This window comes from Hibiscus syriacus, unplaced genomic scaffold, assembly GCF_006381635.1.
Source record: "Hibiscus syriacus cultivar Baekdansim isolate YM2019G1 unplaced genomic scaffold, ASM638163v2 tig00110474_pilon, whole genome shotgun sequence".
NCBI lineage: Eukaryota > Viridiplantae > Streptophyta > Magnoliopsida > Malvales > Malvaceae > Hibiscus > Hibiscus syriacus.
Window position 1 is genome coordinate 655,244 of NW_024062753.1, and position 55,406 is coordinate 710,649.

General features: G+C 35.2%; 5 protein-coding genes, 1 long non-coding RNA gene and 4 pseudogenes across 10 annotated transcripts; 6 read left to right on the forward strand and 4 right to left on the reverse strand.

Annotated features, from left to right (window-relative positions):
- Positions 1–6,970: 6,970 nt before the first annotated feature.
- LOC120128053 (nucleolin 1-like) lies at positions 6,971–15,283 on the forward strand. 4 transcript variants are annotated; one of them, XM_039145832.1, is made up of 18 exons: positions 6,971–7,157; positions 7,278–7,320; positions 7,510–7,679; positions 7,906–8,031; positions 8,124–8,249; positions 8,330–8,443; positions 8,537–8,635; positions 8,836–8,937; positions 9,019–9,111; positions 9,247–9,363; positions 9,457–9,525; positions 9,628–9,713; positions 9,792–9,909; positions 10,083–10,171; positions 10,301–10,391; positions 10,481–10,572; positions 10,675–10,982; positions 11,094–11,281. In XM_039145832.1, the coding sequence occupies exons 1-18, from the start codon at positions 7,125–7,127 to the stop codon at positions 11,123–11,125; spliced, it is 1,908 nt and encodes a 635-aa protein (XP_039001763.1). In that variant the 5' UTR covers positions 6,971–7,124; the 3' UTR covers positions 11,126–11,281. The 4 variants fall into 4 exon arrangements, with proteins under 4 accessions (XP_039001763.1, XP_039001764.1, XP_039001766.1 ...); XM_039145833.1 differs by having other exon boundaries at positions 8,836–8,926; positions 9,017–9,111; XM_039145834.1 differs by lacking the exon at positions 9,019–9,111 and having other exon boundaries at positions 6,972–7,157; positions 8,836–8,867; positions 9,255–9,363.
- LOC120128059 lies at positions 11,788–13,093 on the forward strand. 2 transcript variants are annotated; one of them, XR_005516601.1, is made up of 4 exons: positions 11,788–11,875; positions 12,126–12,168; positions 12,554–12,826; positions 13,006–13,093. It is a non-coding gene; the product is annotated as an uncharacterized LOC120128059 (long non-coding RNA). The 2 variants fall into 2 exon arrangements; XR_005516600.1 differs by lacking the exon at positions 13,006–13,093 and having other exon boundaries at positions 12,554–12,999.
- A 1,412-nt stretch (positions 15,284–16,695) lies between the features above and the next one.
- LOC120128054 lies at positions 16,696–23,672 on the forward strand. The gene is made up of 4 exons (XM_039145836.1): positions 16,696–16,931; positions 17,147–17,277; positions 18,087–18,887; positions 23,663–23,672. Exons 1-3 carry the CDS (start codon positions 16,719–16,721, stop codon positions 18,868–18,870), a joined length of 1,128 nt encoding a protein of 375 aa, XP_039001767.1. The 5' UTR covers positions 16,696–16,718; the 3' UTR covers positions 18,871–18,887; positions 23,663–23,672.
- LOC120128058 (60S ribosomal protein L44) lies at positions 19,145–20,876 on the reverse strand. The gene is made up of 4 exons (XM_039145837.1): positions 20,792–20,876; positions 19,904–20,083; positions 19,486–19,560; positions 19,145–19,380 (listed from the first exon to the last, which is right to left on the reverse strand). The coding sequence occupies exons 1-4, from the start codon at positions 20,792–20,794 to the stop codon at positions 19,321–19,323; spliced, it is 318 nt and encodes a 105-aa protein (XP_039001768.1). The 5' UTR covers positions 20,795–20,876; the 3' UTR covers positions 19,145–19,320.
- Positions 22,294–23,028, reverse strand: LOC120128117 (secreted RxLR effector protein 161-like). The gene has a single exon (XM_039145888.1). The coding sequence runs from the start codon at positions 23,026–23,028 to the stop codon at positions 22,294–22,296; it is 735 nt and encodes a 244-aa protein (XP_039001819.1).
- A 1,381-nt stretch (positions 23,673–25,053) lies between the features above and the next one.
- LOC120128057 lies at positions 25,054–28,873 on the forward strand (annotated as a pseudogene).
- Positions 28,874–29,306: 433 nt separating this feature from the next.
- Positions 29,307–30,213, reverse strand: LOC120128118 (annotated as a pseudogene).
- Positions 30,214–30,730: 517 nt separating this feature from the next.
- LOC120128056 lies at positions 30,731–33,257 on the reverse strand (annotated as a pseudogene).
- A 5,899-nt stretch (positions 33,258–39,156) lies between these two features.
- LOC120128009 lies at positions 39,157–40,204 on the forward strand (annotated as a pseudogene).
- Positions 40,205–42,351: 2,147 nt separating this feature from the next.
- Positions 42,352–44,257, forward strand: LOC120128021 (probable prefoldin subunit 5). Its single transcript, XM_039145801.1, has 4 exons — positions 42,352–42,678; positions 42,775–42,878; positions 42,999–43,076; positions 43,903–44,257. The coding sequence occupies exons 1-4, from the start codon at positions 42,471–42,473 to the stop codon at positions 43,984–43,986; spliced, it is 474 nt and encodes a 157-aa protein (XP_039001732.1). The 5' UTR covers positions 42,352–42,470; the 3' UTR covers positions 43,987–44,257.
- Positions 44,258–55,406: the final 11,149 nt, after the last annotated feature.

Genomic DNA, 55,406 nt, shown 5'->3' on the forward strand with positions numbered 1-55,406 from the left:
ATGATGCTATAGGACATGCAAAGAACAAATAATCGTATGTTTCCTTATTGGTTTAGACATTTACAATTTTTTTTATGCTGAGCGGAGATCCTACGGATATTTCAGGTAGTAACAGACAATAAACTTATAAATATTTCGGATGTCTGGGTTCAGGAGATCATAATAGTTTGTCTAGTGTGTTCCCACAAAACATTTAAAACAATTCTGTTTTTTTAAATCAGTGCAGATCACGGTTATTAAAACATCATAGGAGTTTTTAATTTAAAAACTCTGAATCGTCCTCCAACGGAACATCATGTGCAGATCCCAGAACTGCACAACCTAAAGGAGTACCTTGGGGCCTGTAAGCCTACCCAAGAATATTCTCAGGGCCTTCCTGGCCTACCCAAGAAAAATCTCAGGGCCGCAGAGCCTACCCAAGGGTCGCCTTAGGTCCATAAGGAATTATCAGTAGTGCAAAACCTATAAAAGGAATTAACCGCAACGACTGAACCTGTCAGAGTCTTAATACCAGAACCCATAATGCCCCAAATAAAACATTTTCCTTTAGTAACGGATATATAAAAAATCTGAACAGAACTCAGAACAGAAATCAAAGCATAAATCAGAACAGAAATCACAACAGAATTTAGACCATAAATCAAAGAAGAATTTAGAACAGAAATCAGATAAAATATTAATATGATCAGAGAACACACTAGAGATTACAAATATGGTTCGGAGGTATTGAATAATCTTATTGGACATAGAAACGAGGATCTTTAGTATACTGATAGAATGTCAAAAATTAAAATCACTATCGGAAGAGTTTATTAGCTGATGGGAACATCGATTATTCATAACGTGACTTATCAGGATCATTTAGTATTTAGACAGTTTTCGAAGGCACAAGTATTCATAAAGTTTTTCAGAATCCTTTGTATATGGGTTACTTGTTTTCCATATATGACCAGAGTGGTTTGAGATGATAAGGGAGAACAAATATTCCGGACTTTTACCATCTATGTCGATCAATCGGATTTTCGAACAACTCGAGCTGAATTACTTCCAGAACTGATACTTGTCGACTAATCAATTTATTTCACTTCTAGGGTATTCAATCATTCATGAGCTTAGTGATATTCTTGGGTTATTTGCATTTCAGGAGTATTTTGGTCATTTTATAGATCTAGGGTATTTCAATCCTTTCATTATGTTTAGTATTATTATTTAATTCAAACTTATATTTTACTTCAGCCATTTTGAACAATTCTGACAAAAAAACACGATCGATAAATTATTCTTCATGTATTTACTCATAACTCAGAAATTTTCGGGTCAAGTACCTTCTTAGATTTTACAAACGGAATATCAAAAAATTTCTATACAAATACATGATCTTAACAATTAAAACTGTAATTCATAGGTTTACGTACGAATTCTCAGGATACTTTTTCATTTAGGGTCAACTCATACTATTTTTATCTCTCAAGTGCATTTTCGTAATTTCTTAACCAGATAATTTCAGTATTAAAACTCCTAACAAGAATAATTATAGTTTACATATCCATGGCTGATTCCTGAATCACTTAATCTCATAGCTTAATTTAATTTCAACTATACTCCAATTTCTTATATTAGTCATCTGAGTCATATTCAGATACCGAATTTTTATCATATTCGAATCGAGTGTAGAAATTAATAAACTACATAGACGATACCAAACATTTTCATTCATGCATTGACCAATACCAACATGTTCCATAAAGCATGAAAATGTAATAATGTATTACCTCAATTTTTGTGTCATAATGATCGACCATATAAATTTCATTTGAACGCTCTCGATCTTGAATTCAACTTCCAATAATTCATCAAATACATAACAACATAAATTTCATAAAAAATGGAGCTTAATTACGAAATAGGGATCGAATCGGGTAATTAATCAGTGAAAAACAATTTATCAGGTTCAAATTTGACGAAACAGACTTCGAAATCGGACTCAGTACGTCAACTAAACCCAAAATATTACTCTTGAATTCCAGCTCACCGACTTGATTTATAACTTCCAATCCTTTTCTAAAGAACACAGACAATTTATCGTACAAATACGACTTCAAATAATTTTTCTCGCCATAAAAATAATTTATTAGAATATAATTAATAATTTGGGGACCCATTGTTAAAACTAAAAACTTTAAGAGTCAATATAATTTTTAATTACTAAAATTAGGGACTAAATCAATCTTAATAAAACATTATGCCATAATCATAATAATATGAAAGCTAAGAGACAAGGTTGAGCTTTTAATAAATTGGATGACTTACCTTGTAATTATCCCTTTCTAACTTCCATAACAATTTCACAATTCCACGTGCTGGAATTTCTTATTTCATGCGACTTTCTTCCCCATTAAACCTTCTCCTTGAGTTCTGTAAGTGAAGCAAGAAAGCTTCACCGGCCGGAAATCAAACGTCGGTGACCATCTCGTCGGTCGCCGACTCTAATCACCGTTCAAAATCTAATTTATATTGTTCGAAGCGCCTTGATCTCCTCGTCACTGTTATGGCATCAAATCAACAAGATTCCTCTCCAATGATCGTAGATCTACAAGTTACCATTCGACTTCCATGAATTAAAAACATCTATATCGTCGTCGGTCACCTTCCGATGAAGCTAGATTTTCTATATGAAATTCTCGCTGCCAAGTGGGACATCTCCACCGTTGAGATCTTCCAAACAACTTCCGAGAATGAGGAACTCTCAGCCAATTCTTCAATTGGGTACCCTTTGTATCTAAGAATTCTTTCATCTCCATCTATATAAAAAAACCGACGACCGAACGGGAGCAATATTCAAGTAACCCGGATCGTAAATTTTCAGATCGTTTTTTTTTTAAATCAGTAGCTTTGACGGTGCCTTCAGAGGAGAGAAGGACATGGTACTTCTTCCCGGTTCGCTCGTCGACGACGGTTAAAGAACCGCCAACAGAGCAAGGGGCGGCCTGAGCCGACACACAACATTGGTCGAGGAGGGAGGAATTCAGGTTGGTGGAGGAGCAATGAAGAGCTGACAAGTGACTAGCAAGCACAGCCAAACGAGCCTTGACTTTGGAATCTTCCATTGATAAGTATGGAACTTGTGTTTCGATTTCCTCATCGTCATCCCTATTCTTGGTTTTAAAACCGAACTACCCCATACTTAAAAAACATCTATGTATTGTGTGGCCCTCGTTATTTTTAATAAAATAATTGTAATAATATTTGTCAATCAAACTTCAAATCTATTCATAAACAATATCAATCTCACATATTCTATAAATCTCTCAATTTCATAGTAACCAAGAAATGGAAATTTATATATAAAGTCTCTAAATATTCTCCATATTTCTTATGAACCCACCATTTTTAATTAGGAAGCTATTTCAAAAGTCATAAGAATTTTAACCCCTAACTTAAGGTGTGACATTTGAATCATTAACTTAAAAATTGTATGATAATAAATAAATTAAGTAAGACTTTATAATTTAGTCTTTAAATTATAATGTCTATGCAATTGAAATCTGATTTAAAGTTCAACTGAATTGTAATTTCACATGTAATCTATAAACATGTTAAATTGAAGTTGATAACTTAAGGTTTTAATTTTGACATTAATTTGTAGGATGTATGAAAACATTTAATTGTAATCACGTTCAATAATAATTCCTAAATATAAATCTATATTGAATATTTTGATAAATAGAATGATACTTAATATTTGAATCATATCGTATTGATAAAGTGTTACGATATACCCATTACGACGGTAAAATAAAAGATAAATAGTACAAATGGCCTCCTAGATGAGGATATTGACTTTTAACAAATATCGAAGCCTTCAAATTGTTTAGGTCCTTTACGAGTTTCCAAGTTCACCGACAAGAAAATATTTTCATTCATAACGTGACCGAGTCTATTTTTATTTAAATTCAATTTTTAATAATTTGAAGGGATTAATGGGGCTGTAAATAAGTCAAGTTAAGTTCAAGTATTATTGAACTCGACTCGGTTCGAGATGATTAAAGCTAAGTTAATCTCGATTAAAAAATTCGTAAGTTTAAAATTATTATGTTCAACTCAAATTCAAAATTAAAAAATAAAGCTCAACTTGAGCTCAAAAAATTAAACTCAAAACATTCTCAGACTTAGTTCGATTGGAACTAAAATTTGAATTCAATTCAAACTTGAGCTCGAACTTAAACATGAACTTTAAGTACATGAAAACATTGCATAAAAAATACATCATTAAATGTTAATATATTTTTTTTTCAAGTTGCTTACAAGTTTTTTGAGCTGAGTATTAAATAACTCGTTTCAACTTTTTAAAAACTTGATTTCGAGTCAATTCAATTCAAGTATTGATCGAGTTTTAACCAAGATAAACTTAAATAGCTCGCGATCTGTCTCTTCTCGTTTACAAACCCTAAAAGTCAATAGACCTAAAAAATCATAACTATATAAGCTATTATGATATTAAGATTTGATATAAATGAACTCGTGGAAGTGGACCTTTGATTTTCTTGGACCATGTAAAAATTGGTTGCAAGGCCCGACCCAAGTAGTCAATGGCCGCTACCACTCTCTACACTTCTATGTATCATTTATAGTCAAAATAGATGTTGGGTATATTTACTGACCCGACGAAACAAACGTAATTTTATCCATAGTTGTCTGTACCGCTACCCTATCTAGTGGATCTAGTGCCAACCGATCTATATCTATCTTTGGACGGGCCAAGCCACCTAACCACGAAAACATGCAAGAGTTGTATGATAGGTCGCAGATCCAACGATCTGCTTGAGAAAGAGAATGTCCTCTCAAAGTCTCTCGAGCCTCTTGAATGAACGTCGACGCCTGGATCGCCTTCCTCATTTGTTGGTACACTAACCGTTCTCCTAGTAGTTAGCTTGCCATAATTACCGTTGTCACCCGTTGACCTACGATTCCACTTTCCGAGAGGCGGCTAGTTACCTATATGCGCTGGAAGTCTTTAGTTGCTTTATCGAGATCTAAAACCTGCCTTACCGACTTGAATTGATAATAAGGTACAAAGTCAACTCCCATATTTTCGGGCCCGAAATTAAAAAATAAATCTTTATAGAATGAAAGTATATTTTATTACTTTGAATAATTAATTTAATATTATATTAACAAGCCGTATAAAAACAATTAAATATTATCAAATATTATTTTTATTATTTTTATAAGAAAACACCTTAAATACAACTAAGATAAAAAAAATGAATTTGGGTATGATACTGATCTTGATTTTTAACAACAAATGAAAAAATAAAAAATATTTTGACATTTTATCATTAGATTGAGACTAGAGAATACTAAGAGTTAAAAAAATATTTGATAAATTAAAGAATACAATTTTAAAAAAAGAAAGGAAAAAATATGATTATATTTAATTTAAAATTAAATGAATTAATGAGAGGATGAAGAAAGGAATAGAAAATCGAGAAATTATGGGCCTCAATTATAAAGCTAAAAATTGATATTAAAAAACTAGAGGTCTCAATTATAAATGTAAAAAGTGAAATTAAAAAAAATTAAGAGCCCCAATTATAAAAACAAAATGTGAAATTAGAAGAAACTAGAACTCACAATTATAAAGGTAGAAAATAAAATTAAAAAAATTAAGGATCTTATTTATAAAGGTAAAAAGTGAGATGAATAAAATTATGATTTTTTATTATAAAGATAAAAAATGATGCCCCAATTTTTTTAATCTCACTTTTTTACAAAAGTAAATTTGAGTCTTTAATTATAAAGATAAAAAATAAATTTTAAAAATTAGAAATCTCAATTTTAAAAATAAAAAAACAAGATTAAAATAACGTCATGTAAAAATTAGGGTCCCAAGCAATCTCTTAGGGGGTGTTTGGTTTAAGGATTGTGGGATTTCCATGTTTGGTTGGCCGAGAATCTCATTCCTGGTAATGTTTTATTACCAATAGTAGATTTTTTGGGGTATATTACCATGAATGTCATTACCTCCCTTCCCTTAGGTATTGTAACATTATTGGTGTTTTGGACTAAAATACCCTTAAATTTTTATTTTTTCCCCAAAAATATCATTTTCTGTCATTGAATAATAAAAATTCTACGAATGTTAAATTACAAATTTATCCTTAAATTATTTTAGATTTACAAAAAAAAAGTTTATAATTAAAATTTTATATGAAGTTCAGGGGTTAATTTTTTTTACCCTTTCATTAAACATTTTTTATATTTTTATTTTTGTAAAAAAATTATATAAATATTATGAATTTAATTTTTTAAAGAAAATATATAAATATTTTACAATTTGTAATATTATACAAATATATAATAAGGACATTTTGATCAAATATACATTCCAATAATCTTGTATTCTTTTAATCAAATACAATAATTTTACATTCTTGCTAAACCAACCAAACACAAAATACAACATTCCCAGCAATGGTAATCTTTTATTCCCACTGGTAATCTTACATTCCGTGAACTAAACGCACCCTTAAGTGTTCCCTTAATAACTGACTCAGATAACGTAATATCTTTTCAATATTTTTTTTATTAATTTATAACACCTATTGCGAATATAAATGTTTAAATTTAAATCTTTAAAAAAATAATATTTCTTATTACTGCCGGTCGGCCGGTCCATTGAATTCTTATTTAAAGTCACATAAATATAGAACTATAATTATGTACTTATAAATAATTCGACTTTTAGACGAGTTAAAAACGGAAATTAAAAGATACCAGAATATCCAATCAACCATCAGGGTCCTTTGAAGATGGGATCGACGGTCGAGGATGTCACACGTGCAAATTCATCCGTTATAGTTTTGCGGACATGCAAAAACCCTAATGCGCGCTCTTTGGCAAATAGTTGAAAGCGTTTAGCGTACTAACTAAAATCAAAACGTTATATATATATTCCTCATTTGCTCGGCTGCGTCCCTCACTCAAAACCCTAAACACAAGCTCAAAAAAATATTCAAAGTAGGGTTTTGCAACTCTTCTGCATCGAGCCGCTCTTTCTTTTAATCTATCTCAAACCCCATAAAAGATCTCAACTCCCATTTCAAATCTCTTCACTCTCAACAATGGGGAAATCAAGCAAGAAATCAACCCCAAAAGTACGCCTCTTTCTTTCATTATTTTAAAAGAAATTATACACAGTTGATTTTTATGGGTTTTCTTTTTCTTTTAAGCCCTTTGCCTTGGTTTAATTTTGTTTCCTTTTCTGTCTTTTATAGGTTGAAGTAGCTCCTGCTGCAGTTCCTCTGCCTGGAAAGAAAGGTATTCTTTTTTATTTTGGGTTTTAAATTTGAAATCTTTTTCTTTATGGTGTAGCATCAATTATGTGTTATAAATCTTCAATATTTTTCAGGTTGATATTCATCGTGTGAATGCTGCTTTTTATGGGTTTCCGTGTTTATGAGATTATGTGTTTTTGTTTTTGATCATTTTTTATGATTATATATATAGGTAAGAGAGAAGCTGAAGAGACTCCTGAGAAACAAGTGACTACCAAAAAGCAGAAGAAAAACGATGGCGTAGCGCAGGCTGTTGTACAGAAGAAGGTTGAAGCTAAGACTCAGAAGAAGAAGAAAGATGAAACCAGTAGCTCGTCTGATGACTCTTCTGAATCCGAAGATGTATGAGAATACCCACTACTGTAACATTTGATATTTTGGTGTTGATTTATGCTGATAGTTCACTTTTCATTATATGTTCTGTTTTGTGTAGATTCCTTGTAATGTTTTGAACATTTAACTCTCTTTTTTAAGCACGTAGACAATCATTCGCATGATAGTAAACTGAGGCATATGGAAGCATGTTTGTATCTGTTCTGCCTTTTTTTATTGTTTTTTTATCGTTCAGGAACCTGCACCTGTGAAGAAACAGCCGACTATTGCCAAGAATGGTTCTATACCTACAAAGAAAGCAAAACAAGCTAGCAGTTCAGGTTCTTCAGACTCTAGCAGCGAGGAAGAATCATCTGATGAAGTGACTATCATGCTCATGCTTGTAACTTTTGTATGGTTGCAGATATGTATAATGATATTTGATCGTTAGTGTTCAATGTATTGGTTTGCCAGGAAGCTCCTGCCCAGAATAAAAAACCCGCAGTTGCTACTACAAAACCCTCTGTTCCAGCTGCTAAGAAAGTGAAAGCTGATAGCAGTTCAGATTCTTCTTCTGATGATGATTCTGACGGGGATGATGTGAGTGTTGAGGCAATTACTAGATATATATTGCCGGAATTATTATTAATCTCTTGAATTTATTTTGAAATTTGGTTTAGGAGCCTGCCTCAAAAACAAACGTAGCAGTAGCTGCTAAAAATGGAGCTGCACCTGTTAAGAAAGATAAGGATTCTGGCAGTTCAGATGAAGATAGCAGCTCAGATGAAGAGGAAGTAAGTGCTTGATTGTTGAATGCCTGTTTATTTTCAGTTTGGTTGGGAGCTTTTGTGATGTTAATTTATGAATGTAATATTTTGCAAATACAGGAAAAACTGAAGCCTGCTGCTAAGAAAGGACCTACTTCTGTTACTAAGAAGGAATCAAGTGATAGTTCAGAAAGCGAGAGCTCTTCGGATGAAGATGATGTGAGTGTTGGGATGCCAGCAATGTTTAAAATAAATGGAACTTTTGATTTTGTAGCAAAGCATTCAAGTCTTCTGAATATGCATGTAGAAATTTGGTTTTAATAATAGACTAGGGGTCCCAATAAGACCTGCCTTTTCTATTGGTATTGAATTGATATTGATGTTTATTTATTCCACTAACTGAATTTGTACTTGTATAGAAACCTCCTCAAAAGGCTGCTTTGCCTGCATCTTCTGTGAAGACTAAATCATCATCCAGTGAGAGCAGCTCTGAGGAGGATTCCGACGAGGATTCTGATGTGGTGTGATATCTCATTCATCTAGTTATTGCATTGTATTTCCCCCTGTTCATATTTGTTAATGATTGTATTGCACTGCACTAGGATGCCAAGAAAGCAACTACTGTGAAGAAAGCTTCTGCTCCTCCTGCCAAGAAGGTCGAGGAATCCAGCAGTAATGACTCTGATGACGAAAAGGTGTGCTTAAATTTTTGAACTTGATAAAATGGCAGTTTCAGTTTGCTCATGGCTCTTTATTTTTTGTTATTACTTCTTCAGATGCTTTTGTTTTTCTCAGATCAATTTACTGAGTTGTATATCTATATTTTGTAGCCAAAGGTTGCTTCAAATGCTAAAGCTGTTAAAAAAGCAAGCAGTAGTGAAGAGGAAGATTCTGAGGAATCATCAGATGATGAGGAAAGTGATGAAGATGAAGCCCCAAAGAAAAAAGTACAGCATCTTTAGAACTGTTTTTTATTTTAATTTTTGAAAGTTGATGTGATGATTGCCTAATGTAGTGTTGTGCTTTTATATTGGAATCAGGATACAGATGTTGAAATGATTGATGCTTCAACACCTGCCAAGCAGGATTTTAAGTCTGAGAAGAAAGCTGTAATTACAAATATCCCTTTGTTTCCTTCAAGTGTACCCCGATTGCTTGTTATTCATAATTTTGTCAAGCCGGTCAAAATCTGATTGGAGGTTTTTTTGTAGCCCCAAACTCCTGCAACCCCTCAAGCTGCTGGATCAAAGACTCTGTTTGTTGGAAACTTATCTTTTCAAGTTGAAGAAGCTGATGTGTATGTTTAGGTTATCTGATACCACTTAATTGGTTTTTTAAATGAAATATTTTCATTTTTCTTATTCTTATATTGTAGAAAGAATTTCTTCAAAGATGCTGGTGAAATTGTGGAAGTCCGTTTTTCCTCTGACCCTGAAGGGAACTTTAAGGGCTATGGACATGTTGAATTTTCTACAGCAGAGGCTGCACAAAAGGTAGGTTTTCTCGATTTTCAATGTTGGATCGTACATGGATATCTGGTGTATAAGCTATGTTTTGTTTGTGTAATCTGCAAGTGACCAGTTAAATGTTTTCCCTTTGACTTTTTTGTATATAATTAATTTGGAGACTGTTTTGAAGTTATTAGTCTACATCCTCCTTTTTGCAGGCACTAGAGTTGAATGGTGAATATTTGCTGAATCGTGCAGTTAGACTTGATTTGGCTCGTGAAAGGGGCGCATATACACCACACAGCGGGTAATCTCTCCCTATCTTGTTATGAGAGTTTGTTTCCGTGTGTGTGTATATTATATCTTTTGGACTCTCTATCTAGATGTTGCTATTTAATTACATTGATGCTTCCAACTGATTCCTGCACATTTGCAGCGATGGGAACAGTTCATTCCAGAAAGGAGGAAGAGGTCAATCTCGAACAATATTTGTCAAAGGATTAGATCAATCTCTTGACCAGGATGAGGTTAGTGGTTTGCTTTTAAGTATCAGTTTTTGTGGCTCTCTCCTTTCCTCATGGGTTTTGAAATTTATTTGTGTCTAAAACATTTCCAGATCAAGAATTCCTTGCAAGAGCATTTTGGTTCTTGTGGTGAGATTTCTAGGGTGGCGATACCAACAGATCGGGAAACTGGTTCTGTGAAAGGGTTAGTATCTTGTTGCTGTAGTTTTTAGTATTCTTAAAGTTTTTTACTCTAGTATTCTTGTGATTTTTAGTGGTATATCTGATCATATGAAACACTTTGCAGTTTTGCTTACATGGATTTCGCGGATGATGATAGTTTTAACAAAGCTCTGGAACTTAATGGGTCGAAACTTAATAATTATTACTTGACTGTCGATGAGGCGAAACCGAAAGGTGATTTTGGTGGTGGTCCGGGTAGTGGAAGAGGTGGAAGGAGTGGTGGATGGAGTGGCGGAAGGGATGGTGGTGGACGTGGAGGTCGTGGCGGAAGGGATGGTGGCCGAGGCGGTAGGCGTGGAGGTGGCCGATTTGGTGGTGGTAGAGGTGGACGTGGAACACCTAATAAACCAAATCTTGCTGCTGCTGGCACTGGTTTTTTTTCCTACTGCTGCTGCCTTTTTTTTCTCCTTTTTTCATTATTTATTGCTAATTTATTTATTTTCTTATCTAATAATTTAATTAATTAATTAATATGAAATGCAGGAAAGAAGACTACTTTCAATGATGAGGATTAATGAAGCGTGGAGTAGTTTCAAATGGAAATGTTTTGGTTTAGGATTAAACTCAGTTTTGTTTTTCTTCAACTATTATGTCGAATTTGTTGCTACAATTTTAAATGTCTTGTTTGTTAAGTAACCAGAAAATTATCCTACCATTTTGATATTTTTTGCAATTCTGTGTCTATATTTATATTTACTTTTAGCACAACTACAGCATCTCCTGCTGCCAGATAAATATGCATCATCTTACCACACATTTGCCCAAGTAAAAGCTGCAAAGGTGATGTCTGGTTTCAGATGCATCTTGACATAATCATTAGTAATTACCATCAATGTGCACAAGTATCCAAATGATTCCATATCCTTGCCCCAATCAGATCTCCCTGCCTCATGCCCTTTAAAATACCTTGCTAGTTCTCCAGCTGAAAACTCTCATCATTTGCAAGATTAAGAGAGCTTGATACTCTTAGTGATGGATTGGATGATTTAATTACATATCGTATTTGTTTATTGTCAGAATTACTTTTTAATTATAATTATTAAAACATAAAATTAACATTATGGAAAAACATAATTCATTTTTAAATTAAGCTGGTAATTATTAATAACGAGGGAGAAATTTTTTATACAAATACCAATGTAAACGAACAAAGCAAAGAACTATAAATTAAACGAGAAATAAAACAAAGAAGTAAAGCCTGGTGAGATAATCGAAGGAATCCCCTTTCTCACGATCGTCGTTCCTCCGCATGAGAAAACAAAGAAGTAAATTCCTCAGTTCCTTGACTGTTTATTTTTTTTTCACTCCAAACCCAAGACCCATCTCCATAAATACCTTCACACTAGGGTCTTGCAACTTCTTTGAGTCGTTGTGTGTGTGCTTTTTCCAGCTTCCTCTCCTTTTAGATGAGAAAAGTTGATAGATCAGATTCAATTACGGGACATTTAAAATTACTTCAGTCTCGCAAAATTAGCCAAAAACTAGAATAAAGGATAGTTGCTGTTTTTCTTGTAGGTTGAAGCAGCTCCTGCTCTAGCTCCTCGATCTGGAAAGAAAGGTAAAATTCTGTTGGCTTAATTCAACAGTAGACACCTAACTGATAAAAAATAGTAGATACCTAAACCATGCCATCTTTTTTATTTAACTAATTTTTTTTGTCAAATTAAATACCTAAACTTACCATATTTTAGTTTACCATCGTAGTATCTAGATGAAACAGATGATATATTTTAGGCACATAGTTTAACAAAAAAACTTTTGGTACCTAGATGAAAAATCTGACATACTTTATGCACATTTGTGATATAAGTCTTTTTGGGTTTTGAAATTTAAATATATAGGTATAATTTGAAATTACTGCTTGTTTTATGGTTTTATTTGTTTATTGTGTTTATGAAACTGTGGGTTTTTATTTGACATCCTTTTTATATGATTATATATAGGTAAGAGAAAGGCTAAAGAAACTCATGAGAAACAAGTGGCTGCCAAAAGGCAGAAGAAAAGCGACGATGTTGCACAGGCTATTGTAAAGAAGAAGGTTGAAGCTAAGACGAAGAGGAAATATGAAACTAGTAGTTCATCTAATGACTTTTCTGATTCCGATTACATATGCGAAAGCCCACTACTGGTTGATGACTCTTCTAACTCCGATTATGTATTCACAAACCCACTACTGGTTTACTTATGATGCTACATTTGTTGCTCTCGACATCCATGTATGCTGATAGTTCACTTTTCATTACATGTTCTGCTTTGAATGGGTTCCTTATATCATTTAAGCTCTTAGTACTCTTTAAGTATCGAGGCAATACATTCGTGTGATTGTAAAAATGGAGTAGATGAACGCATGTTTGTATATGTTTTGCTTCTTTATGGTTATTTGTTTTTCATCCAGAAACCTGCTCCTGTGAAGCAACAGCCGGCCGTTGTGAAGAATGGTTCTGTACCTGCAAAGAAAGCAAAACAAGCTAGATATTCAGATTCTTCAGACTCTAGCAGTGACGAAGATTTATCCTCCGATGAAATGAATATTACTCTTATGCTTGTAACATTGTATGGTTGCAGATGTTAATTTTATGATTGTTAATGTTCAATGTTTTTGGCTTTCCAGGAAGCTCCTGCTCGGAATAAAAAACCTACAGTAGCTACAAAAGCCTCTGATCCAGCTGCAAAGACAGTGAAATCTGATAGCAGTTCAGATTCTTCTTCTGACAATTATGTGTGTTTTGAGACTCCTGAGAAACAAGTGGCTGCAAAAAGGCAGATGAAAAACGGTGGTGTAGCACAGGCTATTGTAAAGATGAAGGTTGAAGCTAAGACGACGACGAAGACGAATAAATACGGAACTAGTAGTTCTTCTGATGACTCTTCTGATTTCGATTACATATGTGAAAGCTCAGCACTGGTTGATGATTCTTCTGATTCTGATTATGTATGTGACAACCTACTATTGGTTTACTTATATGCTAAATTTGTTGCTCTACCGATGCCTGCTGATAATTCACTTTTCATTATATGTTTTGCTTTGAATAGGTTCCTTACATGATTTAAGCTCTAAGTTCTCTTTAAGTAACTAGTCAGTACATTTGTGTGATTGTAAAAATGAAGCAGATGAAGCCATGTTTGTATCTGTTTCGCCCACTTTATGGTAATTGTTTTGGTCCAGGAACCACGTCCTGTGAAGAAATGCCCCATTGTTGCGAAGAATGGCTCTGTACCTGCAAAGAAAGCAAAACAAGCTAGCAATTCGGGTTCTTCAGAGTAGTAGTGACAGATATTTATCCTCCAATGTAGTGAATATTTCGCTCATTCTTGTAACTATTTTATATGGTTGCAGATGTTATTTTTATGATTTTTTATCGTTCAATGTTTTGACTTTCCCGCAGGAAGCTCCTGCTCGGAATAAAAAACCTGCAGTTGCTACAAAAGCCTCTGTTCCAGCTGCTAAGACAGTGAGAGCTGATAACAGTTCAGATTCTTCTTCTGACAATGATGTGAGTATTGGGACTATTACTAGATATAGCGCAAGACTTACTAGATATGACGACGATAGCAGCTCGGATGAAGACGAAGCAAGTGCTAGATGTTTCTTTTCGATTTGATTGGGAGCTTTTTTTTATTATAATGATAAATGTAATATCTTTGCACATGCAGGAAAAATCAAAGCCTTCTTCTAAGAAAGGACCCACCCCTGTTGCCAAAAAGGAGTCTAGTGATAGCTCTTCGGATGAACATGTGAGTGTCGAGATGCCAGCTATGTTGCAATATTGAATATTTGGAATGTGTTGCAAAGCTTTTGAGTCCTGAGAATTTCATTTAATAATAGACTAGGGTTCTTATAAGTCCTGCCTTTTCTATTGGTATTTAGATATTTATAAAATTCCACCAACTGTATGTATACTTGTATAGAAACCTCCTCAAAAGGTTACTTTGCCAAGTTGTGTTGCAAAGAATGTACCTTCAGAGAGTGCAAAGGCTAAAACTGCTTCCAGTGGTAGCAGCTCGGAGGAGGAATCCGATGAAGAGGTATGATGTCCCATTCGTATAGTCCCACTTTCTCTTATTTTTCCTGCACATATTTTTATCAACCATGTTTGCATCACACTAGGATGTAAAGAAGGCAATTGCTTGTTTTCATTCATCTCTTCAATCTGGTCGGAATCCTGCTGTTAGACTTGATTTCACTCACGAAAGCGGTGAATATACACTGTACAGCAGGTAATTTTCCTTGTCTCAGATACATAAATTGGTACTTAGATATGTTTTTATCTTTCGGACCCTTGATCTAGACATAGTATTTGATTGGATTAATGTATTTTTTTCCTGCACTGTCTTTGCAGCAATGAGAACAATTCTTTCCAGAAAGGTGGAAAAGGTGAGTCTTGAACAATATTGGTCAAACGGTTTGATCAATCTTTTGGTCAGGATGAGGTTAGTGTTTTGGTATAAATATTAGTTTCTGTTGCTCTCTCCTTTCCTCTTTGAAATTTATCCGTATATATCCGCCTTGTCTGAACCATTTCCAGATTAATAATTCCTTGGAAGAGCACTTTGGTTATTGTGCAGAGATTACGAGGGTGTTGATACCAGTAGATTGGGGTACCAGTGCTGTGAAAGGGTTTGTTTATATCGTCATCGAGAATTTTGTTGTTAATTGAATATATGCTGCTGTGAGTTCATTTTTCTTGTTGTAGTATGACACCCATGTCCCTCTTTTCCGGTTTTGCGGGTATAGGGATATGTCTGTTGAAGGATCCTTCAAATACATGGAAATCTTAGGTGTAAAACTGCACATGTTCATATCCTAAGCACCCAAGTCTGAGTAATATCTTGCTAGTAGTCTTGTGATTTCAAGTTGTACTCCACATCTGATCACATGTGTTTAAAGATCGTGACCTAAATATCATTTGGCTCGGGTGATGATGCCAAGTAAAATCTTGGTGTTCATTCTGTTTTTTTTCCAATTGATTTGTAATTTATTGTCATCGTCTTATCCAATTTCGTAACAATATGGAATCGAGTCCAGCTTCGCTTACTTGGATTTCAAAGATGAGGATAGTTTGAACAAAGATCTAGAACTTAATGGATCAGAGCTTCATAATTGTTCCTTGTCTGTGGATGAAACAAAACCGAAAGCTGAATTCCGGCCGTGGAAGAGGTGGCGGGAGGAGTTGGGGTAGGGATAGTGGTGGTCGTGGAGGAAGAGATGGTGCGATCGGAGGAGGCTGATTCGATGGTGGTAGACGTGGACCTAGTAAATAAAAATTTTAATTTCTAGTCGTATAAATGACATGGGATTTCCCCCCCAAGATGTAATTAGTCTGTGCAACAAATACAAGCAATAGTAGAACCAATGTTGTTTTTCAGCGAAACATGTATTTACTTGGATTCGTATGCAAGTGTCGGACACATGCATATTCGATCATGTTCTAAGAAAATCTGCATGAATCAATTAAATCTCGGTTTTAGACTTACCTGTGACCTGATGGAACCGAGAATTCTGTGAGGTTGAACTTCGCAGTCGGGACAAGCGAGCTTGGCAATGGCGGCAGAGAGAGAACCAGAATAAACAGCAAGAAGAAATGCAGCTGCTGAGGTATATTGAAATCTGTTCCATTCGTTCACATACAACAAACCTCCTGGTAAACAAATATGTGTGCAGTCAAAGATTTAGACTTAACAAATATTGTTTCATCCATAACTTAATCAGTAATCGTAAATTTTATTAAATCAAAATTTACATTAGTTCATATATTATATATAAGTCATAATTTTCAAATTTAGTCGGTTAAAGTTCTAATTTTTAAAAAATTAATATAAAAACTAAAATTATTTAAAAATAACTTCAAAACGTGTTAGGGTTGAATAAATAACAGAAAAAATTATTTAAACCTAAAAAGTTTCAGTTTAGTTTATTTTTTAATATTTTCCACGCTGTAATTATTTATATGTATCTATATTATTTTGATTTCCACTATTTATATTGCTATTGTTTTTTGTCATCTTTTCCCTGGAAGCAGAGAAAACTATCTGGAGGGAACTCCTTATCCGTTTAATTTCTAACTTAATTCCATTTCACCATTTTCCCCTCTCTCGTTGGATCTGCTGATGGGAAGAGAGCGGGGGAACAGCATCATAAATGGAGATTACAGTTACAACACGGATGAGAGTTATAGTAAATTTTGCGACGAGAACAGTGTTTTTGAGAAAGAGAGGAATCGAGGTTTGCCGGATTCATCATCACGACGTGACGGTTTCATTCAACATCCCGTTTCCCGTTTCGATACTCTGGCCGGCGTCGCCATCAAATACGGCGTTGAGGTAACAATTTACGATTCCAATCGTTCCGTGATTTCTTTTTTCGTAAACGTGCATGTTTGTATATTATTGAAAGTGGGGAAACTCACCAATGGGTAATGTAGGAATTAACTCGAATTGTTTATTGCTCTTCTTCTTTATTATTATAGTTTCCTATTTATGGTTTGTTTATGTATTTGATAAATTGGTGTTGCCATGTGTGCTTGTGAATTAATCAGGTAGCTGACATAAAAAAGATGAATAGTCTGGTTACGGATCATCAAATGTTTGCTCTTAAGTCAATTCGGATCCCTTTACCAGGGCGGCATCCGCCATCGCCTTGCTTGTCGAACGTTTCCGAAATACCAGGGTATTATACCTTTTTTCTCTTATGCATCAAAATGGTTTAGGGCTGCTAAGATAAGATGTACTTTTCATATTTGCACCCGTGCATGTTAAGTTTCATAAATCCAGAGCAGTCGTGGCGGATTAAAGTATGGTTTAGGATGGTATTGAAATCCAATTTTTTTTAATGTTAATTATCTATTTTATCCTTACAATTTTATTTTTGTCCATTTACATACATAAATTTTGTGTTGTTAATATATATATATATATATATATATATATATATATATATATATATATATATATATGCTCACCCTAAAAATTATTTCTGGATTCATCACGGCTCAAGAGCCTAACTCGAGGTATTTATTGGACAAAAGTCGGGTTGTTACAATGCTTGATAAGTGACGTCTTCTTATGATTTTGACTCGGATGGTTAATTGTGGATATGGTTTTCTCAAACCATTTGATGCAGTTTTTATTTGCTTCTTTGTATGCAGTAAAGTAGTAAGCAGCTTAGATGATCATATTGCAAAGAAGCAATTAAAGTGCATTCACTTATTACATTTTCCTTTTAGTCATGAAGAAATTTTCGTCTTTTGCTGTGTTCTTAATGAATATAGAACAACTTTTATTGCGTGTTGGGTCAGAAAAATCTTTCAAAACATGTAATTGCTCAGCCATTTAAACAAATATTCCTAGTGCATTTATAAAATCTTTTCCCATTCATTCGAATGAGCTTCTATTTGCATTTAAAAACTTACTATCTGAATGTTGATTACATCTGAGTTAGTGCTTTTCAGAAAATTACCGTCTCATAACTCTTTGCAGACAAAGCAGTGCAAACCGAAACCCTGCGCGAGATTTGCCTCCTGATTTGTTCGACTCATTCCAGTCTATAAGGCCGAAAATGACTCCTCCAAGGGTCTCCCGTGCAATGACTTCATTGCAAGGTTTTTATGGCCTTAAACAAGTACAAATAAATACGATGCCCAAAGCTTTTGAGATGGCGGTATACAGGAAAGGAGAAGTTAATTGTTCGGAGGATGATACATTCAGGAAACCCTCTTCTGCTTGCAACCCGCCTTCGAAGCTTCGTCGGAATTGTAGAAGTGAAGCTAATGGATTCTTTAATGAGAATGATGAACTGAGAGTTTATATCATGTCTCCTGGAGAAGCTAAAGAAGGTGAACTCGATAAGTCAAGAGACAAAAGGCTCAGAAGACGGACAAAATCCGAAGCCGACTTTTTCACTCATACTCCTGCAAAGACGTTAGAGGATAACACCAGCGGCGGAGGGTTTACATCGAAATGCTTGGCTCTGAGATCCAAAGCAGGAAGCCGCACTAACTTATTAGCCTATACCGAGATGGGGTTCAGCCCAACTACAACATGTGTTGGAGACGGTTACTTGATTCATGAACTCTCGGCAGTGAAGAAATCACCTAGCACGCCAAGTTTGCAAGATCCAGACAGTGGTACTAGTTTGTCATCCCTATGGCCAGCATCAAAATGGAGCTTAAAGCCAGATTTACAAGTACTTTCGACCACCGCAATTTTTGACGGATTGTCGAATCCAGTATCTGGTCGTAAAAACAAAGCCGCACTTGATTAGCTCCGGTTGCCTAACTTGTTTTGACATACATATGGTGTTCTTTCCTAAAGTTGAATCCTCTAACTGCTAGCTCTTTGAGGAGTATATGTACTTATATAAATACATAATTTATTTAAATTATCTATTTTATATTAGTGTTTTATATTTTTATCAAAATTCGTAATTGAATTTCAAACTTTACTAAAAAAAGAGAGTTGTATAAGATGTCTCCAAACTACACCCCCTATTCTAAATTAATCTTTAAACTAATAACTAATTGAAGGCAATCAAATTCAAATAATTACTAATTGTGACAATAACAGATGTCATTAAGTAATGAAAACAAAAAAAATATCCCCTATATCAGAAAACTAAAACCAAACTCAACAAAATTCTATATTGCTTTTGGTTCCAACAACTGCAGCAAAGTAAAACTAACAAAGTATATTATATATGAGTTAACACATTTAGTTAGAAAAGAGATGTTCCCTTCCCCTTCTTGTCCCCACCGATCTCAAAGTGCTTGCACCTCTGCAAAAACCGACTCGAATCAACTGAATATCAGCTTGTGAAACAAGATGCCTAAAAAATAAAGCAAATAGAACAGCAGGAGAGTTTCAATGTTCTAAGTCTAACCTTGATTGGATGTTGGGAGACATGTTTGCAACCCTGACATTGCAGCCTTAGCACAATCTTCTTGGTAGTCTTTGCCTGCAGAAAGGATACAGTCGTATAATACAAACACTTGGAGTCTAAAGAAATAGTGTATATTATCTGGACTTTTTGTTTTTTCTGAAAATATCTGTCCAACTCTTGTGACACGTCCTCTAAACATATGAGAACTTCTGAGCATGCCTATGTTGGATGTATATCCATACCCGACAGCAAACAGTAACGAGAAAGTCAGGATAGAAAATAGCAATAACCAAAATGAAGAACTTAGCATCCGTCACAAACTGACCGGTACAAAAAAACAAAGCAGAAGCTAATCAACCTTTTCATTGTATAAGTAATATCCATTTAGGGGATAAATTGAAAGTGCCGCAAAAGTTACCTTCTTGTGGAACACGGGCTTGGTCTGACCACCATAACCGGACTGTTTGCGATCGTAACGACGCTTCCCTTGAGCGGCCAAACTATCCTTACCCTTCTTATATTGGGTAACCTTGTGCAAGGTGTGTTTTCTGCACTCCTTGCTCTTGCAGTAAGTCTTCTTTGTCTTAGGCACGTTCACCTGCAATACCAATTCATAATTATCCACGTTCCCACTTTCATAGTTGATGGTGTATGTGTGAAGGTGGCTTGAGTGATGGTAGTTCTTGATGAGAGAACCACTACAATACAATCTAGCCTAGAGGTCCCTAAGCTTGATAAACACGAGTGATTCTATATCATCTGGTGAGTTTTTGACTGCTTAGAATATCTTTGAGAATTTTAGGTCTTGAATCAAGCAAAATTCAACGTGCATGACTATAGTGCAACCACATCTCGGTGTTTGGTGCTCAGTTCAGACAGTGTCGTAAGGTTATTTATATTCGATCTTTTTCGCTGCTTTTATATTATAACCGTTTTTATGCTTACAAATATTTATTTAATTATGAAATTAGATTATACTTCATCAAGCGCAAAGAACAAACAGCAACACCACCAGAGAAATTGATCCTCACTTTGCAATAACATAGATTTACTTATACTTGGAATTCTTAGAGAAACCCAATGTTTATATCGATCAATTCAAGACCAATTTTCAGATTTCAAGCATCCTATAGTCATCCTTGCTTCGCTAAAACAGAAGTAACCTATCATAAAATCTGGGAAATATTACACTAAAGGTATATTGAAGAAAGTGATTTCGCATGATATTTTTAAAATAAAAAGGACACCCAGTTGTTCTAATAACATAGAGCTCTAAAGATATATGAAACCAAGCAAAAGGGAGTACCATGGCTGCCGATGAAGCGAGAGAACGTAATGGCAATGGTGAATTGGGAGGCAGCTAATCTAACAAATATGTTGCGAAATTGGGCTTTTAGGGTTCATTTTGGCCCATGTAAGTTATAATTAATTTCTTTTTAAACCATTTCTATTTGAAGCTATTAAATATAATTAAAATATTTTCGAAGTCTTTATATTATCAAAAGATGACCATATTTTTAAAGTGTTATCAATTTATTCGCCGATATTAAAAAATTATCTTAATCTTCGTCACTAAATTTATTAGTGACCTCTAATTTAATAAATATATCTCTAATGAAATATTGACATATCTTAAGATTCAATTTAAAGACTTTCAAAACAAATATAATATATAACTACAATATTTATTACATGATTGAAACTAAATAATATAAAGGTTAATCGATGTTTATAAACATTAAAATTAATAATTTTATAAAATAAATATAATTAATTATTTTTTAATAATATCGGGTGATTTCAATGTAATACAATCTGTTAAATTTTTTTTTAACCAATATGGATCCTTTAAGGTGAACAATATTCTTTTTTACCGCTAAGGCTAATCAGGGAATTAGATTATGTAACATATGTATGAGTTAGGTGTAGTGATTGTCATTGGGAGTTATTCTAAAAGATGTAAGTTTGAACCTTAGGTTAGAAAACTTATTTCAATCTCAATTTGTAACCGATTAGATGATATATATTATTATCTTATCGAAAGTGATATAAGTCTAATTTAATAAGGAAATTTAACATTGGTGACTAGAAAGAAATTTGTTTTAATGTTGGTTACTAAATTGAGAATATCTTGAAAGTTGAGTAATTCAATTGCAAAATTCTTCGACTAAATTGATAGTACTCTAAAATTGGATAGCTATTTTAGTCGTTTACCTTTTTTGTTAATTTTCAGAACGGAATCTGATTATGCTAATGGAGGGGGTCCAGTTTAGTGTAAAATAAGGTCATGCATGTGATTCACAAAATCAGAGTCGTGGCATTATTTTAGCGGGCGGAAGATCATTAACCATATTTACGCGACGTATAAGACTGAAGACCTTTCCAGAGCCTTCCTTGGTCGGCATTGCTACAAATAAAATGGTAATTCAACAGCAATCTTCTTCATCCTTTCAGATTTCCATGGTGTGGTAGCTTCCCAAACCAAGAGGAGAGGGAATGTAAAGATTAGAAACAAATGTCTAATCTATGAAAAACAAGAAAGAAAGTAAATGAGAGAAATGAATCTTCTGAAATTTATTATATCATGCGTGTGTATTACAACTCTCAAGGGGAGTATTTATAGCTAGTACTATAGCTATAACTGATGATGTAACTAACTCAACAAACTAACTACTTCAACTGATCAGCTGCAGTGAATCAATCCTCAGCTGCACAACCATCATGCACAGTTCACGTGAACTTATATACCATGCATTTACATACACTAACATTCCCCTTGCAACCTTCAACTTCAAACCTGCTTCAGACTCAATCTGATCTGCTCTTAAGTTGCACCACCAGCAACCTTTGTCTGTGTTTGAGAAACCAAGGGGCTGATAAAGGCTTGGTCAGCACATCAGCAACCTGCTCAACTGCAGGAACTTCATGCACTTGTAGCTGTCCCATAGCCACCATTTCTCGAACAAAAAACAAGTCCAGCTCAACATGTTTGAACTTGGAATGCAGTACAGGATTAGCACATACAGCAACTGCACTTGTATTATCACACCACAATATGGCCTTGCCATGTGAAACTACATGCAATTCCCCCAACAAAGATTGAAGCCACACCATCTCAGCAGCTGCACAAGCCACACTCCTGTATTCAGCCTCAGCAGTTGAACGTGCAACAACCTGTTGCTTTCTAGAGCTCCACGAGACCAAGTTCCCACAAAAATATATACAGAACCCTGAGGTTGATCGTCTATCATCAACATCCGAACCCCAATTGGCATCTGCAAAACCAGTCAGAGCCATTCTCGAGGAGGGTGTAAAACGCAGTCCAAAATCAATGGTGCCTTGTAGGTAGCGAAGTATTCGCTTGACTGCCATAAAATGAACATCCAGTGGGGCTTGCATAAATTGACACACCCTGTTCACAGCAAATGCCACATCAGGTCGAGTGATCACGATGTACTGCAGAGCACCTACGATGCTTCTGTATCGTGCAGCATCTTCAAGTGGTATTCCTTCCTTGGCTGACAGCTTTATGTTAGAAACCATAGGGGTGGGCAGACTTTTCACTTCCCCAAAACCATGTTTCTATAAAAGGTCTTGGATATACTTTTGTTGACTCAAAACAACATCACCACCTTCATAACTGACTTCTACTCCTAGGAAAAAGTGCAATGGTCCAAGATCTTTCAACGAAAATTGAGCATTCAGTCTGTCTATAACACTTTGAACAACCACCTATTTATCCCCTGTTAAGATGATATCATCAACGTACACCAGTAAGTACACTAAGCTATCCGAGGTCTTTCGAACATAAAGAGAGGTATCCGACTTAGCTAGGCAAAAACCTTCAGATTGCAGGTATGCCTTCAGTCGCTCAAACCAGGCCCTCGGTGCTTGTTTCAGCCCATAAATTGCCTTGTGTAGCTTACACACCAGCTCACCACTGCCTTGCTCATACCCTGGTGGTTGAGACATATACACTTCTTCAGTGAGCAGCCCGTTCAAAAAAGCATTATTGACATCAACCTGTCTCAGCTTCCACCCCCGTGACAATGCCAAGGAAATGATTACCCTAATCGTTGCAGGCTTAACCACCGGGCTGAAGACTTCATCAAAATCGATCCATGGTTTTTGAAGAAAACCTTTCGCCACCAAGCGTGCTTTGTACCTTGAAATCGAGCCATCAGCATTTCTCTTTACTCGAAAGATCCATTTACAGTTCACTGCCTTCCTATCTCTGGGAAGAGGAACTAGTGTCCACGTGCCATTCCTTACCAAGGCATCATACTCGGCTTGTGCAGCTTCTTTCCAATGAGGACTCATCAAGGCCTCTGTGATATTTGATGGTTCTCGATCTGAACGTGCAACGTTATAAACTTTTGGTTTCCAGATTCCATGCTTACTCCTAGTCATCATGGGATGAACATTGAAGACTGTTTGTGGTACACCACTCTCCACATTTTGTTGAACTTCAATGCACGGCTCTGATGTACCATTTTCTTCTTGAACCTCACGTGAACTACCACGATAATTGCTATCATCGTGATTCTCTTCATGGATCCCATGTGCATGACAACTACTCCCAGAATTGCCATTATCGAGACTTTCTTGGATTCCATGTGAACAACCATTAAAAATACTCTCATTATTAATGTTTGTCGCACCTTGATTGCCATGTGAGCCACCACCACATTCAATATTCGGCATGGCCCCATCACCATGTGCATTTGCCAACTCAAAAGGACTTGAATTATGTGCACCACGTGAATTTGCCAACTCAACAAATGAGCCACCATCATGCGCATTAATATTTAATTGAACTTTGCTCGCGCTACTTTCAACATTCGGCATGGTCCCATTGCTCACACTAACGTCATTATCATGGGCGGCGGTCCCATAGCTTGAAATTTGCGCACCATTGTCTCGAAAAGCTGTGTTGCCACCATTATAACTTCCACTATTATTTCCATTATTTATGTTTGCCGCACCCCTATCTCCTTGGATCACATGTGCACCACGAGAATCTCCTTGGACCACATGCACACCATTGTTCGTTATAGGCGCATTATCATTATTTAAAGTTGCTTCATAGTTTCCTTGGACCCCATGTGCATTGCCAACACAACCTCCATTAACTATATTAGGCGCATTACTCCTCCTTTTATATACAATTGCCACACGAGAATTACCTTGGACCCCACGAACACTTCCTTGGAGCCCATGCACATTTGAATTTGGCGCACCATGAGCATAACTATTTAACTCTTCAACGCATGCATTTCTTGAAGTCTCAACACGAGTGGGCACCACGCCAAGGGCACTATTACTTGGACTTTGCGCACCATCATGCGCACCATGGTGAACGGCTATTAATTCAAGTGGTGTGGCCCCATGTTCATTGTCTTGTATAGCTCCAAGCGGCGTGGTCCCATGAGCATTGTCTTGTATAGCTCCAAGAGGTGTGGTCCCAAGGTTATCACTATATGCAGAAGACGAGATGGCTCCAACCCCATGCGCATTATGATGATTTCCAAGCAGTGTGGCTCCACACTTATTATATAATATAGGCAATTGTCCAGTAGTGACAATTTCTTGTCTATGGCACCTGCACACAAATTGATTCTTATCAAAAGGAAATACCTGTTCGTCAAACCTCACATGTCGAGATACAAAAACTCTGCCATTATCGTCTAGACATTTGTACCCATGATGTGAAGTGCTGGGCCCGAGAAACACACACTGCCTTGATCGAAAATCCAATTTATGTTGATTAAACGGTCTCAAGAAGGGAAAGCAAGCACACCCAAACACTCTCATTCCAGAGTAGTCATGAGCTTTCTGATAGAGAACCTCAAATGGGGTCTTGCCTGAAATGACCTCAGAAGGTAGTCTATTTATGATATATACTGCCATAGTAAAGGCATGACTCCAGAACTTTATCGGCAGTGATGCTTGAGCCAACATGGTTAGTCCCATCTCAACAATGTGGCGATGTTTTCGTTCAGCCTTCCCATTCTGTTCTGACGTGCTGGGACAGGAGATTCGATGCTGTACACCATTGGTAAAAAACCAACTCTTCAGGGCCTGATACTCACCTCCACCATCACTCTGCAATGCTTTGATTTTCTTCCCAAACTGAACCTCTGCTATCTTTACAAGATTAAGAAAGCATTGGCTGACTTCAGATTTCTTTCTGATTAGATACACCCAGGTATGTCTGCTGAACACATCAACAAATGATACATAATATATGTAACCTTCAGTCGAAACTACAGGAGCAGGTCCCCACACATCAGACACAACCAGCTGAAAAATTTCTTTGTATTCAGTCAACGAATTACAAAAAGGTAGCTTGTGAGCCTTGCCTTGTAAACATGCAGAACAAACATTGTTTAATTTGTTTTCACTACTAGAAATATTACACATTTTCATAACATTCTTGACAGTCTTCTCACAGGAGTGTCCTAAGCGCCTATGCCAAAGTTCCAGACTGTTTGAAGCCTTGGTCACATTATTCACCATGCAACAAGATTTCTTTTCTTCATACGGTAGCAGCTGGTATAAACCTTCATGTGTGAGCTTCCCTCTCAGCAGAATGTTCCGAGTCTGTGCATCCTTCACCAAGCACTCAAAAGGGTGAAACTCAATAAACACATTGTTATCACGAGTGAATTGAGATACTGACAACAACTTCTTCTTAATGTGTGGGACATGTAGCATATTCTGTAACACCAGAGGTCTAAGACTAGAAGACAGAAAGCCTTGACCAACATGATCAATTTTAATTCCTTCACCATTTCCCATTAAAAGAGTGTTGTTACCTTTGTATGACACACCTGAATTGAAGGGTACAAGATCATTTGATATGTGATGAGTGGCACCAGTGTCTGGATACCACAGAGCATTGGAGTGGTTTTGAGCACCGTGAGCTACTGCCATACTAGGCACAGTGGATACAAAAGCTGTAGGTGCAGTATGAACAAATGACTCTTGTCCTTCTGTTTTTGCAGGAAGAGTTCCACAGTCACCAGGGAAGGTATTCATTACCTGACTCGAGGAGTAAGGCAGTCCTGGACGAGTCAAAGCATAAGGCATACCAGGCATGAAGGTAGATGGATAGTAGAAGACAGGAGATTGCAGCGTGTGACTATACCCATGTCCATTCACAGGAACTATCTGTTCAACTGGTTTCTTCCACTGCTCAGCAGACTGATCTTCACTGCCAACTCCAGTGAAATCTCGATCAAAACGACGATAACACCGCTGAACAATGTGCCCAAACTTTCCACACAACTGACACTGTGGTCTATTTGAATTGTTAAACCTTCCTCTGCCTCGACCACGATAGCCTCCCTGCTGACTTCCCTGTTGACCTCATGAATAAAACTGCTTTTCTATTGCATTTGTTTCAGTGACAGCCTGAGACCTTGTCCCTTTCTCTTCTTTTGGCTGCACAACCATATTCGCAGTAATACCATCGCTTAAAAAAACTTTCTGCCTAGCCTCACAATCCAGGAGCATTTCAGTGAGACTATCCAGTGACACTACATCACGAGATGCTATAGCAATAATGGACTCAAATTCCATTGACAACCCAACAAGAATCACACTTACTTGTTCTTGTTCAGGTACAACACAACCTACAACATTCAACAAATCACAGATTGTCTTGATCTTGGCTAAATAATCACTCACAGTCAAGCCAGCTTTCCTCTGAGAGTGCAAGTTGTGTCTGAGAGAAGAAATCTTGGCACTAGAACGAACTCCAAACAATCTTGAAACTGCATTCCAGATTGTGCGAGAGGATGTGAGCCCCGTAAGATGTGGCAAAACCTCCATGCTAACCGTTGTCAACAACCATGAGGCAAGCAACTTGTCTTGTTGCCTATGCACAAGATACACTGGATTTTCCTCAAGCTGCCCAGACTCATTTGTAACAAACTGAGATGGAGCAGGATTATCACCAGAGATGTAAGCCATCAACCCATAGCCATCAATTATAAGGGTCACCTGATGCTTCCAAAGAAGGTATGTTGACTCGGTAAGCTTTATGACATCTTGTTTGGGTATATGTTGCACACTGGATGAGACTGAAGAGCCATATGACGTTGAGGTAACTGTGGTATTCACCGGAGACTGAACATCAGCTTGTTGCAAGTTCACCATTGTCAAAGAAGGGCAAGAACCTCCAAGAACCTCCAAGAAAAGAGGCAAACAGAAACTGCAGGACCGTTTTGGCAACTGATACCATGTAAAGATTAGAAACAAATGTCTAATCTATGAAAAACAAGAAAGAAAGTAAATGAGAGAAATGAATCTTCTGAAATTCATTATATCATGCGTGTGTATTACAACTCTCAAGGGGAGTATTTATAGCTAGTACTATAGCTATAACTGATGATGTAACTAACTCAACAAACTAACTACTTCAACTGATCAGCTGCAGTGAATCAATCCTCAGCTGCACAACCATCATGCACAGTTCACGTGAACTTATATACCATGCATTTACATACACTAACAGGGAAATCTAGAAAGCAAAGAAATAACACTGATTGAGAAGAGGCGAAACAATGTCGTACCTGTTGCCGCACTTTCACTCCGGGTGGGCCGTCGATCAGGCCATCCTCGCCGAGGAAGAACGCGTCGTCATCATTCGTTTTGGCCATGATTGGGACGAAATTTCCATGCAGGTACGTCATTCCTCCTTCACTAAGTTCCATATATCATTTTCTTCTAAAGTAATTACCTTTTTTAAATTGTTTTCAAACTTATGAACCATCTGAGCTGAGTTTCCATTTCCATGATTACATGCATCGAAATCCTTTTTAAATATTTATTTCATTTTATATCAATTTGACAACAATAAATTTGAAGGAAAAAAAATCTAACTTGTTTATTCAAATATGAAATGAATGCTTTAGCATCGACTTGTTTTTCCTTCCTCCGTGATGAAAAAGATTGTTAATGTTGGTGGTAATTAAAATGACCAATGAATGTTACATTATCAGATGGATGAAGTCCTTGCTTCAGTTGCTGAAAAATAAAGAATTTTACCGTAATTTACGTCGTCGACATAACCGAAGTGCCGGATTTCAACACAACGTATGAGCTTTACGATCCATCAACGGTCATGTTCTTCTTCAGAAACGACACATCATGACTGATCTCGGCACCGGGAACAACAACAAGATCAACTGGGCTCTCAAGGACAAGCAGGAGTTTGGTCGACATTGTTGAAACCGTGTACCGTGGGGCGAGAAAGGGTCGTGGTCTCGTGATTGCTCCCAAAGATTACTCAACCAAGTACCGGTACTGATTGTATCTCGATTTTGAACTATTCAGATGTGAATCATGCCATTGTTGTGCTTGTTAAATGTGGATAACATATTCTCGGAGTAACATGTAATTGACACTTTGTATATTGATCTTTACGATCCTTCAACTGTCATGTTCTCATTTGTTTCTTATTGTTTTCATTAGTTCTACTATAGTCGATGCAATTAAGTACCATGTAATCCCTGCTGAGCTATTAACCATTGTTGATGCCTCCGAGCTGCCTACAGGGTCGGTTATTTCACTGGTCACTCTGTCTCTGACTTGTAAACAGCTGCCACCGTTGCAGTTGTCATAAAAAGAACTTGACGGGGCTCGAGTTCTGATCGGTTATTTGATTGTATGAATTGCCGACATCCTTGCTTCTCAGCGGCGATCTGTCTCCTGAAGTAAACGATGCAGTGTTAGTTCCAACATTCATTTCCTTAAAAACAGTGTATGCATTGGCAGATGCCTTTGATTCTTAATTAGCATCTTTGTCCATGGCATCAAAATATCAGCACATCAACAAATATGTTCGATACACAAGCACCCACCGTATTGCTGACACCAACTCGATCATTCCCTTGAGGTTGATTCGACATTAAAAACTCCAGCTCAGCAGGATCTGATATCTCCACAATGTTGGTAGACAATATCATAAGAGAGCATTCGTGTTCGGCATTTGTATGGACATATGGTATGTGAAAAGTAAGTTAAGGATCAGGTACTCACGAAATGCAATCAACAGGGCACACTTCAATAGCTTCCAGGATTTTATGTTCGGAATCAGCCCATTGAGCGACGACTCGACTTCTTCCATACAAGGATTCAATCCCAAACATTTTCTCAGCAAACAAAGCACGTTTAAAGCAACCAACACACTTGATTTCGTCCACAGGCACTCCTCCTTGCTCACTTGGTTTCGCCCATCGACACTTCTCCTTAGCTCTGTCTTCTTTGTTGTTGCTGCACTTTTCAAGATTTTCAATCTTTGGATCAACGCTCGTATCCATGTCTGGTGCATATTTGGATTAGCATGTGATGAACGTATTATGAGTGAGTAAACAAAGTTTGTGTAGGTGGGAAAAAGATTTGTACTCATAGTTTGTTTCCATAATAATATCGTGTGAGTTATGAATTAAGATCGCGTACTCACCCTACACTTCCAACAACCTTGTCATAAGCCAAACGAGAACCAGGATCAAACTGATCCAAATATGCTTCATTAAGAACGATAGCCATATCATGCCCATAGATGCACTAATATCAGGGAGGGAAATGCTCTTGCAACGCTCGATAAGCCATTTTAACCTGTTATTGATTAGAAGAGCTATCGATGCCCAAAAGATCATAATGATCGAAATCCAATATGGAAGAAGTCGTCAAATTAACCAAAGCTCTGCACACCAACATTTATATGAAGACAATTTCTTCAAGTTAGGGATGCTGAAAGAACATGGTTTTTGGGTGAAGCTCTTGTTTATTATAGAAGTTGCTGAGGGTGCAGTACCAAGGGAAACATGTTTTAGGCATTGTTTTTAAGTTGGTTGTGTTTTGATAGAAATAAAAAGGTTAAAAGAGGGGGAATTAATTCCATTTTAGTTCCTTTAATCCACATTAGTTCCTAAACTTGACAACATTTCCCAACTTGGTCCTTAAACTTGGATTCCATTAGACTTTTTATGAACATCTAAGTCCTTATTTGAATCCTAGTCGGTAAAAGTTATCAATTTCCGGGACTAATATGAATCTAAAAAAATAGGGACTAAGTTGGCAAAAGTAACCAAGTTCGAGGACTAATGTGGGAAAAGAATTCAAGAATCAAAGTGGGAAGATGAGAGAAGTCAATCAAAATTTAGCGAGGAAAATTGGAAATGTTTTCTCTTAATAAACCCCAGCTGATGGCCTTAAAAGTTAAAAGGCAGGAAACTAATTCCAAAGGTGGTTCAACACGAGTTAAATAAAGAGAGAATTGATACAGGCATGTGTTGATACAAGTTATTTTCAAAATACAAAATGAGGTGGAACATTCTGCTAAAAACAAGCAGTTATGTTGTGGCTCGAGGATGACGATGGTCCGAAAATACTACCTTTACCCTCAAATTGAGACCTCGGCACTACAAACAGGGCAGACCTGCAGTAACACAGCAAGATAAAAAAAAGGGTAACTTATGATGGTTGTATAAACCGGTATGACATGAACAAAAAGTTGCTTCAAAGCAAAAAAAAAACGAAAGTGAAATGGGGGTAATTTGAGCTTCGACAAAAACACGAGGAAGATGCTTTGTATACGTATATGACATGCTTAAATGGAAATATAAACAACCACACCTTGTTTATTTTCAACCAATTATTTATACACTCAGGATGATATGAGTGCTTGCAAGAAAGCACTGTTAAGGAGTCACCTTCTTCGTAGTCTACAAGGCATATGACACACCTGAACACAAGGATACAGGTCCATCTTTAATCTCTGAGTGAAAAAAAGTTCAGGCATAAAAAGTAAAAAGATTATGGCATCCAAACTTACAAATCATTGCTTCCAGTGTGACTGTTCCCAGCCTTGTATGTTACGGAAGGCAAGGAGGTAACTGAATAAACTGAAAGTCCTTTGCTCTCACTTCCAACTACTTCACCGAGTGCAAGTAATTCCTGAATGATAGAATCAAGCTTAGTATGAGTGCTTGAGCAGAAAAAAATGTTAATTCGAATCTTCACAGTAGCTTACCTCATACGAAAGTTCATCGGGACCAACTTCCTCCCATGTATCCTGCAAACACATGTCAACAAAAGGCTAAAGACTTGAAAGGTAGAGAAGGAAGAAATGTTCCTCTAATAGCAGTGGGATAAAATAAAATTAGATAAACAGAAACAACAGGTGAACAAATTTAAAGACAAACTGCTTGCTTATTCTTTGTACAGACTATAGAGCAATTCCTAGTTAACAAGCTCTCCATGGAAAATGTGGCCGACAAGCAAAAAACATCGAAACATAATATAATACACTTCTACGTTGCTCCCACTCCTCATTCTTTTTTTCAGGTACCCATTTCCAACACTCTTACCGGACACATATCTAGATATGAGTATGGGGATATCAGATATGACCCTCAAAGTACATAAAAAAACTTAGAAGTATGAATATACCTATGTCAGACACATACCAATGTCCAATACTCGCACCTAGTTCAGGTAATTCAAGTAGTAGATACACTTATATGGAGACTCGAAACCCAGATAACCTCAAACCATCCATTTTTAAACCGTTCCAAGTGCAATACCCCACTCATGAAAACTTCAAATCATTGTTTCAGTAGAAGAAAACTCGAGCAAAGTGGCATCTAAGCAAAGAAGGTTACATAGAGGACAATTGGTTAAGATATCAATACATTCCCTATGATTGCAAACTATTTATCTGATTGAATTTTTTTTCCACAAACAAGCCTAAGCACAGAACTCGGACCAAGAATCATACTGACAAGAAGTTGCACCTGAGCGTTACCACCATGTCCATGAGTCTCAATAGTAACAGTTTCTCCTGCAAAATAGTAAAAGCTTAAGTGAAATCTCTTTAACATTGTCATATATTTGTGTAATCAACAAGAATCCCATAGTAATAAACACTCACTACCATTAATACCAGCCAAAGCCAACACTCTAGCAGTCATTTCCCTTTCTTCAGCATCCTGAAGTGCTCTAGCATACGCCTCATCACTCGAAAAATCAGCAGGATCAAGTTCACCACTTGGGTTGTTATCATCATCCCCATTCTCAGATTGAGCATGTAGATGAAACACATCCGCATCATCATCAGTGCCATCATCTTCCCCCTCATCATCATCATCATCATCATCATCATGGAGATCATCGAAATCGTCATAATGTAAATAGCTTTCAGCCTCCCAACTTCCATAATCACTCCCGTCATTATTCATGCTAAGCATCATATATGCCCTTTCCTACAACACATACAAAAAAATGATACACACAAGTCATGAAGTAAAATTTAAAACAAAAACAAAATTTAAACTAGAAAACCAAAATAAAATTATAAAATTTTACCTGTTCTTGGAGGGTTCTAGCAAGAGCCAGGTCAGCATCGACCTGATTGAGATTAGTGAAAGGAGTTCTTGTCGTCGATGACCGACGTTCTTCATTTTTACTTTCACTGTTCAAATTGTCGTTGTCGTTAACATTAGGGTTTGGTTCTTGTTCTTTATGTTCGGTCGACATATCGTTAGCCTCCTACTCGAACCGCCCGCCGCCGATTCCGGTTTGATGTTCCCCGTCGGAGAAATTTTCTTTGACCGGCGGTTCAATGAAAAAACAAAGAGATCGTGGGCGGTATCTAACCAGATGATAATTGAAGAATCTAATTTAAAGATTGGTGAGAAGAAAAACAAGGGGAATGAATGATTGGAGAGTGACGTAGTTCGTTAAAATGTTCCTTTCTTGCTTTTTGTTTGATTGGAAAGGAAAATAAAACAATTTAATAACGCTAAACAAAATTAAGGGTAAATTACACTTCGCGATAATCTTAATATACGATTAAAAAAATATTATTAATTTTATTATTATTTAATTAATAAAATTAATAAAAAAATATCAAATATATTATTTTTTCTATCGGTTTTATTATTATTGGACGTTTTATCGGTTTTGTTAATATATCATGTAAAAAAATAATATTTTAGGTAGCGTTTTACCGAATATATTATCAAGCTTGATAAAATGTCAAATAATAACAAAATCGATAGAAATAATAATGTTTTGATAATTTTTTACCGGTTTTGTTATTTAAATAATAACAAAACCAATAACATTTTTTTAATTATATATTAAGGGTGTCGCATCGTAGAACTTTACCTCTCATCTATTTTGGTTACTATATTATTTTTAAAATAACTAATTATTAGTTTATGTGAATTATTATTTTACTTATTTGTGAATTGTTAATATTCTTATTATTAAATTATTGCTTCATCTAAAAAATTTCCAATAAACTTAATCCGATAAAGTTAGAATAATTTTAAATTATTTCTTTATTATTACATTTGAATTTAGATTAAGTTTTGAACAATAAATTTCGACACATATTTGATATAATATTATTGAAAATTGTCAATGAAATATGATTAATACAAAAGAAAGCTATTGTTAAAAATAATTAAGGTACTATTATAAAATAAGTTGTTAGTACTTATTAAATTATCGTTTTCGAATTAAAATTATCTTGATTGATGTAATTTATAAAATGATCTTGATCATAATTATCGAAGACTACTATTAAATTAAACTAACAAATATCAATAGCGACACGCATATGGAATAACGTATCTACCAATAATCAATAAGGAAACAAAATATTTTATATAAATCATCATTTTTCTCTTTTTCTTATTACATGTAGAAGTTAACTTTATAATTTTTTAATATTTTTAGCAGTTACACACTCTTTTTTGCATGAAAATTTCATCTAAATTATATCTTTTCTAACTATTTAATCATCTTAAACGAATTTGTTTATCAATTTTTTTTATTTTAAAATAAAATACTCAATATTAAATAAATTTAACTATTAAGAAAACTTTCATCCATACAATTAAATATATTGATTGGAATTTAAGTAAATATAAACTTAGTTTTAATTTTATTTTATTTTGTATTTACAAAAGTTATATATTTGGGTAAACCATAAATTTAGTAATTGAACTTTACACTCTCTCATGTTTCACTCACTGTGCTTTTAATTTTTTTCAATTAACTCACTTAACTTTATACATTTATTATTTTGATCACTGTGGCCATGTGCCGTTAAGTTTTTAACAACGCCATGATCAGGATTAAATAACAACCATAAATGAGTTTATGTGTTGGATAAAGTAGGGAAGTGATCTAATCCAATTTTTTTTCACAAATCAATTTTTATGTGAGTGTTGGAGAATAATTCCAAGATTTAGCTCCGAGTTTGAGTTTTCTCTAACCCATCAATACCAAGATTGCAATCTCAACTCGTTTAAAACTCAATGCTCAGAATTTTCACCCATTCATATTTTTCTTTGGGTTTTTAGCAATCGTCACTTAAATCCATAAATATCCTTCACAACCCAAAGTTCCAGAAATTAATAAACCATGAAGAAAGACAACAATCATCTGTAACCTAACCCAAACCATTCTCATCCTTCAGCGGTGGCTCTTCGACTAAAAAGGCGACGAATTGAGAGGAAGAAGTCGCCCAACAAGACTACAGAATGAATGAGCTTTTAGCGGATCTAGATTACAAGGTCAAGACTTTGAACATGGCAAAATTGACCTAAAAGCTTCTTGAAACAATCAGAAATCATAAACATGGGTAACAAATCTTTGAGGAAGCTTTCTACTTGGATATTGATCTCAAAGTCATTCATGGTAAGACTATTTATTCTCAAAACACCAATCTCATACTCACGATTCATTGTCTTCTTCAATTCACAAGACCCAAATATTTTACCTTTTTAACCCTAGAAAACTTGGATAACGATGGCGGATTAAGGATGGTGGTAGTGATTAGAAGAGTTTCTTTTCTCAAGCGACGACGAAAAATTCTTTTCTTGCTTCCTAATTCACGTAGAGAACTAAATTCGAGAAATTTTGAGCGGCAAAGGCTGTAATACCCAAAAATTTAGATAATGACCAAAGTATAAACTTTGAAAAGATCAGGAGCCAAAATGGTAATTTTAAAAAGTTACAATGGTCTCGAAAATAAGGAAATAAATATATTATTTTCACATTTTTAAATGTTGGAAAATAATATTTAAGGGTTTAATTTCATGTTTAATTTGGACTGTTGGATTAAAGTGACAGAATTGTAAGTTTTGGAAATTGCAAGGGCAAATGGTAAAGTAGGAAAATATTTTGTTATCTTTGACTTTGAAAAATGATAAGATTTTGTGATTGGGTATTAATGTAAATATCAAGTTCATTTTGGGTTGGTTAGTATAGATATTTTGATTTCAAGGGTAAAGTGATAATTTAATATTTAATGATTTTTTATTCATTATTAATAAAGAAAAATGAAGAATTATCATATGAATTTCTTCATCTTCTCCGGCAAAGACGTGAGCTCCTCCCAAAGGTAAGAAAACATTTTGTTTTCAATTTTTGAGCCAATTCTTTTGAAATTCGAGTTATGTTGGGAAATAGGAAAGTGATCTACGTGAAAAACGCTATCATTTGGTACCAATATTTCTTTCTAATCTTGCTGGATTTCAAAGATCCCAAATCTAAGGGTTTATGTTCATGATATGATTCATGAAATTGATGATAAATCTTAATGATTTAGATGTTGTAAATTCATTTTCAAGCTTGATTTATGGTTAAAACATGTTCAATCTTTATAGAAATTATTCTTTAAAAATTCGGCCATGATGTATTTGAGTGAGAAAAATTATGGAAAAATTATATAAGGTCTGGAAATGATGTAGAAAGTATTCTACAAGCCTTAGAAAAATTCAGGGACCATTTTGTAATTTTTGAAAAGTTAGGAGACCAATTCATCAATTTTGGAAATGTTTTAAATGTTTGTATAAATAGTTGATGTACTATGCTGGGAAATGTTGGTTTGGAATTGAAATGAGTGTTTATATGTGAAATATGACTATTTTAAAAGTTTGAAAAAATTGGTGATTTAAGTACAACACTTGCATAGTTGGGATACTTAAATGTAATTATGTTTTTGTAAAAGCATTTGAATGGTAATAATTTCAATGCTGGAATTATTTGTATTAAGAATCTAAGTGATAAAATGGTGAAGGACCATTTTGTGTAAATTGGAAAAATTGGTGCCAGTGTTAAAAGGAATTATTAAGTGTTAAATATTTTGGTAGAAGATGAGTTTCAAGTATATTATGGAGTTGTTTTGGGATGAGTTATGTTAGTACAATACTAACATGTGTATCGTTATGAATTTGTGATTTATACAGATCGTGATTGATTTGTGATTGAAGCAAGTCAAGTGTAAAAAGGGTTTATTAGAACATAGTGAGGCATATATTTTGGAATATATAAAGTGTTAAGGTGAGTGCAATACATGCATGACATTGTACATAGATATTTTATACATCATGTACATAGATGTTTTTATACATCATCAGGAAGACTTGCGATAAGTCGACCTTGTTTTATGAGCATGATATTATGTCATTTTATAACTTCGATATGACATTGATATATCATAGTGTGAAATTATAATGCATTGATCATGAATAATGTGATATTTTACTATGAATATTATTTTGGGTATGAACTGCCCTAATGTTAAATTATGATAATATACTTTGCCATGGATAGATTGAATAAAATATATTATATGCCCAAGTAAGTCATTGAGGGACAGGGTATAGTTGGCACGCCACAGAGTATAACTGGCATGCCATAGAGTATAGCAGCTGTAGGTTTATAATAGCACTATAGTGTGTGAGGGCACTAAGTGCGGGAAGGTGGATACGACCTTATATATCATGTCTGGATTAACACTATAGCGTAAGCTTAGTGTAGGTGGTGGGCACGACCTTATGTGTATATCCAGATTAGCACTATGGCGTAAACTTAATGTAGGTGGTGGGCACGACCTTAGGTGTTGGTATTTTACTCAAATACACAGGGTTCTTAGGGTTTTAAATTAGGCTAGGGTTTTAAATTGGGCTATGGTTTATGGTTTATTGGTTAATAAATGGTAAGCATGCAAATAAGCTTACGAGCTTATGGAATAAATGGCAAGTATATTGGTAAGAAAATTTATATTCAGTTATATTATTTTGATCATGGTAAAATATTGGATATGCAGGTAACATGATCTTATGTCATTTGTTTTTGACATTGAAATTCATGCATGAGTTGTATTACAATGTTTATTGTTTTTAATTGCCTCACTAAGTATATACTTAGCGTGTGATGATTTTCACGCGTAGGTAAAAAGCCAATAATAGAGTAAAGAGTACAGGGCACTCCGAACATCCAGAAATAAACTACAATATCAGTAAGATATCCTATGATGTAATTTTGACTTTGTTAGTGACATGTAATTATTAATGTCCTAGTTGCTTTGTTGAACTATTTTTTAAATGATTTATAATGAGTAAACTAAACTATTTTACTCTTTTTCAATATATATAGCATAAATTCATATTAATATATATTTTTAAATAGTATGTGATGATTTGATATGATATGCTATTTTTATAATATCATTTACCATTTTAATAAAAGAAATTTTAAATCATTTTGAATAAGAAAATATTTTACGAAATTTCAGGTGACATCTATAATCTGTATAAGTATAATTATATGGATTATGAGTGTTACAAAGGTGACGAAGGATGCAATTATTAGAATGGGAAGAGAAGAGGTGAATGTTTTCACAGGAAAGATGAACCGATGGAGAGATGAGAAGGGGAAGAGAAGACAGTGGAGAGATTTCATTGGAAGATGAATTGGGTGTTGGATAATATATATATAGAGATTTCATTGGAAGATGAATTGGTGTTGGATATATATATATATATATATATAAATAAAATACAATTGATTAAAAATTAATAAAAAAAATGTTACGTCGGGATAGAGTTAAGGAGAAAAGGATTGAGTGACAAAAAAAAATTAATATATAAAATTTAATGATTAAATTAAAAAAAATTAAAAATATAGTGAGTGAAATAAGAGTGAGAGTAAAATTCAATTATTAAATTTGTAATTTGTCTTATATATTTTTAAATTTGGGTAAAGTACATAAATGATCCACCGATTATAGGTTGTTGCTTTATTGAGTCTATCGACTATTAAAAATTACAAAATAGTTCTCAAACTATTAGATGTTACTTTGTTGAGTCTTTTTACTATTAAAAGTTACAAAATGATCACATGACTATTTATATGTTCAAAACTCGTTCTTTTTCGTTAAAAATTTGATGACACTATGAGTTTGATGTTAACCTATTGATTGAGATATGATAGTCGTTTGAGTTTTTGTGATCGAATTTTATCGTATCATAGTCAGCAGATTAAAGTCTAGCTCAAACTGTCATCAATTTTTAACGTAAAATGACGAATTTAAAATATATGAATTGTCGGGGATCATTTTATAATTTTTTATAATCAAAGATTAAACAAAATAATATCTTATAGTTAAAAAATTATTTTATAATTTTTAATATTTAAGAAATTCAATAAAATAATATGTATAGTCAGGATCATTTGTACATTTTACGCTTTAAAATTTTAGTTTGGAAAGCCCATGGATCTGCTAGAAGACTCTTTGAAGGAAAAAAAAATAAAATCTCTCACAATATAAATATTATATTTTTAAGAAAAACCCTCAGATTTAACATTCCGTTTCACACTCTGTCTCTCTCTCTCGCAGTCGTGAAAACATGTCGTTCGCAGGGAATGTCAGCGGCCCTGCTATCGCCGTGGTAACCGGTAAAGATTTCTTTTGCTACCAATGTAACCGTACCGTCACCGTAACAATCTCCCCTTCCTCTGATCCTTCCTGTCCCTTATGTAATGACGGCTTCCTAGAAGAGTACGAAAACCCTAACCCTAATTCCGGCTTCGACTTCCTTAATCCGAGCCGAATTCCGTTTGACGATTCCTATTCATCGTTACCGGACCCGTTCTCTGCCCTTCTCCCCCTCCTTTTATCGTCATCATCCCAGGCTTCTGCTGACCCTAATAGCCCTAATGTATTCGGGTCGTCACGGTCAGGTCGGGGTGACCCGTTCGCCTTCGATCCGTTTACCTTCTTCCAGAATCATCTTAACGATCTCCGTTCGAGCGGGGCAAATATCCAGTTCGTGATCGAAAATAATCCGTCTGAGTCAGCTTTCGGCTTCCAGCAAACATTGGGGATTATTTCATCGGACCGGGACTCGAGCAACTGATCCAGCAGCTGGCTGAGAATGACCCGAATAGATATGGATCTCCCCCGGCATCGAAATCAGCTATGGATGATCTACCTTCGGTGAAGATAACGAAGAATCACTTGAATTCGGAGTTCAACCAATGTGCAGTTTGCATGGACGAGTTCGAGGAAGGATCTCAGGCGATGCAAATGCCTTGTAAGCATCTTTATCATAAAGATTGTTTATTTCCATGGCTGGAATTGCATAATTCGTGTCCTGTCTGTCGTCATGAGTTGCCTACGGATGATCCTGATTATGAGAGGAGGGTTCGTGGGGCACCGGACGATAGTGGCGGTGGTGATGGTGGCGGTAGCGGTGCTGCTAGTAGTGTGCAGAGCTCTACGGGGGATAATCGGATTGTCGAAAGGAGTTTTAGGATATCGCTCCCTGGCTTTTCGGAGGTCGTGGCTCAGGTTCGGGTTCAGGTGATAATCCGGAGCCCAGGCAAGAAGGTTTGGATTGAGTATTGTGAGTAACTGAGTATTCCTCTCTTGCCATTGTTTGTCCTTATGTTGGTTTTAAGTTTTGAGTTGTTGAATATTGGAACTATAGTTCAATTTCACATATGGTGTTCAATGGTGGTCAAATTGTTTTACCAGTTAAATAGATGAAGCTTTCCTATTGTTGTTTTGGCAAAGAACTATGCAGGAATGTGGAGAAGATAATGAGCATATCTAATTTTCATCAACTTGATGTTGCTCTATTAGATTCTTAGGACTTGTCGCCATTTTTTTTGATAAATTTAGTGTTATCTTTTAGGACTTCACCATTTCTTTGATAAATTTAGTGTAGTATCCCAGTATCCGGGTCCAACAGGTATGAGTTATGTTACACCGGTTCCATGTTCAAATGTGTATTGTGTGTAATTGTTTGATTCGGTGTTGGATATGGTCCTTAAAAATAGCTGTAAGATATGAATTTGATAGTAAAAATTTTCAAATAATAAAATGTATGCAGTCTTATCGTCAAGTTCCATACTTTCAAATGTTATGTATGTTTTGTTAGATGGAAGATAGATAGGTTGTTTGTTGTTTAACCACTGGAATGGGAAGAAAAATCTGCCGAACTTGGTGTTATTGTCTCATTAAATATATTGCTATGTTATGGCACTTGGGTTTGGGTTTAATTGTCTGATATGAGTATTTGTTTGTCATGGGCGTGTTTGGTCTTTTCTCGTGTGTGAAGGGTCCTCGAAGGATCATATCCCATGTCTATGCCCGAATATATATATTTCGTTACGGGTATGAATTATATCATATTCCCGGCATTTTCATGTTCAATTTGAATGTACATTTGTTGTGGATCATTTGTGTTATGAAATCCTAACTGATATTTTGATAATTGGCAGCTTGTACCGTGAACATAAGCTATTTCTTACATGAGGGAGATTGTGATAAAATAGGCTCTTTCAAATTTGGGAAAGCAGAGTATAAGCTTTTAGTTTGGTTACATACATTTTAAGGAAGTTCTAGTTTGGTATTGGGATTTTACATATACATGCATTTGGAAGTTTTACAGCTTTGGTTATTTATGATAGTTTCATTTACTCATTCATTATTGTATAGATTGTGCGGTTTATATTACATTGCCTCGTTTGATTATCTAGTCTTAATTTACGTTCGAAGAAGATGAAATATTACAATAGTTTGTTTAAACATGAAATTACTAGTATGATTAGAAGTTTTAATTAAAATAAAGTAGAATGTTTTTCTTTTTGTGATAACTATTTCATAAATGCAATCTTATTTTATGTTGATTTTTGTGTAATTTATTTGATTCATAATGGAGTATGGTCGATTTTATGCATAACATGGACATGCTAAATTAAGAGTGTAGGGTAACAGCCAAATCTCTGGCTACATTTTAAAGAAACTAGTTTGAAGCTTTTGTGTCGAGTTGTACCGTAAGCTACGTTTAAATCTACAATATTCAAGTTCATGTGATAATAATACTTCTGATTAAATTAATGTTTAATTGTCAAATTATTATTAATTATTTGTCTATTATTTGATATAGTAGTTTAAATCAAATTTTAATCATAAATTTTATTTATCGCCTTTATAAAAATCGAAATGTTTACATTTTTTAGTTAAGTTATTGAAATTTCATCTTATGTATTATTAAAATTGATATGCAAAGGAAATTTAAAATAATTGGTATTCTTCCTGAATAAAAGAAATTGGTAAAAATAGTTTTTTTTTTAATTTCTCCAAACCTTTTCAAAATAATTATTTTATAATATATAATTAAGTATAACTATAAATTTACTTTTTAAAAATTAGATTTAACTAAAAATAAAAACAATAATAAATTTTTCATTTATAAAGTTATTCTTATTTGATTTAATCAACTAATATAGATTGAGTTTTATAGAGATTTATTGAATTAAATGTAATGTTTGTTTAAAAGATATTGTGGAGCTATTTTATTATATTAATTAATCATTGGTAAATTTTACAAATAATATTAAAAAATGTTGAAGTATTTTATTATCTATTTTTAAAAATTTAAATATATTTTAAAATAATTAATATTTTCTATATATTATTTATGAAATTATTATTATTTCAATGATTATGTATAATATTTCTAATTTTTTATGAAATAGGGTTTGAACCGAGATTCAGGATTTGTGATTTCACCGAAAAATTCGAATTCATTTTCAATATAAGATTTTCTGTACACAAGAAAAAGAGAGAAAGGGCACAATTAGCTGAAAGAAAAAGGTAAATAATGGCGTCGTCAAGGGGAGCAGGAAGCCAGCAAGTGATTCGAATGGCGGACTTGGAGATGATGAGCTTGGATCAGCTCAAAGCAGTGAAAGAACAAGCTGATATTGAAGTCAATCTATTACAAGACAGCCTCAACAACATCCGCACCGCCACCGGCCGCCTAGAGAACGCCTCCGCCGCCCTCCACGACCTTTCCCTCCGCCCCCAAGGTCCATCATTCACCCATATTCTGTCAAATCACCTTCTTCATTTACTTTTTCGAGTAATACAATATTTGTATTGATTTTTTTTCTGGGGGTGTTTAGGGAAGAAAATGTTGGTTCCTCTCACTGCTTCGCTCTATGTTCCGGGCATACTTGACGATGCCGACAAGGTTCTCGTTGATATCGGCACTGGATACTTCGTTGAGGTCTCTATTTTATTTTTTATTGATATGATATTTTTTTTTCTGATTTATTACTTTCTTCAACCAGCTGGAGTACGATCTAATTTTCCCTTGTTTGTTTCGTATTGAAATTTGTTTTTCCAGAAAACTATGGCCCAAGGCAAAGATTATTGCCAGCGTAAGATCAACTTACTGAAATCCAATTTCGACCAACTCATTGAGGTACCTTTATTCTTGCTTTAGACCATCACTCTTTTGATGGAAAGAAGTTTTTTATTGCAATAGCTCTATTATTTCATGGTTAAAGTTGATGGGTACTTGTTAATTCTTAAACCAATTAGATATCAGCAATTAAAGGTGGATTGATGAAGTAATTAGACTAAGTTTCAGGCTTCATGAGTACTTTTAAGTTAGCTGTCCACTAGATTTGATTGCTTTAAGCTTCTTAAATTGATGCTGTTAGATGGAAAACCTCACTGTGGAGAAGGAAAGATCACTTTCTCTTCTGGTTAGTCTGGTTTCGTATGCTTGTGGGTGGATACATTCTTTGTAATTTCTCGTTGCTAGATGATACTAAGCTCTCCGGCATTGGTATCCACAACTAGCTAGATATCACCTCTTAAAGGTGGACACATAAACGACTTAGAGTAAATCCAAGTTCATGGGTAGTTGTAATTTGTCCCTAGATTGATTACTTTAAGAGATTCTTCGACTGATATTGTTAGATTGGAAAACCTCACCATGGGGAAGGAAGGATTCCTCACTCTTGTGATTAGTTGTGTTTTGTACATGTGCTAGTCGAATGCATGTTTGTAATTTCTTATTGCAGGGTGATGCTAATCATGGCTCTCTTGGGGTAAAAGAAAAAGATGCAACTACTCAAAACACTAGAGCCTAATTAATCAACTTGAGATGGATTTCCTTCACTTTAATATTCATGCTTTCTTTCGGCTGACGTGATTATGTTGCCCATGTTCTTTGAATATGTTCTGATTGTTAAAGATTGCTTTCCGTTTGTGGTAACAGAACTGTCTAATTTAACATGTAGGTTGCATCCAAGAAGAAAACATTAGCTGATGAAGCTGGAGTAGTTTTACAAGCAAAAATAAAGCAGTTATCTCCTTCAAGTTAGGAATTGCATGACCTCGGAAGTATCTTATTATCATTGAGTTCTGAAGATGCTGCGAAAAGGATTGCTTAGAACTTCATTGTTGGTGATGTTAAACGTTATCTTCTTAATGCTTTCATTTTTTATGATAGGTAGAAATGATGATCTTTCCAATTCATAATCTATAGTGGCCGGTTGTTTAGAGATGCATAATTGGTTATTTCTAACAATTTTATACTTCCGACAAGTTTCTGAATATTTTGTGATGTTAAATTAAAGAAGTTATGTTGTGGTAGCTTGCAGTTAAAGCTAGAAACTCCAACCTATTCTCCATCTCTCTTCCAATATTGATTGATTACAACACGAATATGGCACAAGCCTTTCCAGCATTTCTTACCATTCTGCTCTATATCTTACCGAGTTGGTCATATCAATAGGCGTTTTAGTCTTCATTTGATTAAGAGAATCAACATCAAATGGTTAGAAGATGGTAATCTTCATTCTTCTGTTTTCAGTCCGGCAGATGCCAAATCAGGTGGCTCAAAAGTATAGAATCAAAACCAAAATACAGAAGGAAGAATGTCTAGTTTTACTCATCTGTCATTCGTATTTTGTTCCGAAATGTTGATGAATTTTCATTGTGTAGTCATCGTGTTGTCACAATAGTCGGTGATGAAGGTTGAAAGTCTCTAGAGAGCAACTTTATATACTACGAGAAGTAGACGAAAGTGTTCCAAGAAAGAAACATAACACAAATGCACAACAATATTTTAATTTTCAGCTTCTTGTAGTCTTTGAAGTGATTTTTTGGCCTTGTTCATTTGTTCCTTGCATTTCTCCCCCGGCATCCAAGGCTTTGTCCTTGAGCTGTGCAACGAACATCAAATTGCCATTCTTGTACAAACTAAGCTCGCAAAGCCTTTCAAAGTAAGATATTTTCAATCCCTTCTGCCTTGCGATATCTGCAAGGACAGTGCTTGAACGATTTTCGGGTGCACCAGTAACTATCAGGGTTGTACTCTTGTCAGCCAAGTTCGCCAATGCCACCATTGTCTCAGGTTCAGTGGCTGAAGAAGCATCCACCATGAATATATGGCTAAAATGTCCAGCAGGTATGCCTGCATTGTACAGGCGATAGCTACTCATAAAAGTTGAAAATATTACTCGGAATTCCTTTAGTTCACGGAGTGAAGGACAACTGAAACATTCAGCTTCTCTTTTGTATAGGCAGGATGGAAGGATATCGATAGGGACCCCCTCGACTCCCTGAATGTAGCATTGACTCTGAATATATCGGATGCTGGAATTTCCATTTTCAAGCTTCTCGTTAGCACATCACAGGTGCACAGACAAGGATCTTTGACTGTGGATTGCGTCGATAAATTTGCAGTACCGCTTCTATAACAACCAGTCCGGTTTTTTAAAGTTGCTTTGAAAAGGATTTAGAATGACCATTGTTCGTTCCACAGAGAGGCCCTTTACCAAAAACGGAGGAGGGCCTCGAACATTCAAAATATGATGAACGGTGGACTTTTCATCCCGATCAAGGTATGATTATAAAGATCAAAATATTCTGAGACACGCATAGAATGTTGGGAGATAGAATTAGGGAAAAGGAACTTTCCGATTAAAGACGCAGACACAGCTGCAACTACTTGGTGAGCCCTTTTCAAGCAAAGTCTATTGAATGAGAATCGGATATTATATCTGCAGGTTGAATCATGCTGAGCATGAAACTCATCTCCGAATTCGACTAGTATAGTCGTGCTCTTATGCACCCTATATATAACTCCCTGAAACAACACAAGAGTGTAACAAAGGAGTAAGAAAAGATAAAGATGTCAAAGATGTCACACTCATATGCATTGACGCATATCCGACTCTAACACTTAAACCCGAATTGTTATCTTAAAATGCAAAATAATGCAAAGAGAGGTAAACCTGAAATGGCTCAATTTCTGTTTGGGTTGGGGGGTGGGGGAGATGAAAAAAGAGAAGGTTAAACCATTCATTAGTTTCCTGCAAATCCTAGATCATGATGCAAAATCATTGTTTCATTCTATGTTTACTTAATTAAGGGCAATATTCGGATTCAATCCATGTCAAAACATTCACAATGATATATCAAATGACATAAACAGATAGAATCGAATAATATAACTTCTAATTGAAGACAAACGATTCCATTACCTCAATGTAGTAATCTTCAGCATACAGAAGAGCTGCAAAGTAATCCTTGTATGTTGAGGGAGACAATGGTTTCTTTTCATAACTTCGGGCACAATGTCTCTCTTAATCAAGTCCTTGATGTCCTCTGGAATCATGTAAATAGGTAATTTATCCTTACCAACTTGTACATTCCTTTCCCTTGTTGTGTGGCTGAACTATAAGGCAGAGAGGATAGAGTTGGTTTAAGGGATGGATTTGGCTTAGTAGATGAAGAAGATGGTTTCGGAGTTGGTATGGATGGTTTAGATGGCATCCGATATTTAGGCAATGAAGATGGTTCTTGGGATGTGAACCGTGAAGATGTTTTCATTGATGGAGGTGGACTAGGAGGCCATAGAATCGGCTTGACCGAGGACAGTGGTGGTTTGGAATTCTGAAGCCATTGATAAAACCTTTCCACAGATGATCCTATCGAATCTTGTTGATTTGATTCTAACCCTATAACTACCTCATATTCAACAGGTACCTGACTTGGCCTAGACGGTCGAGTTGGTTCATTTCTAGTTGAGTGAACGAGTGATGAACTCGAGTAAAGCAGAGGGTGACTCAAAGTTCCGGTGGAGACATGTCTGAAGGAAGTTCGATCATCAGTAATGCCAATGTCCCGTCCGCACAACATAAGATGCACTTAAACATCTCAACTAAACCAGTCATTTTCTCCTACAAACGTTATATTAGACGACGTTGCATGAGCTTCCATGTGTTTGCAGAGATGCATGTCCAAAACATGCTATTTTTTTTCTATTCAAGACATCGAGACATCAAAGAGGACAGAAATGGAAAAATCGTAAAAAAAAAAACTGAGGATATTTGAATTTTACCCAGAATCCGAGTTTTTTACTTTCTTGACGGATTCGACTGAGAAAAGTATTCGGTTCGCTATATTAGTAGCTTTAACTTCAACTAAAACCCAAATAGAAAATTAAATCAAGATACCATGATCGCTTTGATTTTCTATTCTCCCATGAACAAACAAACAGAGAACTTGAAGCTGAGGCAAATCTGAGACATAAAAGGGAAATGAAACCAAAAGATATCGATCGCACAAAGGAAAATGATCGACTAAAAGACAGAAAACTTACCTTTTCTCTTTATTGTAAGCAAAAACAAAACAACAACAACAACAAAATTATATTCCCATATACAATAAGATAAGGGGAGATAGGGTAGTAAACTGTTTCCCACGTCAGGTTGAGAGCAGCTTCGTAGAAGATTTTTGTAGTAAAAAAAATTAAAAATAAAGATAAAATACAATGCATGTTTAAATAAATAAATAAAATACGTATGTAAATAATCTTCATATGCAGTCCTCATATACACGTCTGTAATAAAAAATAATCTCTATAAATAAACCCTTGCGTAAAAATATCCTCGTTACGCCTCAAGTTTTGCCGGTCCCAATGATGGTTTCCTCTTGCTCTGATGAAGCCAACAACCGTGTGCTTTGAAAGACAAGAAGTTTTTTTTTTTTTAAATGAATCGCACTTTTCTTTTTCTTTTTTCTTGTTTCCGAGTATTTTATTTCCTTAAACAACTAAAAGAACAAGAGAACAAAAAGGGGAGCAATAAAGTAATAAGCTGGATAGAGGGTTGTTTTTTTTCTTTGCTTTCGAACAAGTTCCTCTCTCGTTCTCTTCGGTTTCTCAGAGATCAAACAGAACACAAGAAAATTAACAACTTTAAAATAATAAAGTAACCCAGAGTTGGCGTGAACACTCAGAAAACACCAGTAGAAAGAGAATAGCTTCTATGTTCAACTCAAAGCGTTGGTGTAAGCAAAAACAAACTGCTTTGGAATTAAGACTTGAAAAGAAATGCTGTTTTTTAGGTCAAATATTTAAAATTATTTCTTAACTCGACAGAGTAAGAAAAGACCAACCTTTCACTACATGAAACTAATACTTTATTTTTCTAGACTTTTTTTTTAATCACAATACTCGTGTTAGAAATCTTTGTCAAATATATGAATTTATCTAAATACATTGCATTGTTGAAGCTTGATATGAAAATTATATAAATTTTACTTTTTAATCTTATTTTATACTTAAATAAATATATTTTATAAGAAAAATAAATAAAATTATCCAAATTTAATCTTAAAATCTAATGTCAATAAGAATTAAAACAATGCACTTTATCCGCGTACTATAGACTAGGTTGAAATATTGATATTTAAAGCTTTTGAATCGGTGCATATCATGTTGAAGGAACGCCTTGTCTCAATCTTAGTTTGATATTGAATTAGATTAAGATTCGTTTATTCAATACATTTGCTTTTTATACTAAAATTTGAAATTAAGAATTTAAGTACTCTACCAATGTATTAAAAATATTTTGCATTTCTTTCACCAAAATGTTTTTGAGTTAAAAATAAGAACCTTTAAGGTAATGAATTGATCCAAATTTAAATTTGAATAAACACAAATATTTTTTCCGACTGTTTTTATATATAAAATATGGCCCTGGCTATATTATTATGGGTATAAGAGGAAAGAGCATAAGCAATCTCAGATTGCATTGATTTGACAAATGCTATACCTCTAAACCGAAAATCGCAAGTATTAGACCCGTCAAATCGGATACCGACAGTACCTGATAAAAATTGCTCTACCATCACCGCCGATGAACAATGTTTCCGAATTCAAACTCATTTCTTTAATATTTGGCAAGATGCTTAATGGTGTCACCAAGAACATCTTCCATTGCTTTTCTTTTCTTATGTGGAAAATAAAATTGAATCTCACCCTACAGTCAATCCGAATCCGAATTTGTAGTCTTTCTTACTATGATCTATCTGCAAAATATAAACCCAGCAAAAGAAATGTTACTAAAGACAGCTTTCCATGGCTGAATTGTCACCAAAGCGAGGTCACACCAATTTGTCCCCCAATCCGAAGTTTATATATTGGGAATCACATTCAGAAGCAATGACAAAACAACTAAACAAACTTATAGCAACTCTCTTATTAGGATAGTTAATCTCTACCTCTGCCGAGAGAACAAAATTTAGACCCGTATTTAAGCGTTCTTCCAAGAATGCCATTTGAATCAATCTTCCCCCTCAAGCGACACTGAGGTCATGATAAAGGTTTTAATCGAACAGTAGTCTAACTAGATCCATTCTATTACTTGACAGAAATTTTTCGTGGGAAAATAACTAATGTATCGAACATGTTGAAAGTCAAGCAATGCACCAAATTAAAAGTTCAAAGTTTGGCAATCAACTTTGAAAAAATGGTTTTCAAAGTTTGGTAAATGTTTATTTGAAAACGGTTTTTAAAGTTTAGTAAATGTTTTCTTGAAAAATGGTTTTTCAAAGTTTGGTAGATGTTTGTTAAATATTGTAATGGGATAATAATAATTAGTCACTAGACTTTAGGTATTTACATGATTAAGTCCTTAAGTTTCAACTATAAATACCTTAGCTCATTTAGCTTCAAATCCATCCCAAAAATCATTTCTTTTTCCCAATACTAGAGAGTTTTCTTGTGAGTAGTGAGTGTTTTGTAAACAACTGTAAATTTTCTCTCTTAGTAAAAGATCTGCAGCAGTCCGAAGACGTAAGCACAATTGGCTGAACTCCGTTATCAATTTTGGGTATTATTTTCCTCTTTTATTTCGCATTCTCACTAATCTGGTTATAGAGAAATTACTCATACTCGGTTTATTTCCTAACAACTGGTATCAGAGTTTTTGGTTGTGAATTTTGTCAATTTTTGCGAGGTTACTATTCATTAATATTAACGTGAATAGTAAAAAAATTATCGGCGATACGAGTTTGTTGACGGAGGTGTTATAATACACGGTGGTTCACACAAATTGTCAGAAACGATCCGAAGAAGCCAGATTCGAGTGGGACCGATGGCTGTTGATGAAGGGAATGTGAAAATTGAAAAGTTCGATGGTGCGGACTTTAGCTTTTGGAAGATGCAGATTGAAGATTTTTTGTACCAGAAAAATCTATATCAACCTCTCTCAGGAAAACAACCAGAGGGCATGCAGAATGAAGACTGGGCTCTTCTCGACAGACAAGCCCTCGGAGTTATCCGACTGATGTTGTCCTGAAATGTTGCTTTTAACATAGCAAAGGAAAAGACCACGGCGGGTCTTATGGCGGCTCTCTCCAGTATGTATGAGAAGCCATCGGCCTCAAACAAAGTTCATTTTATGAGGCGATTATTCAATTTGCGAATGGCGGAAGGGGCATCAGTGGCTCAACACCTAAATGAGCTCAACACAATCACAACCCAGTTGAGTTCCGTGGAAATTGAATTTGATGATGAAGTTCGAGCTTTAATTATCTTATCATCTCTACCAAACAGTTAGAATGCTATTGTTACAACAGTCAGCAGCTCGTCGGGAAACTGTAAATTAAAATTCGACGATGTTCGGGATCTGGTATTGAGTGAAGAAATTCGATTAAGAGAATCGGGTGAAGCATCAACCTCCTCAGCTTTGCACACGGAGTCTAGAGGGAGAACTTCATAAAGAAATTCAAACCGAGGCAGATCGAAATCCATAACGGGAAAATCAAGAACGAGAAAGAAAGATTTTACCTGTTATAACTGCGGCAAGAATGATCATTTTAAAAGAGATTATCGAGCACCGAAGAAAAATACCGGCGCACAGGATTCTGCCAACGTGATAGAGGAGACAGGTGATGCCATGATTCTAAGCGTCAACAGTTCGATTGAATCATGGATCTTGGATTCAGGGGAATCTTTCCACTCCACCCCATGCCGAGAAATCATGGAGAACTATGTCAGTGGTGATTTTGGGAAGGTTCATCTAGCCGATGATGAAACCTTGAAGATTGTCAGAAAATGAGACATCCAATTAAAGTTGCCAAACCAGACCACCTGAATGCTGAAAGAAGTGAGACATATTCCTGGCCTCAAAAGAAATTTGATTTCTGTAGGACAGCTTGATGGTGAAGGATTTAGCACAACTTTTTCAGGTTGTGAATGGAAGATTTCCAAATGAGCACTCGTCATTACTCGTGGTAAGAAAACTGGTACTCTCTATATAATCTCAAATTTAGAGAATATCATTGCAGTAGCAGATGCTGATGGAAAATCAAACCTATGACACCAAAGGCTTGGCCATATGAGCGAGAAAGGGATGAAGACACTTTTGTCAAAGGGGAAGTTGCTGGATCTAAAGAATGTAGATGTCAGACTATGCGAGGATTGCATCTTTGGCAAACAAAAGAAAGTTAGCTTTGCAAAGATTTGTAAGACACCCAAGGCTGAAAAGTTAGAGTTGGTTCATACTGATGTATGGGGATCATCTCCAGTTCCATCTCTTGTAGACTCATTATATTATGTCACCTTCATCGATGATTCTACAAGGAAGGTGTGGGTTTATTTTCTCTGAAGAATAAATCAGAAGTCTTTGATACCTTTAGAAAATGGAAGGCCATGGTGGAAAATGAGACTGGTCTGAAAGTCAAGCGGTTGAGGTATGACAATGGAGGAGAGTACAGAAATCGTAGATTCAGAGATTTCTACGCAAACAATGGGATCAAGATGGAGACAACAGTTCCCATGACACCGCAGCAGAATGGCGTAGCAGAGCGCATGAACAGAACTCTGAATGAACGTGCCAGAAGCATGAGGATACATGTGGGATTGCCAAAATTTCTATGGGCTGAAGCTATTAACACTGCAGCTTACTTGATCAACCGTGGGCCCTCGGTTCCTTTGGATGGCAGAATACCAGAGGAAGTTTGGAGCAAGAAAGAAATAAACCTTTCACACTTAAGAGTGTTTGGTTGTATTTCTTATGTACACATAAACTCTGCTGAAATAAGTAAACTTGATGCCAAGTCCAACAAATGTGTCTTTGTTGGTTATGGTGGTGATGAGTTCGGTTACCGGTTTTGGGACTACAAAAATCGGAAAGATCATCAGAAGCAGAGATGTCATTTTCAATGAGAATGTGATGTACAAAGACAGATCAACCATAGAATCAAGTAGCTCAAACATCGAAGCTGAAACAAAGGAATTTGCTGAGTTCGAGGAGATTTCTGGAAATGATGTTCAGATCAGTCCTGAAGCAGATCAAGAAGAACCAGGCACACCGGAACTAAGACGCTCCTCCAGAATTCCTAAACCAACCCAACAATATTCTCCTTCTTTGCACTACTTGTTGCTGACTGACAATGGTGAACCAGAGTGCTATGATGAAGCAATGCAAGTGGAGGATTCAGTCAAGTGGGAGTCTTCCATAAAAGATGAGATGGACTCGCTTATGTCAAATCAGACGTGGGAATTAGCTGAATTACCACCAGACAAGAAAGCGCTCCACAACAAGTGGATTTACAGAATCAAAGAAGAGCATGATGGGAGCAAACGCTACAAAGCAAGATTGGTTGTCAAAGGTTTTCAACAAAAAGAAGGTATTGACTACAATGAAATTTTCTCTCCAGTCGTAAAACTGTCCACAATCAGACTGGTGTTGAAAATTGTAGCTGCAGAGAATTTACATCTTGAGCAGTTAGATGTAAAGACAGCTTTCCTTCATGGTGATTTGGAGGAAGAAATCTATATGAGGCAGCCATAAGGCTTCATATAGGCATGCAAGAAAAACCTGGTATGCAGGTTGAAGAAGAGCTTGTATGGTTTAAAACAAGCTCATAGACAATGGTACAAGAAGTTCGATAGTTTCATGAGTAGCAGTGGTTTTACCAGATGCCAAGCAGATCATTGTTGCTACATCAAGAGGTTCGACAACAACTTCATTATTTTATTATTGTACGTTGATGACATGCTCGCTGCAGGCTCAGACATGCAAGAGATTATACGATTGAAGCAAAAAATTGTCGAAGCAGTTTGCTATGAAGGATCTGGGTGCTGCAAAGCAGATTCTTGGGATGAGGATCAAGAGAGACACAAAGTCGGGGACTTTAATGTTATCACAGACTGAGTACATCAACAAAGTACTCTCCAGGTTCAACATGCAAGATGCTAAACTAGTAAGTACACCTTTAGGTGTTCATTTTAGACTCTCCAAATAACAGTCACCAAAGACGGAGGAAGAACGTGCACACATGGTAAATGTGTCGTATGCCTCAGCAATTGGAAGTCTGATGTATGTCATGGTATGTACCAGACCAGATATTGCTCATGCAGTGGGAGCTGTTAGCAGGTACATGAATAATCCAGGCAAGGTACATTGGGAAGCAGTCAAATGGATCCTCAGATATCTGCGGGGTACCACAAACAAAGCACTTTGTTTCAAAGGTGGAGATATGATACTGACAGGCTATGTAGATGTTGACTTAGCCAGAAATGTTGACATCAGAAGGAGCACTACAGGGTATGTCTATACTCTAGGAGGTACTGCAGTAAGCTGGGTTTCTCAACTACATAAGATAGTTGCTCTCTCCACAACTGAAGCAGAATATGTCACTGTTACGGAAGCCAGTAAGGAGATGGTTTGGCTTCAAAGTTTCTTGGAAGAGTTAGGCAAGAAACAAGAAAACAATGTCTTGTATTACGACAGTCAAAGTGATATCCATCTAGCAAAGAATTCATCTTTTCATTCCAGGACGAATCACATACAATTACGGTATCATTATATCCGGTCTCTTCTGGAAGATGGGATTTTAAAACTTGAAAAGATTAGTGGAGCTCAAAATCCGACAGACATGTTGACAAAGACGATGACCACGGACAAACTGAAGTTGTGTTCAACTTCAATTGGCATGCTGGAGTAACAAGACCAGAAATGTTGCTGCATTGATCGAGGTGTGAAGACAGATTAAAATCAGTCTTCAAGTGGGAGATTGTTGAAAGTCAAGCAATGCACCAAATTAAAAGTTCAAAGTTTGGCAACCAACTTTGAAAAAATGGTTTTCAAAGTTTGGTAAATGTTTATTTGAAAATGGTTTTCAAAGTTTGGTAAATGTTTCTTTGAAAAATGGTTTTTCAAAGTTTGGTAGATGTTTGTTGAAATATTGTAATGGGATAATCATAATTAGTCACTAGACTTTAGGGTATTTATATGATTAAGTCCTTAAGTTTCAACTATAAATACCCTAGCTCATTTAGCTTCAAATCCATCCCAAAAATCATTTCTTTCTCCCAATACTAGAGAGTTTTCTTGTGAGTAGTGAGTGTTTTGTAAACACCTGTAAATTTTATCTCTTAGTAAAAGATCTGCAGCAGTCCGGAGACGTAAGCACAATTGGCTGAACTCCGTTATCAATTTCAGGTATTATTTTTTCGCTTTTATTTTGCATTCTCACTAATCTGATTATAAGGAAATTACTCGTACTCGGTTTATTTCCTAACAGAACATGGTTTTTGAATTAGGTATTTTTTAAGATTTGATGTATTTATTCAAAAATTTGAACGATGCAAAATATTCTTTCGAGAAGAACATATTTCGAAACTAATTTCGTTGGATGACCATTAAGAGAGATTGTAAGTGAGTTTCGTAACAAAAAAAAAACAACTAGAAAATAACAAATATTAAAATTAAAATTTATTGATTAAATCCATACAAAACTAAAAATTCAATCACCCTTTAAAAAAAACTCATCCTAAAAATTATCACATTATTTTAAGTAATATCTGTTTGGTACTACTTTTCATTGCTTCAACCAAACAATAATGAAAAATTGGAAAACTTTAAAGCTCATTAATAGACTGATAGTTGGAAATAAAACCGTTCTATGATAATATGAATTACCATACGTGATTGTCAGCAACTTCTGGTGTTCACAGTATAATTAAAGTAATTTTTCATTTCTTTCAAAGATTAATCTTTGTAACAAATATTTTCTTAATATCTTACAATTGAAACCATCACGGAATAGCAAGATTTGATTAAAATTCAATACTATTTGTCCCCAAAATAAGAGTATAATACACAAAATCATCAATAAAGTGTGTTAAAATGATTATTTGGATCACCAAATGTTAAAAAATTATAAAATAACCATTAAATTTATCAAATTATTATAAAGTAATTATTACACATTGTAAAATTAAATTAAATTTTAACAAGTTTAAAGATCATCTTGTAAACAATTCGATAAATTTAATAACCATTTTCTATTGAGAAAATAACTTTAGTGACCGAAAATACCTTATAATATACGATTTTAACCAATTTTTTTTATTTACAAAAATAACCAACAAATTCGCAACGCGAACATGAAAATTTTCGCAACGCTGATTACTGATATATGTAAACACAACTATTCG

What these genes read in the sequence shown, in the direction of transcription:
- LOC120128053 (XM_039145832.1), top strand. Translation starts at nt 7,125, where the DNA reads ATGGGGAAATCAAGCAAGAAATCAACCCCAAAA. An exon ending in TTAAGTCTGAGAAGAAAGCT is followed by an intron (nt 9,526 to 9,627) that starts GTAATTACAAAT and finishes GTTTTTTTGTAG; the next exon opens with CCCCAAACTCCTGCAACCCC. An exon ending in GAAACTGGTTCTGTGAAAGG is followed by an intron (nt 10,573 to 10,674) that starts GTTAGTATCTTG and finishes AACACTTTGCAG; the next exon opens with TTTTGCTTACATGGATTTCG.
- LOC120128054 (XM_039145836.1), top strand. Translation starts at nt 16,719, where the DNA reads ATGGGAAGAGAGCGGGGGAACAGCATCATAAATGGAGATTACAGTTAC. An exon ending in CCATCAAATACGGCGTTGAG is followed by an intron (nt 16,932 to 17,146) that starts GTAACAATTTAC and finishes TGAATTAATCAG; the next exon opens with GTAGCTGACATAAAAAAGAT. An exon ending in AACGTTTCCGAAATACCAGG is followed by an intron (nt 17,278 to 18,086) that starts GTATTATACCTT and finishes AACTCTTTGCAG; the next exon opens with ACAAAGCAGTGCAAACCGAA.
- LOC120128058 (XM_039145837.1), bottom strand. An exon ending in AGCCCGTGTTCCACAAGAAG is followed by an intron (nt 19,561 to 19,903) that starts GTAACTTTTGCG and finishes TCCTTTCTGCAG; the next exon opens with GCAAAGACTACCAAGAAGAT. An exon ending in TCTCCCAACATCCAATCAAG is followed by an intron (nt 19,381 to 19,485) that starts GTTAGACTTAGA and finishes CGGTTTTTGCAG; the next exon opens with AGGTGCAAGCACTTTGAGAT.
- LOC120128117 (XM_039145888.1), bottom strand. Translation starts at nt 23,028, where the DNA reads ATGGTTTCTAACATAAAGCTGTCAGCCAAGGAAGGAATACCACTTGAA.
- LOC120128021 (XM_039145801.1), top strand. Translation starts at nt 42,471, where the DNA reads ATGGCGTCGTCAAGGGGAGCAGGAAGCCAGCAAGTGATTCGAATGGCG. An exon ending in CCTTTCCCTCCGCCCCCAAG is followed by an intron (nt 42,679 to 42,774) that starts GTCCATCATTCA and finishes GGGGGTGTTTAG; the next exon opens with GGAAGAAAATGTTGGTTCCT. An exon ending in GCACTGGATACTTCGTTGAG is followed by an intron (nt 42,879 to 42,998) that starts GTCTCTATTTTA and finishes TTGTTTTTCCAG; the next exon opens with AAAACTATGGCCCAAGGCAA.